The sequence below is a fragment of the Copadichromis virginalis genome, linkage group LG20 (assembly GCF_057382275.1).
Source record: "Copadichromis virginalis isolate Kocher_CV1m ecotype Utaka linkage group LG20, C_Virginalis_male_GT1.1, whole genome shotgun sequence".
NCBI classification, from domain to species: domain Eukaryota; kingdom Metazoa; phylum Chordata; class Actinopteri; order Cichliformes; family Cichlidae; genus Copadichromis; species Copadichromis virginalis.
Window position 1 is genome coordinate 5,303,390 of NC_140637.1, and position 72,089 is coordinate 5,375,478.

The following is a 72,089-nucleotide window of genomic DNA, read 5'->3' on the forward strand; positions in this document are numbered from 1 at the left end:
ACAAATTCCTCTGGAAAACCTTTGCAACCTGCTTGCAGTGGGAGAAACCACCTTAAATCACACTGTGAGAAAGGTTATTCTCTATGGGGAATGAGTTCTAGGAGGACCTTTTAAAGATCATGGCTATGTTATGTTTAAGCACAAGGAAAATATTTAAACCCACTATCTTGTACTTCTGGTATTATTGCAGAGTAATTCTGAGAGATGTACAGACTTCTCTGTTATTCATTTAATTTTTTAGGTAAAACTTAAACTGATCTGGTTTTGATGCCCTTTTTCAGTTCTTAAAAATCACAATTTCTGCATTTATGTACAGTTTTAATGAGCTCATCTCAAATGATTTCACACCAACAATAAGTTTGCAGAAACCTTGTCAGACAGCCCATAAAAACACATGGTTTCCACACATTATTAAAAGTAATTTAGAGTGTAAAAGATTTTAGATAAAAGTTGTTTTGTTTTTGGAAAAAAAACCCAACAATCTGCTTTTACATAAATACAACCTTTAGAGACGCATTCCAGATTGTCAACTGATGATTTGTACGTTTAGTTTCATAGTAGTCTTGAGTGTGCAGAGAAATTTTCACAAACTCTTACAGCCGTTTAAAAATGGAAAGTATCAACAAATTTTAATATATGAAGGGGATGTGAGTCCTGTCCAACAATCAGCAAAAACTGTACAACAGCACCATCATCAGGAGGAAAATATAAATTACATCCACCAACAAAGACTGTAAAAGTCTGTTTATATAGTCAATCTTCTATATACATTATATATGAGCTAGCTTTCTGCAGGATGCTAGAGCCGTTTTAACAAAAAGACTAAATCTGAATTGTATCCGTGTTTTCAAATAAATCCTAAAAAGAGATATGGATTAAAAGCAAGGAAAACTAGAGATTATGGCCTGAAAAAAAAAGTCACATTTTATCTACATTGAGAGACCACAATGATTAAAAACTCCAAACCTTTATTTAACAATGCAATACTAATATGTCAGAATACAATGTGTGAATTGCTGCTGTTCAGTCAGTTAAGTCCCTTTGATGAAAAAAAGAAAAAGAACAGCCAGGTGATACATTTCAGTCACTTAACAATCAAGGTAAACAGAACTAGACAGCTTCCTGCTACACCGATATCATTTTTAACCACATCAAACACCCGACTGGTTAATACTTTGATGTCAGTGACTGTTGGGAGACAAAAGAATAAAGTGTTTACTGACAAACACCCAGTTTTAGAAAGGCAAGACCTGTCTCACAGATTGGGGACCAGACAAAGGAATGATCGCTGCCAAGCAGCAGGTGTTACTTTCGTCCCAACTGTGACATCTTTATGTATGACAAAAACCCCAAAAATACCTTGATTGTCACAGAGTATGGTCCGCTCTAAATTTGGTGGTCCAAGGTTTCTTGCAAGTGAGGTGAAGAAGATCCTTTTCAGGATTAAGGTTCATTGTGGTTTGCACCGGCACACCCAACAAAGGCTTCGTCTTCCACGCAACTGACTCCAACCTTCATTCAGACGAAAACCTGGGCTTTCCGTGTCCGAGGTCCCTATACATGTGAATTAAAGTGTTGGCAGTTCAATTAATGTAAAGTAAGTTAAAAATAATTGACTATCAAGAGGGCATTATACCTAGTCAAATTCAATTTTATTTCAGACTTCCCTTTATTCACAAAACATAGAAAATGCATTCGTAACCACTTCAAACACAAACTTTCAATGGGAACTTGTCAAACATTCACCACATCAACTTCTGAGCTCGCTTTCAAACTTCAGCACTCTTTCAGTGTCCCGCAACCCCACCCACCCACACAGACTTCACTAGCACAAGGTCACATTTTCACACAGAGAGGGTGGTAACAAGGAGAAAGTAAAGCACACAACCAGACACAGCATTCACGTCAAATCAGATAGCAAGAGAAGGCTACAAAAGGATACAAATACTCATAGCACTTGACATTTCACTGTGATTTTAAAGATTTAAGGTTGATAGAAAACAATGAGAGAAAGAGACCGTAGGGATCTCGAGATGCAATAAATGTCCTTGTGATGGGCATGGTGAACACACTCGTACTGGTTTCTTCCTCTCACACTCGCACAAAGCCACAGGTTCTTCTCAACTCTCGCAGGCATTTGTCTCTTTTGAATTAAAAAACAAAACAAACCAAAAGAAAAACAAACAACAAAAAAAAGAAAAAACTCCGCACCAACAGTCCTACTCACACCGCTTTCTTTCATTTCGCTCTCCCGTTCGCTCACTCTCACTCGGGCCAACACCAATCCCACTCACTGATCTCAAAAAGTGACAACAGCAGACAAAATTTCTATATCCCAAAAATTAAAAAAAAATTAAAAAGGGGGAGAGGAAAAAAAGACAACACCCACCGTCTAATACAGTATATGCAGAGTGAAGCTGTGTTCTTGGATGACAAAGCATTTACACATGGGAGGAGGGGAAATGATACTGAGATCTGTCGAACATTGCTGCCAATGAGGCGCTTCCTCCCGGGAAATTGGGAAAGAGTTGGTGAACTGCAGAAGAGATTTCCATGAAGGCGTTTCCAAAAGATGTCAAACAAAAACAAAGATAAAATCAAATGCATACATACATATATATATATATACTTATATGTAATTATAGAAAGCCCATCATTTCACAAGAGGCAATCAGGGGGCTCTTGAGATACTCGTGCATGTTTATAAATTATTTTATCCTGCATGCACAGTAAATTTGTGTAACATATTCTCAAAAAACAAAACCAGGTAGTGTGGCAGCTTCCACTAACAAACTACACTTCTCACCCATTCAATGCATGACTACGTAAGTCACACACAAGTATAAATTTCCTCTTTAACAAAATAAAAGGCAGTGTATTTTTTCTTTTTTAAATAACATAATATCTAAGCCATTCCCCCTCATATGTATACTTACCAGGTCAGCCTTATAGCAACAGAAAGAGTTAGCTCGTAGCTATCTACATTCCCCAACTAGAAGATTTAGACTCCATAGATGCACCAAAGCCAGAGCTGAAGCCGCTGCTGGAGGCCGTGTTAGTGCCTGGAGCCCAACCAAGGCTAGCTGAGTTTGGGCTGCTGTAACTGGTGCTCGCAGAGCTATAGGTCTGGTCTCTGGTTGTAGTGGCTGTGCCTGCCGTTGTGGTCAGACCCTGCTGGTTAGCCAGCATGCCCATCATTCCCCAACTGCTCTGCAGCGCTGCCTGAGCAGCCGCGACCATGGCTGGGTTTAGACCCAGAGCCCCGAAGTTAACCCCTCCACTACCGCTGCCTAGTCCACCGCGATTACTGCCATAGCCCTGATTGAACCCACCAGCCCCAAAACGCCCTCGATCCATCATTTGCCTACTATTATTGTGTTTGGGCTCAGCATTGGAGATGTGCACACTGACACCCTTGATGATCAGGTCCTCTCCGCACAGAGCTTGGGCAACCTGAGAAAGAAATGAGTTACTAAGTCTGTGTATCTCTTTTTTCTTACAGGTAAATAAATACTCCGTACACTATAAATACCAGGTATCATGAGGTATTTACAGTATAAATCTGTAATTGAGCTCTCATGTTTTCCACTACTACACCAAACTTATATGCATATAATTACTGATATTAAAGATTTGTTTTTGTTTTATCTAAACATACATATTAGGTCTTTCTCACTCTTCCTGTATAATACCATCTACTCATATTCAAAGGCCGTCATTTAAGGTCACTCTTACCTGGTCATCAGCAAATGTGACAAAAGCAAACGCCCGGAAAGGTTTGGGAATGAAGACGTCTGTGACTTCACCATACTGCATGAAGTACTGCCTCAGATCATCGGTTGTCATGTCCTCTGTGCAGCGACCAACAAAGATTTTACGGCTGCGCATCGGCTCATCGGGACATGCCTGAAAGGAAGAACGGGCACCACCATTTCATTTTAAGTCACGCTGCTCAACAATCCAGATTCAGTTTTACAAAAGCTAATCAACATTTGTAACCTGTGTTAAACGTTTTTTTAAAAATCCACTGCAATGACTTTAAAACGCCTGCTTGTAAGTGTGGAAACCCAATCCTTATCTGAAGTGAATGTATGTGAACGTGTGACACAGATCAACAAGCAGTAACAGGTGCTGTAAGCCTACATATAAACCTAAAAATGAATTTATACCAAACCTTATTCACTGAAGAAATCAATTTCTACCAAAGCACTTCTTTGAGACACGGTAAAAATCGTGCCCAACCCACCTTTGAATTGGGAAGTTTACAGTCACACCATCTCCCGTCAATCATGTGTCTCTGAGCGATGACTTTGGTTTGCGTCTCGTAGTCGGTGAACCGGACGAACCCAAAACCTTTTGAATTGCCAGTTTTTGCATCTCTCTTCACCTGAAAATGGGCGAGGTGAGCAAATTCATTAGTACACAAACAAAAGTCATACCCTTGTTGCGCTCAATGTCTAGAAAAGAACTAAGAAAACATTCACAGTCACATGACACATCAATACCTGCACCATGATGACCTCTCCAAAGGTACTGAAATAATCCTTGAGGTCTTGTTCTGTTGTTTTCCATGGCAACCCGAGGACAATAAGATCTGATGTCTTCTGAAAGCCCCTTTTAATTTTCACAACTGTGGCAGCGTCTATTTCCTCCATCTTTCTTTTGTTATCTATGAAGAATAAATAAATCATGCCAGTGAGAAAAAAAAGCATTTAAAAACCCTTGTCTTATACATTTACAAAGCTCCCCTAAATTAAAAAAAAAACAAAAACAAACAAAAAACCGAAATACAACTGTGTTTACTATTTCAATAACATGTTGCCATAACAGCATCAACTAATCTGTTATAATTTTCCACAGTTGTCACAACCTTGCTGCAGGATTTGATCACATTCAGTAAGCAAGCTATTAAATACAGAGCTTTAATCCAGTTCAGTCACCTGCCTCACAATGTTTTTTTGTTGGTGTCATTTGTGTTTTTTTTAGACCAATCTAATACAGTAATCTCTCTTTAAGGTATCTTTTGGAGGCTCCAATTTGTGATGCTGCTGAATTTTGTAATATAATACTACTGTACAGTCACAAACATTTTTATACGAGTTAAAATACAGCGCAGGTGTTGGGCAAAGCAGCTTCACTACAATATGAACAACACCTTTATGTTCAAATTTGAACCAATCCCGAGCATTAAAGCGTTAATTGTAATACGATGTATTGGTACTTTTAACTAGTTATAGTCAAATCAACTTAACAGGCAGTTTGTGGGCAGGGTTGTCAATTTGCTTACATGTTTATAATGACACAAACACCTGGCATACCTTTGGGGTAATTGACAATGTACACTAGGTTTCCCCAGTCGTTCTCCGGTGGGTGCAGGACACCCTCCACAAGCCGGACTCCCCTCATGCACTGGGTCTCTGGGTTTCTGTATCGCAGCCCGCAAGCCCCTGGAAACTGCGCTGCTACAGATGACAGCAAAACAGTGCCATCGTCCTCTGACGGGATCTCCATGGGTTCTTCATTTTCTTCCTCAGCCACCCGAATGTAAAGCTCTGACATGGTGTCCAGGATGGCTGAGCTCTGGTCCAAGCACGGTCAGCTGAGAGAGCTCAAGTTATCAGTAAACACCGGAGTGGTGCGAGCGGATCTGCCCCTGGCTTTTAGTTTACTTCTGTTAACTGTGCGCGAAGCTAATGTAACACAAGCGCAGACACGCGAACTGCGTGAAACAGTCACTCTGCGACTCTTTCGCGTTTAACAGCTGGTGGCATGAAAGCCGGGACGCTTTCTTTGCCAGAAATGACACTCGTAAACAAGTTAGCCAGCTAGCCACTGAGCTAGCACACTCAAGTCAGCTCGAAAAATGAATGGCCGTCCAGTTTTACAACGCGCTGTCAACAAATACACGACTCCTCCTCGTGCTTACGAGCGCGTGGCCGAAAACTGTACGTCAATAACAACTTCGACGAGTTATCGACTTCGACGCAATTTCACCACCAAAGCGAGTATATCAATACAGCTGCACGCGGCTAACCTCTTTTAACCTCAAGCTAGCTAACAAAATGGCTGCTGATGCTCACCTTGTAAAGATGACATCATCGACTTGGGAGGGTGCACTCTTATTTGTGGGGCTGCCAAAAAATTAATTTGAAAACGTTTTCTGAATAGATTAATTTTTGACTATCAATTGCCAGTTACCGTTTGTGAATTTAAGTTAAACCTAATCTTCCTTATTATTTTACATTCATCAAGTGTCGTAACTTGTTTGTGCCAAGGATAAAGCTCCCGAGTTACCCTTTGAAGTCTCACAGGAAGCTAGGAGCCCAAACAAAAGGTGTGTAATGTTTTGAAGAAATTAAAAAAAAAAGAAAAGCCCGACCGATGTTTTGGTAAGCCAGTATTATTGCCCGATATTGGAGACAGAGACAGAGACTAAAACTTCCGGTCTTCGTGGTAATTTTTAAAGCACATCACTGACACAATAATAAACAATAGGAACCAAATCTAATCGTTTTCAATGTTAAGTAACTCTAACTGTATTTACAATTCGTTTTTTAGAATTTTTTTTATTTAACTCCCTAACAATCTGTACATAAAACCCTGTACCCTGACATAAATGAATGAACAAAATGTTTTCGAAATGCATACAAACAGAATTTACAGGATAGAGGGAAATAGCTGCAGAAAATTAATAAAATATGTGCAAACATCCATGCAAATACAGTTTGTAAGGCAAACACTGAGCATGCACAATTCTTATGAGCTTGAAAGTCAACATTTGGTATGACAACCTTTATTCTGCAACACAGAATAAGCCAAAAAAAAAAAAAAGGCTAACAGCAGTTTGAGAATCAACTTGTCAGGGTAAAATACCATTTCTACCTGCTAAATTCAACCAATAAAATGATCATGTGTTTTTGCAACAGGCTGCTAGTAACAAAGTGCCTAAAGACGCAATTTAATAGAAGGTAAAGTAAAGTGAGATTTTATTACAGGGGCAACAATCTCTGCATCGATGTCAAGAAAGCAATAAAGGTTAATAAAAGGAGGTCACTGGAAGTGAAAGGGGTAATTCATGATGGATGACAAACACAAAAGGACACAATCCTGTAAAGTTTATTTTCACACATGCTCAAAACAGCAATTGTTCTTTTATTTTTAAGCTTTTTTTCTCACTTGCCTTTTAACAAAGCAAAGTAAACACACCTGTGCTTTAACCTATCCAGGCCAGTGACACCACCTCTCACCTACAAATAAGACTATCCACAGACGTTTCCATCACTTCACCATGGATCACATCAGAGTAGGCATCCTTGCTATGTGAGTAACAGCGATATGTATAAATGTTATATCTACATCGTCTTTCAAATATAAGCTCCATTCGATGCTCTTTTCTACAGTTTTTTGCAGTGTTTTATCACAAAGAGCGCATTTTTCATTCAGAAACAAGAATGGATTCAAACTTCTGCAGCAAGATTAACAGGTGAACATTTATTCACTTATGAGCTAAAGCTGTTATGTTCCTAGTGTTTGTGAGAAATCTACCTGCTGCAATTTCAGAAGAAGATGTGGTTTGCTTTCCTGAATACATGGAGATGTGGATGCACAGTGCAAGAATTGAGGAGTTCAGGGTCTGGCTGTCGAGGACGCTAAGTATCCAAGGTATATCTTTATGACAAGATAAATGACTTTAAAAAGCATTCATTTAATGTTGAACATGTCATTTCTGAACCACTGCTTGCTTTTCACAAGCCAACCTTGCATCTCTGGACCACCTGAATCTCCAGCTGTCTGCCTGTGGATTCTCACTGCAAAACGACCCCGACGATAACTACGTTTTTAGAGTCAGCTACACCGGGTGTTTTGTTCGGCAGCAGGTTTGGCATTCTTTTCTGAAATATGCAATCCATATCTACAACCTCAAATCTTTTAGCCTTGCACTTGGGCTTGGTGGTGATAATGATCTGTGTTTATATTGACTTTTCAGAATGGCTTTAATGTCTTAACATTAAATTTGGTGCGGAGGATGAATCGATTTGGAAGCCAGCATCACAGTTTCACAATGAAGTGCCCTGTGATGTCTGTGGTGCAAAGCAGAGAGCAAATCCGCTGTGACCCTGAATATGTTCAGGTAACAATGAACATTTTGCCACATTTCAACCTAACTGTATTTATATATTAGGATTGGTTTGCTTTGTTACTAGAAATAATTTGTGTGTGCCCTCAGGTGATCAGAGAAATTCCCTATGGAAACTGGGATAATGAGGTAGTAATTACATTCAGTGCCTGGAATTCTGATTACCTTCTAAATGATCACAATTTTGTCTGTAGATGTTTAATGTTTGGAAAGCAATTCTAACTTTTTGTTTGTATTTATTGTCTGATTTTTGCTGCAGCTGCAGTGGTCGCTGTGTCTGGACGATCACCTCCTTGTAGCTCTGGAAGATGCCAGCTTGATTCAGATGAACATTGATGTGAATGTAACAGACATAAGAGTTCAGGGCAGGAGGAGGGAGATCTTAAGGCCTGTCAACGTGAGACTTCACACAGCATTATGCCACCTAGTGACTATTGTTAGTATTACAACTGAAATGTACTCAATTACTGTTTGGTTAATACAGATAATGGAAAATGAAGGGGAATTTTTGGATTTGAAGCTGGTCAGAGACAGATATGCCTACAGTATGGAAGCAACTTGTCCAAAAGGTGGGTAACAAGGACAGAATTGGAGCTGGAAGTTATTTTTCCTTTAAAAAAAAAAAAATTAACCAACAACAATAGTGAGTGTTTGAGTTTAATTAGAGCAGGGGTGTCAAACACAAGGCCTGGGGGCCAGAAGCAGCCTGGCACAGACTCCAGTCGGGCCCACTGGGTGGCTTTGGAAAACGTAAAAGAGGGCATAAATGTTGGACTTTTAACAGTATTTTCATCTGTGTTACAGCTTTTACAGTTCAACAGCAACAATTTTTCACTATCTATTATAGAAATATAGTATGTTTTTTTTGCAGTTTAAGAAGAAGGTTAATATTCTGTAAAATAACAAAAACCTGTCACTGTGCTGACCTTTACATCAGTAAAAATCACTTGGGCTATTTTTTGTTTAATGTTGATAAAAACATGTGGGGTGGGGACATTTGCTCTTTTTCTCTCTTCTAAAGAGAACGGATCAGTTATAAAAATGTTAAAAATACTTAAATGTAAAAGTCCTGAATCCAAAGCCAAAATATTCTTAACTCCAAAGTATTCACAGTAGTTGTGTATGTGGTCATAGTTTGAACTAAAGCTACAAAGTTTCAGCTTGGTCCAGTGGATTCAAGGTCAGATCCAAAGGGTCAAATGTTCAACATTAACTGAACAAAGTAACATGATTTTAAACACGAGGATTGTTGCAGTCAATGACTGGGTAAAATCTAGAGCCCATGGAGCTCTCTAAGTGCTGTGTTTCCTCCAGTGAGATGCTAGGCCAGGTCTTCAGTTGCTGCTTGTTTGTGGGTCTTTCTGCCTTCAGTTTTGTATTTCTTAACTAAAAAACATGCTGCGTTGGGTTGAGATCAGGTGACTGACTTGACCATTGAAGAATATCAGATTTCTTTCCATTGAGAAACTCTTGGGTTACTTTGCATCATTATCAATCCACAGTTCATCCTCATACTTCTATCAGGAGTCACATCATCAGAAAATACTCGTGATTCAGTGTCCGTGGCAGTCATACACATCCATACCAAAACACTGCCTCGACCTGTTACCTCTGATTCTGCATAATGTTCCTATTCTCATCATTCTGGTACAGGTTTACCAGAATGATGAGAATAGAAACAGTATAAGAAGTTTACCAAATCTTGATTTTACCAGAACCATGCAGGCTTTTTTAGATGTTTTCTGACAAAGTCTAATCCAGACTTCTTCTTGAGGTTAACCAGTGGTTAGCACCTTGTTGTAAATCCTCTGTATTTACATTAATGACGGTTCCTCTTGATTGTGGACTTTAACAATGACAAGCTTACCTCTTTGAGACTCATTCCTGAGTTCATTAGATGTAATGAAGCTGCTTTTCTTTGAACAATGTAAATGTAATGCACTTCTGTGGTCAACCACTTTAGTTGTCAGGCTCTTTGAACAATAAGGAAATAGGCCACGAAACGCTTTACCGGTCCACTGTCCGATAACTTTTGAGCATCTGAAAGTAGGAGACTGTATATAACAATGGCTGATTTCCAAAACATATTGTGCAATATTTTTGTTAAACCATTTGAAAGTTTGCACTTTACCCACATGGTGATTGTTTGGTTTATAATCCACTGTGATGGTGCAGAGAAGCAAAATTTAAAAAACACTTATGATTGTCCAAAAATGTATCAACCTCATTGTATATCTCATTATATATATATATATATATATATATATGTATGTTAAAAAAATATAGAGCAAATGTGCAAATGTAATCAAATAGAAATTGGCAACAAGTGAAAATACTTATAAACAGATACATCAAATATAATTACTTGTTACTAACTAACCACATTAACACATCTTATTTTATTTCAGTGAACGCATCCACGGCAGACAAGACTGTGCTGCACATCCTCAAACGCCGAATGGGTTTGACCAGAAGAGGCACCTATCACAATGAAACACTGACACTCAGTGACCTGTCAGTTAACCAGACAGTTACTTTCACAGTGCATGAGACGAGTGAATTTGTAACTCTGTCCATTCCCACAGCCAGAATACTCCAGACAAAGGTTAGTGCTGAAACACAAACCTGTATGACTCCAAATAGTAGTGCATGGCTGTCAAAGCATACACTAACATGAGTAAACTGTGCGGCTTTGAGGATTCATTAAAGAGTAACACATCTAACCCAGATTTATTTTACAGCCCTGCACAGATGACAACCGGCTCCTGCAGCCGTTCTACAGGGTGGATGCTGTGCTCACCTTCAGAGAGACAAATCACAAAATGCACTGGACCATGGAGAGCACGCTGCCATGCATAGGTGAGTTTTCTGCTGATGAGCACAGTAAAAACTAAAGAGGTGATCAATTATTGGATGTTTTCTTGACCATGGCATTTAATGTAGTCACACCAGGCACTTCTTGTTTGTTGCTCAGCCAGACGCTTAATGTTTCAATCCTGCTAATGAAAACACTCCAATATACACACATCAGACACTTTATTAGGTACACATTGTCTGTACAGGGTTGGATCCTCTTTTGGATGCCAGTCTAGGTTCATCTCTGACCCATGGCCCTACGCTCTCTCTTCACATTTCCCACTCTTCATTGCACCCCTCCAAAAGAATGTTTAAAAAATTAAATAAAAATAATATCACATAGCAATAATCAGTCATATCAATATCAATAGCACTCATTTTAAAATCCCTCCTTCAACAATTATTTTCAGTGGAACAATTTCTAGATATATCACAGTGTGATTGCACATTTTCAGCATATGAGTGTTAAAAATGTTTCAATCTCTTAAAAAAACACCAAGAAAAACTACTCACCCATCACCACTTCATCTTTCGAGCCACTGAAGTCTAAAGTCCTGGCTGTATATTCATCCTGCTCTCTTCTCTCCTTCTTCTTTTAAGGACCACTTTTTTCCTTTGGCTCACTAAATATAATTTAAAATGCCGCTGCACTGATTTACTACTGTATAAGACACCTGCAGAAAATTAAATGGATAAATATTTAACATCAACAGCTTTTGCACACATTTTCCACGAATAACAGGGAGCAAGGTCAGGAAGTACAAGTCATATATTTGCTAGCATACCCCTCTGCTATCAGAACCCTTCAGAAAAGATGCCTCTTTGAATCAGTGGAGAGTAAAAATGATTGAGTAAATATTTGCAGCTAAAATGCAGTTCATGAGGGAACTACATACTGCATGCATACAGTTAGGCTTTGGGTCACAAGCTAGAACCAGGACTTGAACTTACAGTGTGACTTATAATCTGTCCACTTTAATGTTATGGTGTCACTGATTCTGTGTAATATAAATTGAGGGATGTGCTCGATTGATATCGGTGTTAGCTTCTCCTGCTTTCTGGTTCTGGGGCATTTTTTTGGCTGCCGTGTTGAAAGTTTTGCCTTTGCAGCCACAGTTACCTGTTCTTAGCTGATAGGAGTGGCACTTCCTGTAGTTTTCTACTGCTGTAGCCCGTCTGCCTCAAGGTTTGAGGTGTTATGTGTTCAGAAGTGCTTTTCTGCATACCTAGGTTACAACCAACTGTTATTTGTCCATTCTTCTCTCTTTTTTGGACCATTCTGTGTAAACCCCATGAACATGAACATGAACAACTACGCCACGTTCAAAGTCACTTAAATCACATTCGTCCCCATTCTAATGATTTGGTTTGAACCTAATCAGGTCACACTAAAGATGGCTACACAGCTACATTCACTGGCTGATTAGATATTTGCTTTAACAAGCAGGTGTACTTAACAAAGTGCCTGGAGTGTATAGGGACACAACATGCTTCTGAAATTGGATCCAAGATATATATATATTTTTTCAAACTATGTCGTAACAATGCAATAAAGAGATCTTAACTGGATGATTGGATGCATCCCTGTGGACAGTTATTGTGAGCCTGCAGTTCCACTTCTTATAGTGTTTTGTTAATATGAAAATGTTAAAACATGGGGAAAAAAAGATCCTTAATAGATATATTTTAAGATTTCTAAAATAGTTTTGTGTCAGTTAAGCTACTGCTGAGAATGTAGAAATAATTGTTTTAAAAAATGTGGCTTCAAATTTTCACATCGCACTCGTGTAACTTCATTATTAAACCTGTGTTTGCTGCATTGTCACAAATCATGTTTTTTCACAATCCCTGTAAGCCAGAATTCACTGCACCAGTCATTAAATTGTGGCATTGTTTTTGTTTAATCTCACCTTTGTTGAAATCACCATTATCTCCACAGCGGCACCTAAAAACACATCATCACATGTCACATCTTCTCCTGGCCCAAACAACATAAGCCCGTCCACACTCGACTCTACACGTGAGACTGTAACTACGGACGAGCCTTTGCCCGACCTCGTCACCATCCCAGAAGAAAACCTAAAAGAGAGAGATTCGTTCAAGCCTGCAAAGTTTCCCACAACTAACCTTCCTCACATGCTGAGAGAGGGCCGCAGTTTTAATATCCACGCTGACGAGATAATAAGGGATGATGTGTCTTCTTCAGTGTTGGATAATGGCACCAGTATCGACATTAATACGAATACAACTAGTTTATTTGATTTTCTACATGCAGCTACAAATGTTTCAGTAGAGTCAGACTTGCTTACGTCAGCAGCCACAGCCCAAACACCACATATGTCTCTTACTACGCTGGCTCAGCCTGATGAAGAGTACCAGGAACTCAACACAAGCAGTAGGAATGAACAACAGCAAAAGGAGAAAAAACTGCAGTGGATTTGGTAGGATTAGATTTATTTATTTAGTTAAGTGAAATGATTCTTCAAGTAATATATCTTAATTACTTTAAGGCCTATTTTACTCCTTTTCCTTTTAAACCCAACTGGTACCACATACATCTGTTTGCAGTCATGAAAGGTGACGCAGTGGTCAGTGAAGGCTGATTATACAGCGCAAGCAGAATTACCGTCAGACCTCTGCCAGCTATTGCCTCAGGGTGGACATTATCCAGACTCAGACAAAGGCAGGCGTTAAATAAACATGTCTCTTTCCGAGCAGCAAAACAGGCTGATGAAGAGAAGACCTCGTGTTAGCTGATGCCACCTTTCAGAGCAACTTGAACTCAAATCACAGAAAGTCATAATAAAAGCTCACAGATTGCTTGTCAGCGGTCATTCTAAGATTCTTAGATGGTAGAATCAATTTTATGTGTTAAAAACTGTTTTCTTTTCAACAACAGATCAAATTTAGCTTCTGATTTACTGTAATGTCAGCTGTAGCTGTCGCTCCCCTCGTTGCAGTACGCTAAACCAACAGCAGAGGGCACTCTCCAACATGTTTTCAGTAGGCTCCTGATAGGTCACAGCCTGCCTCCAGATGCTCTTTTCCAAATTAAGCAGTTTGACTTTTTTTTTTTTTAATTTTTGTTTTTTAAAGTAAACCTAGATTCAGTGCTAGTTGTTTTTGTGTGTGTGCACAATTAAATGAACTTTATTCATCATAAGATAACTCTTGAAAATCCAATATGCAGTATAGAAAGGGGGGGTTAAATTTATTCACTTGAGTGCTTTAAATGTAACACCCATACAGAATTACTGGTATAGATCAAAATAGCTGAAGAGGTTTCGTTTTTGTCCCACTGCTTTTTTTTTTCCACCTTTGTTATTGTGACCTCCCGGTATGCACCAAAGCGTCTCTAAATGATAACCGTGCGGTGTTGCGCAGTTACATGCATCATATACAACGGTCTGTGGGGCAGAAAATCTAAACTTCCTTGTGCCTTTGGTTCCCATCTGCTCAGTGAACTTATGAGCAGGAAATGGAATAAGTGGTGCAAAAAGCATGCCAACATCCCCGGTTCTTTCATGTGGCCTCTCTCGGCCATTAGCCTATCTGTATCGACTGTTAACTGTCTTTACAAAGTTAAAAATCCCTTTCATGTTTCACTGTTTCTTTTTTGTTTTAATTTCAGTCAGAGCATATGGTTTGCACATCTGGGATATGCTAAGCGTGGTGGCACCCCCCCCCCCCCCCCCCCCAATACACACACATATACACACGAACACACACACACAGACTCTGTGAAGTGATCCATATATGGTCTTCATTGTTATTGCTCATAATCACTCATCATTATTATAAACAAGTTCTTTCATGATTGGTCGCTTTGAGTTTGCTGTCTGAAGATGCTTAATAGTGTGAACTTTCAGGATATATATATATATATATATATATATATATATATATATATATATATATATAAAACAAAACATGTGAGTAAAGTAGGCGAAACTTTCCCTCATTTAATACAGAAGTGTGAAACCTTACAGAGACATAAATTTACCATCTCTGACTATTCTGAGCCTCCTTGCATGACCGCTTGTCCACAATTTTTTAAGCAAGACACATGCTGTGGAGCAAATTCTTTATTTCTCCTTATTTGAGCTACAAAAATGACATTTTTCTAGTTCAGACCTTTAAAAGTGGGCCAGCAAGAAGACTGTGCAGCTTGTTCTGCATGACCACAAACAAGCAAACAGATGAGGGAATGTGATCAGTCTCATCCCACTGCAGAACAACCACATTTTAATCCTGCATAATAGAACGAAAGTGGTAATCTAATGACATCAAAATGAAGTCAGAATTACTATTGTGAACAACTTTGAGTCATTAAATGCCACTTCAGCATCAGCTACCAGCTCTCAGGCAGACGGAGTTTCATGCCACTGGAGAGACACGGTGGGGGGAGGAGGGAGGGAGGAAGAGGGGGAGAGGAAGGCTATGTGTGGCTTTGAGTGGTTTGTTGGGCCTCTTCATCTCGCTCAGCGGGTAATTACAGAATCATGGGTCAACCACGCATGCAACCACGGTTACGTTGCACAGTAGCAGATGTGCTCATGACATTATCCAGCACCAGAGCAAAAAGGTAAATAAAAACAGATGCAGCTGGTTGCTACGGACCTTCGCCAAACTTGCGTACACCCCTAATTGTTCCCATGTGGGCCTGCTGAGCTGGAATAGTAAAAGGGGCGGGTATGCCCTGTTTAAAAATGCCCGTGTTTCTCAACAGGAGGAATTTATGAATGGGACAACGAGCCTGTGTGTGGTTCTGGTGGTGCGTGTGTTTATATTGTGTTAATGTGTTCGTCTGGCTTTGGGTTGTGGGGCAAAAATTAACAGTAAAAGTACATCCTTCTCCGAGGAGAGAGCCTTATTCCGTGTTCCAGGCCTTCTCTGAGCATCCCCACTTGCTCGAACGCCTCCTGCTTCTTGATGTTTCCTCTGTCAGACCATGCCTGGATGCGAGTGCATGACACTGCACAATGTCAGGGAGGTCCCTGGTTGGACATGAGCCAGGTGTGCTGCAGGCCAGATGAAAAACTGAGGAAGAGGCTCGATTTCAGAGAAATCCTGTCTCAGCTCGGATCCGATTCCCGTACTCAGCCTGCAGCGGAGGATAAGACCTGTGTTTGTCGGTACAGGTACAGGTGTATCTATCTAACCGCGAACGCAGGTTTGCAGTAAGAGCGTGTATACGTTTGGGTGTGGACTTGAAATTCCTGATTCGGAGGCCTGTTTCGATAATTCGACGAGGCCCGTTTGATGTTTCTTCTGTGTTACTCGCTTCTGAGCTGGAATGTGAGCTATTCTCTTTTCACCACAGACACACACCCACACTTACACGTCTTACACTGTGAAAACTGGCTGCCAACCGAGTGTGCCTCCTCTCCCTCTCTCATTAACCGCAACTGTCAGATCCTCCAGATGAGGAGCAATTAAACCAGATAATAAACACTCGCCATCAATTCCTGTTTGTTGATGTTGTTGTTGTTGATGTCGAGCTGGGGGCTCCTCTTCTGCCACCTCGTGCTAACTAGTACTTGAGTAACACACGAGAGCAGCAAGGGAAGAGTCCTTCATAACACCGAAAAGGCCTCTACCTGCTGCATGTGTGGCAACACCGGCCTGATGATGATAATAAAAAAAAAGACAGTGAATGTTAACAATTAGATCCTAATCAGACACAGCTCACAGAGGCTGCTCTTTTATCCCCAGGCTTCACAGAAAAGGCAAACAAAGAGCTGCAAACTGTCAAGATAAAGAACTACTTGGGATTGGTCGTGTCTTAGGGCGTCTTAAAGGGCAGTAATCTTGCCGTGCACTGCTTCCTGAGACAACGTGCTGTAAAGACTCCTGTGTTTGCTCTTGTATTGGAGTGATAAGGCCGCTCTTCATCGCACCTTGCTTCTGATGAGGCTCGTCTACCCTGACTGTGAGAAGATGGAAAGTGTTGGATGGGTGTGTGTGGGAAGGGGTAGAGAGAATAGCCACGGAGGGGTTTTTTTTTAATGGTGATTGGCTGATGACATAAAAAGCAGCAAACGTTCCAAGTAAAAGGCTTTGACCTGATATTTTTTGGGTAATTAAGGAACATCCTCAAATAAAGAGTTCCCTCGTTGTTGTTGTTTTATGCCGTTGAGATGAGAATCACCGATGGCGGCGTTTGAGCCGGGATTGTTCTAATGAGGTGAACTCTGTTTGACCTGAGGAACAAGGCATAGGTGTATGTTCACTCGTCATTGTTTAGCTTGTGGAAAAAATAGAGCCTAAGATGGTTTTCCACTTAAAATTTGAAGGCTGGATAAAGCCTTCTTAGGAATTTAAAGACAATACCCTTTCTTCCAAAGGCTATAAAAACATGTATACAGCTGTACAAGGAGTTTCCTGACTCAAAGGCAAAATACAGTGTCAGATATTCCTATTACTAATCAGGATGCCGTGGCCATGGAAAAAAAATGTACAAGATGAAACTGTGGCCTGTTCAGAAAAAAAAAGATCTGATTTCCCTTTCTCTGTGGAAAAATGGATGTGGCCTCTTGTTTTGAAACCATATTTCCCTGAAAAACACTTTGAAAACTAAACAAAATTGACAGAGTCGGATTTATTGTCTCGTGCTCTTTTGTCTTTGACCACCAGTGTTTGTGCCTTTGCCATGGCAACACCAGGGCTATTTATCTTTACAGGCCTTTTACAATAACGTCCCTTTCCTGACCAAACAACAGAGGAAATATCAGGTCAAGCCTCTTCCTCCCTCTAATGATCAGGCCAATTCGGGCTCAGTATTTCAGAGGGCTCAGGCACAGTCGCATGTGCGTCCACACGCAGTCATGCTATTGATGAGAAACATACAGTTTGTGATTGGATTTCCGTCTTCTCGGCTGAGTTTATGTTTTTCTTAAACATGTTTTGTTCTTTAACATTAAAGGAAAAGGGAGGCGATGGCTTTCTATTTATTCCCCGGGCTCAGAAAGTTAGTTCAGCCAGAAACACTAGATGGAGACAGAGAAAACTGACTCCCAGGTTGGATTTTGGACCCTTTTGAGATTACAGCTCAGTGTGTTTGAAACACAGCACAAAGCACGTCCACATACAGTTTCCCCCCAGTCTTCTTGACTTCTTTTGGGCAAATAGTGTATGTTTTACGTATACATTTAACACTTCTCTCATGTCAGACACCCCTCCCCTCAGATCCTCTTAGCGCCATATTTTTCCTCTTTGCATGATAAACCTAATAATCTCTTTTCACACGTAAAATGTGCTCTGTGCAGTCATCTGCAAACATCTTGCAAATCCTTGTGACTTGTATATACTCCAGTATACTTTAGCTGTCGGGGCCTGTCCCCTCTCTTTGCAATTACTCCTTTTAAGGAGCCGCTCTCGTGAAAGTTGCCTAGAGTATATGCAGACTACTTTCCTCAATCCACATAAACAGCACCAATAATAGAAGAAAGTGACAATCTGGATGAGGAGGAATGGGCATAAAAGCACGAGGTGTGCAGAGAGTGCATGTCACAATTAAATTACTTAATGGGTGAAAGTCCCACGATAGATCACATGTAATTTGCATCAAGAGTCACTGTAATAAAGACTTTTTAAAACTTACATTGAAATTCAATTAGAGTGTTGAATGCATAACCAAAGCCGTGAAAAATGAACTCATTGGGGGTCCCTTTTCATTACTGCCCTGAGGCAAAAGAGACCATTAATTTAATACATTCCATGTTTTTTCACATGAGCATTTTTAAGTTGGTGCACATTTCCATCCTAATGTATCTAATACAAAGAGAGAGCCTGCCAAAGACTGCATTATACAAGAGGCAAAGAACCCCCCCCCCCTCATCTCCAGTTGTTACCTTGAGTAGTCAGACCACTTTCAATCAGTCAAGCTTGAAAAATGACCTGGCCCTAAAAAAAACAAAACAACAAAAGAAGAAATTATGATATTGTTTTATTGATTCACGGCGTGGTGAATATTCCTGTACCGCAGGTGCCGTCACGCACAGCTCGACTGTAAACAGTTAAACGGCGAGCCTTAATTAAGATATTACTGTTTTATCTTAGAACAGTGGATCTGCACACTTCAGTCAACCACAAAGCCAAAACAAAACAGGGACCCCTTTCAGAAGTTCCACCCTTAAGAGGAGTGCTAATTAAAAGACTATTTCATTAACTGTTCCAGCTTGGTAAATATAAGTTTACCAGGGGTCAATAGACTTTACAACACATAATGATTTGGAATATAATTACTGTGTAAGGGGAGCCGTAAAAAAATGCCTTCAAAATAAAGCAAAGTTGTTTGTCAGTCTGACGCTGACCCCCGCCGTGTCAGTCTAAGTTACCGGAGTTCAGAGGGCAGCTCATGTTGGCTGTTGTCAGCGTGACGCACCAACAGTTTATCAGCCTCCTTTGTACCTTTCTATAGTACACATGGCTGCTATTTGGCGAGTGGCTGGGGAGCAACAGTAAACCACAGCCTCTACTTTTACTCAAGTCTTGTTGCAAATATGCGAGGTTATTCCAACACTGTCTGCTCTTCGGCACAGAATTTCACAGGAAATGCTCAAAACCTTTGAAATCACATTTAATCACACAGTCCTCACAATCTAGGAGTGCGAGGCTTTGAACTTTAGAGTGCATGCTAAATACTTAATTTAAAAAAAATGAACAAATGAGTTTGAACTGACCACTTTACATGTTTTTCTTGGTTATTAATGAAAATCACAGAAATCATAAAACAGTGCCCTTTAAAGCAGTGCTGCAAGTGGAAAGTCATAAACACATATTTTTTTCTTTTTTAGGATAAAGATGAGAGTGACACTGGAGCCAATCTGGGTGAGTCCTTGTGAAAGTAGCAGAGACATGCATTATTCATAGAAAAACTGTGAATGTTAGTGCCTCTTTTCCTTGTTTCAGCACGCATTTTTTCCATTTGTCTTGCGATGCTAAATTTTTAACGTTTTCCCCACATCGCATTGATGTTGCATGTAATTAGTGACTTTGCAGCAAAATCACTCCTGACACCGCTGTGTTCGCAAATTAGAATACTTCAGATATGGAGGATTCAGCTGGGAGAGTGGGTCTGGGAAAAATATGCGAGTTGCCTAAATATTATATGCGCTTCCCCGGAAAAGTGACAAAATCATTTGAATTAACAGAAAAGATGCAAAAAGCTAATTGAAAACTCGTGGGTTATTTATACACGCGTTTAGAAAAAAGCGCATGGTGTTTTCAGGAGCCGGATGTGTGCCCTCCGCCATCACGACACCGTATCCTGCGTGGAAAAAGAGCAGGAAATGCTGAAGTGCATATTTGATTTATTTATTTTCACCCAGACGGATACTCAGAGCTTTATACAGATTTTGCCATTTGGAGGCTGAAATAATGGATGGGGCGCTCATCCATTTTTAATTCCTCCATGTTGTGTGAAGGGTAAACATGTTGTTTGAGATGTCTTTTCTCTGCTGAACTGTGTTTTCTCATTATGAGACTGTGTATAGGGAGCAAAAACTAGTCACGAAAGTGCTTAAAGTGCGTCGCGACAAGTCATTGAAGGTGATTTTCGAATAATGCTCAGTCCCAAAAGCCACTTATGTCTGCATAGCCAAAAAATAATAGAAAAAAAAAGAGATGCCAGTGGTCCTCCTTGTTACATCACACATCAAATGTGCAAAATCCCCACCTACCCCTTCCAAAATAATATTTAGGGTGATTTTCCTTTAATACATTTCAAACATTCACTGATCTAAAGACAGGGATCTATGCTGACAGACCTTGCACCCATGGGAAGTTATTCTGTGACTAATACAGCGCAATGGTTTTCAGTTTGGACCCAGACACCAGCCCACAGATCCACTGATAATTTGGAATCATTTTTAATAAGTCGTAATTACACAGAGGGTCTGATTGTGCTCTGCAGCCCTTGAAAATGAAATATGTTACATGGGGGCCTGATGGTAAAGGATATTGCTTGCCGTTCATACATAATTGAGAGATCTTGAATGTCAAACCAGTGGGAGAAAATGCAACAGAAGCAACAGAACACCTCACCACAAAACTACACAGCATCGGCTCTACTCTGAGCCAGCCAGCAGAGAGGAACATGTGTTATGTGGTGTACCAAACTGCCCGGAGGAGGTGTACATTGACAGGTTCTGTATTCAAGAGTGCTTTCCCAAATTGCTGCGCTTTATTTACACCTACTTTCTTTCCCGCGTCTTAAATAGAGGAAAAGGACATATTTTTACCAGTTTGTGCTCCACATAATAAACGTTAACTATATATTAGCATGAGAAGAACTCCCTCCCCACCACCACCTTTTTTTTTAATTGCATTTAAAATTAAAAGAGGATGTTTACTTGATGAGAAATGTGAGTGTCTTTTGTCTGCCTTGTTTCCCTTCCGGTCTCTTTGTCTGTGTGGCTGATGGGCAGGAGGAAGAGAGTTGTCTCTAAACAGATAACCTGACTTTGTTAGTAAATGAAATACACAGGAGCTCGGGATGGGAGCTCTTTATTTCCTCCTCTTCTTCATAGATAAATGACTTGCTGTCTCCCGGGCAAAGAGCCATCTTTATATTTTTGACGTTTTTGTGTTTAATGTGTTGTAGATTTTATACGGCCCATCTTTATGCTCGGCATTTTTGCATTTTCTTTTAAAGCTCAAATGCAGTTATTGATGGCCCTGCCTCTAGTACATTATGCATTATTTGTTAGTAAGTACCATTTTTGCATATTGACTCTAACAAGAAAATGCATGTATGGAAATTCTAATATAAATTGACTTATATGTATAGGCTTAGACTGTGCCCACTAAGCTTTTCTGCAAATAATATATAGTCCTTTATGCTGCTAATCCTGAAGAGCAGTCCTAAAGACTGCCCGACGTGAAGGAGAGAAAAAAAAAAACCCAACCCGGACCTTTAGCTTTTAAAGACTTTTATCTTATATTACAGCAATGACAGCTTGCGCCTCTTTCTAGGGCTTTTATGCTTTGTTTCAAGAGGACCAGGAAGGGGGAAGAGAGATGTGTTAGGAGACAAAAGGTGATATTGATAAGGATGGAAGGTGCAGAGGAGTGTACTCCAGTGTAATGCAGCTTTATGATGCCCTTTTTCATTTAGCATGAATGGTTTTTATGATTCCATTTCTTGGGTGAACAGGGATGAAAGAGGGCTGAGGGTTTGAAACAGACAGAGGACACACAAGGATCACCCGAGAACGCTTTATCGTTTCGCTGTCAACACAAAAAAACGCTTTTACTTAAAATTGTCCCACAGACTCTTTAAAAGTGACATTCAAGGCAAAGAAAACACACACACACACACGAATGAATCTGGCTGTGAAATACACGTGTTTTCTTCCCAACAGCTCCTCTGTTGTAAAGCTGCTAATAAGCTGCTGCTGTATTCATCTCTTATTAGTAGTTTGCACATTTTGGTTAAGCAACCCAGTTATTACCTCATTATCAGCCTTTATTTTCTGGAGAATGTAGGAAAAACAAATAAATTCAAAGTTGAATCTTCACATTTAACACACAGAGAACAATTTTGCTTTTAGTTTTGTCTTTTTGTGCAAATGCATTTTTGCCATGCTTTACCTTAAAATGACAAATATTTGCTGACAGTGAAAGAGTTGCACATTTTCATGGATCTAAAGGTACAGCAATGTGGATTTACATTCTTTCTAATAAAAGTCATCACATTTCTGTCATGCAGAGCAGAAAAAATGAAAAAAGAAAAGAAAAAATAATAATTTCGGTGAGTTTATCTGCTAGAAAGCACCGCTGATTCTTTAACCGCTAGCCTTTCCTAGTTAGCAGTGGGCGAAAGACGTGGTACAGGACAGGTCTCCAATCCATCACAGAGGAAATTACGTTTTAAAATTTAAGTTGGGCAAACTCTAGTACTCAGATTTCAGTATTAAATTCAAACTGAAATTAAACCAAACACCAAATGTGTCATATTTGATACATGAGTTTTTGAGACCTTGAGTGATTTTTTTTAAACTCTAACTTCACCTCTAACTTCTCTTTATGTTTTTTTTTGTTTGTTTAAGATCAACTGTGAACTATAAATTGCACAAAAATGCCAGATGTTCAGAAAAAAAAACACTCCAGTTTCAAAAAATGTGATTTTTCTGGCATTTCTTTCAGGGTTCGGGCTTTGCAAGGGTAAAATTGAACGTTCTCTAAAGCATTTCTTTTTGGGAAAATGTGAAGCGAGACTTGACAAGTGTCACCTTAAATGAGATTTCATAAAACTATAAACAAAACTGATAAAATAAAGATATTTGGTCTAAAACACAAAATAAAACTGCTGACAGTGCACACATAAATTACTTGGGAAATACTGCACTCAAGCAAAGTAAAAAATACCACAAAATACTCCTTCCTGAGAATCACGTGTAATTATTCGTGTATCAGGGTCACGTAAGTCCAGCTGTGTCATTTAACTGAAACAGGTTCTCCTTTTTCAAACTAACATTAGCTCTGAGAAATCCCAATCCCTCCTTCCATCCTCAGCAGTTTGGTGAACATGTGTCCTTCTGATACTTGCAGACCAAAGCTTTTAATTTTTCAGTGCAGCGCTTCCTCTTAGAGAGGGATAGAAAAGGGAAATTTTGGTTTCTTTGGCTGTTTTCCTGTAACATGTAATATTTCTGATCATTTTTTTTTAAATGAGTGGTTAAATTTAAAATAAATAAATAAAGTATTTTTCTCTCACACCTAAAACTAAAAAAAGATATCTTGTTTTATGCTCTCCTACTCTGGGTGATGAGCAAAGCTGCCTCACGTTGTCACACCGCTGCCCAAGAGCAGATATGGTGACGCTGACTGATGCACACTGTTACATATTTATCCAGCCCACTCACTGGCACTGAGTTTAAACAGAACAGCTGATATGTTTCTAAAGTGGGAAATAAGGAAATTGGAACAATCCAGACTGACTGACTATCTGATAAAGCCGTACAAACCCCCTTAACCTTAGATATGAGTGGACCTTAAAGTAGAAACAGAGACCTGAAAAGGTTTTTAAAACATATTACAAGAATGCTTTGGATGGATGACTTCCTTCAGCCTTACTTACTCGTGTCCGCTCTTCGATCCTGATACCGATAGTACTGTTTAAAGCGTCCACTTACCAGGAACAGGGTGTCATTTTTCTGTCTCTCAATAAGGATCTGTGGTTTTATCCTCTGTGTCTAAGGCACATAAAGGCTTTATAAGGGTGCTTACAGAGAGACTCGAGCAGAATCAGGGTTTTTGAATCTGTTTAAATGATTTTAAAGGCGGGGCTGAAGGCTATGATTCTCTGATTTATTGCTTCCCCCTCTTAGTTCAGATTGATGTTTTGCTTTTCCATGCCTTCCTGCTTTTATGGCATCATCTTGTGTCCAGAGATGTGGCTCCTCCAATAAAGAGCCTTTTAACTTTGCTCACATTTCTATTAAAAAAGAAAACGGAGAAACAAAAGGAACTGTTTTGAAAACTTGTGACAATCTATTAAATCTGAGCGGTATGGTGCGCGCAAAGCGTGCGATATGAATGAAAAATGTGGCAGTTCCTCTCCTCTCAGCAACACAATGGAATATAAAAATAAACTACGCAGATATTTTATTACTGGTAGTACATTTATAATTCTCCTTGAGGCTTTCAGCAAGGGACAGCCAATCACAGGCTATTTTATGCTGCCGTATTAAGACTCGCGCAACAAGAAAATCCACTGAACCACAGTGTCCTCGTGTCATAAGTGTCACATTGGGCTGTTGTCTAAACAAAGACATGGCCTGGAAACAAGAAGGAGTTAGGGGGACAGGTTAGGCACAACGAGAGACATCCATTTTAATTAAATGTTACACAGTCCCACTCCCAGGCCCTAATACAAGTAGGCTTACTGCAAAGATCTCATTTAGGACAAACAAGATGACTGCATCTTTCTCTAACTATCACCCACAGCCGAGGAGCGCGCTGCGATACAGGGCTGTAAAATGACTGATGTTTGTAAAAAGCGACATTTCTGCCTAGTAAGCACTTCTACAGGGACGCTCCTGAGTTTTTATGTGCGGGTTCATAAACTCCCAGACTAATGCACCCTGACACTCTGTTTTGATATCGTTACGGCATTATACCCATCCTTTTTTTGAGCGAAAAAACGCAAGTACTTAGAAAGTCGAAATTCATAAATAAATTTATGTCAAGCTGCACTTAATATTGATTTTGTTAGTGTACAGATTCAATAATAAGGTACCGAGTACATGAATATTTAAATATAATCTTCATTTCTGCATCTCCTAATGGCCTTTTCTCCTCTACACTCAATTTAAACACAATTTGGAAACTATAATGTATTGAAAATGACTGGAATTCAGCAATAAATCACTGCTGGGATACTGGGGGCCTTTTATAAGATAGTCCAATATTAGTTCCCAGAGGGATCGGCACAATTAGATTTCTGTTTTTTTAAACTTAGCAATTATTATTCCAGCTATGGTTTCGCCAGAAATTATTGTCTCCCCTTTTCCAATTTCCATGCAGAAATGGAGCAAAGCCTAAATGGTCTGTAGGTTAACCAACAGAGGCCAAAGGTCAACCCCTGCACAGAGCATGCAAATGAAAGCCACGGCGTTACTTTGTTTGTGCTGGAAACTCAGGGACCTGCGTAAAGTCAGTTATTGTTAACAGTTAATGGATAAAAGTAAAAGAAGAAGAGTGATGCGTCGGTCAAGGCAGAAGTCCAAGCTAGCGCAAATGAATGAAGAAAACCCTCTAATAGGCATGTGGAGCCACAGTGTGCGATCCATATGATGGCTATCAATAATTCATTCTTGGCTTTGGCCTTTTGGGAGGCATTAAGGTAATATGAAGAGCAGTCAGTCCAAATGGTTTGCAAATCCTTTTTAAGCAGGATACACAGTATCATTTACCTGATTTCTGCCACTAGCAGCTTTATAGGGAATCTAAGTGTTTTAGATAAGCACAATCAGAGACACTTGTGGTTCACTTTGTTTGAAAGATTAGAAGCAGGACGAATATGAAAACAGTTCAATCTTGCTCCTGGTGGTTACTTTGTTTTTAATGGATTAATGCATTAAAACATGATATGTGGCATTAAAAATAACAGATGCAAAATCAGAACTGATTAGGAGAAGCAGATCTAAAACACTGGGAGTTACTGTAATAGTTCATGGAATACGAATGGGACAGCTTGCTCGCAGAACATATGGAGTTCACACTCCATACTGGTAACTGCTGATAGTTTGTTTCTTGGAGCCTTCTCTGTAGTTTCTTCACCCCCGTCCATGTGTTTCTGCTTCCACAGGCACACTTTGTTGTCTCTGCTCGCCCTCAGGAAAAGAAGAAAAAGCACTGCTTCAGCAGTAATATTTGGCTTTTCTGAGTCATTTTGATTCGTCCCAGCATTTTGAAAGCCACATGTATGTGATTTGTTTTGGAGAAACAGGCTCACAGACAAACTGTCAATTGATCTCATATGATAAATATTAGCTGAGGATTAACAGAATTTAATTGTTACCCAAAGTGGAGCCGAAGGGAAAGATTTTCTTGAAAAAGCTTTTCCGAGTAGCATTAACAGAGAACATGAGAGACGCACATAAGGAGGTTGTTATCATTTTTCTTTCTTTCGCGTGGAAGGAGCATGTATACAGTTCGGTCCAAAAGCACTTTGGCTCATCAGCTCAGCGATTACTCCGCACACACCGTATTATGTAAAGGTGGACTAGCAGTGGTGGCTAATGGCCTCCCTGCCTCTTTAAGTTATGGATGTAGCCTTTTGTGCTGCAGGGTCGCACATAAAGGCCTCTCTTTTTAATTCACAGTCACCCACGGTCAGGCTAAATGGCTGACACTGGAATTGGAGGCCTGTGTTTATACTGGTCGACACACACACACACATGCACACACACTTAGTTTCAAAAACGGCTATTGACATTGACTGAAGAGCTTCAGCTGGATTCTCTGCAATGTTGCTTCAGTGTTAAAGATTTTAGTGAATGCTGTCAGTTTCACACATGTATGATGAAGAGATTCCACGAGGAAATGAATGGAGTGAATTTCCCGAAAATATAATTGCGAACATGCAACAAAGAGCACATCTAGGGGTACATCTCATGATGTACTACTTGCTCGTAAAAAGCTGCCAGTTAAAGTACTTTGCACAACGGTGTTTAAGCTTGTATTTCTCTGTTATTTATGTTTTCATTCGCGGTCACCCCTTGAAATTAAAGACTGCGCATTAAATTTTATGATTGCTTCTGTAAATTACAGGGAAATTTAAAAGATATCTACAGTAAATGCGCAGGTTGTTGCTGGCTGCAGATACATACACGAGCATGCTAATAACGGAGCCAAAGCTCGCCGTTCAGCGTTGTATAACATGCACAGAGTGCAGGCGCTGTTAGTGGCCGTTCATGTTCATTCTGTCTGGGACTTCAACCCCGATTACAAAATGTTGCAGAAACCTGATCTGTGCGTTTCTGAGCAGCCCACATTTCTACCCCCCTCTTTCCTTGAGTAGATTATTAAAAATTGATCAGTCTTTGTAATGTAATAATTTCTGTCTGTTTTCATATTTTAATCCTGTTTTAAGGAAAACACGATACATTAATCAAATATGACAGAACATACTCTTAATGTAATCACGCAGGGGAATATGAATTGCAAATGCCTCGGCACCACCCTCCTCCAGCACCAAATGTACTTCCATTAATGTTACAAAATAAAATAATCATGACCATTTTAAATAGAAATCAACTACATGGAAAGCGACGGAATATTTGAGAAACTGAGTTTGCGCGAAACGGCAAAATGCAGGGGCTTTTCATCAACAGGCAGCGGCGTAATGCTGTGAACAAGCGCCGGTGCCTTTGGGACAGCAACTCAAGACAAATGCAAGGCGACGCACGCTTCGCCAGGCCCCATTTCCTCACTGATCGAGATGGAACACAAGTTTTCTGTGTCAAGAACAAAGATTCTTCTTAGCTGAGATGATTCTTGACTAATGGTACATCATCACTTTCTGCGCTGTCCTTGTTCAAGAGATTGACAGGTTGGGCCTGGGAGCCCCAAATGCACTGCAGAGATTATCCACTCTTTCTCTGCAGCTTCTTTTTTATGATGTTTTTATATATTAAGACGCACAACTTCCCAAAAAAAAAAAAGATGAAAAAGCACTCGATAATTGAACAAACAACTGGTGCCCGTGAGTTTCAGAGGGCTGGAAATTAGCGCACTGATGACATCCTGCAATAAATGTAATACATTATGAACATCTAGGCGCCACTGCAGATCTGCGCAGGATCGCATTTATGGACTTAAATATCTCATCAGCATTTAGAAGTTTTCCTTAAAGAGATTGGGAAGGAGCATTCCAGAGACATTCTCTCGAAATGGAGAGGCACCTTTCAAAACAAGTCAATATTCAGCACAGAAGAAAGAGGTCCTAATTAGATTCATTTGCCTCTTGGATCAATGTTTTCCTAGGGATGTGAGTTATAAAGTCAGAGTGGAGCATAAATAATCAAAAACAAATAAAGATGTGTGTTTGGAGAAATATGGCTGATGGTGCTCATAAAAGCTCAGCCCGGCATGCAAAAGCGGGATGAATATTTAAAGATGGGAATGAAAGAAAAAAGCTCAGGTAGAAAAAAAAAAAGGCGGTTTCTAAAAAGGTCTGACCTTGGCCGGCAGAGTGGAGGAATCCTTTAGAGGGTACCTTGGCCATACTTAGCGAAAAGTAGATAATTTGTTAATGTCACGCACTTGTTGGAAATGGCAGATAAATGGATTTCAGCCATTATTTTCCGGCCTAAGTGAAGTGAAGGAGGAAACGTTGCGGAGAGGACAAACCCAGTTATGACTGATAAGTGTCTAAAAGCTAATGAAGGCTGGCTAGGCCAAGGTCAATGGCTGCTAGCGGGATGCTATGTGCTGCTCCGTTGTCCTGCTGCTTAAATATAGAGGAAATATACATTGAGCTTTTAACACCTTGAAACATAGGAGAGACTGGTATATGAAATATGGGCATGTAATGGCTTTTTAATGACGGCCTCCCAGCCCACCATTCTGGCCTGAGATTGGAAATCGGAGGTGAACCTTGATATCACTGCGCTAAGTGCTTGTAATGCACCGTAACTTCTGGCCATCCTGTTGAGTGAGACAGTTCAGGCCAGGAGATAAATGCCCCTGCACTGGACAGGGCCTTTTGCTGGCAGGAGGACACCGCACTCCCCGTGATCCCAGCCAGAGTTACTCATAAGTTCAAAACAGTGACAGCGCAGTCAGTGCGATTTTCAGACTGTAGCAGCTGAAGAATGAATTTATAAAAGTTTGTTCTTTTTTAGGATTATGGGTTCAATCAGAGATGTAGTTTGAGCCTTCTACATGTTTTTAATTATATGCTAAATCTTGAATAATTACATGTAAAAAGACTAATTGTTGTGCCCGTTCAGCTTAGACCCACCTGGAAACCACAATGTGCACATCACTGGGTCTAGTAAAGGAGGGCAAATGTCATGTCAATACTAATAGAATATTTATCCAGTGAGGTCTGTTTATATAGTCTGCATAGGTAATGTGCTGAATACAAGCCATCTCTAACTTCACCACAGCTGGCCAGCAGTTTTTAAGCACGAGTGCTGCAACTGCACGGACCCGTCTGGTGAAAGTTCAGGATTTAAGGAAGTAAGAGGGAAAAAACCCCCAAAAAACATATTTAATGTAAAACACGACTTGTTCAAGTTTATAGTTTATAGAAGATACATTTTTTTCTCTCATCCAGGTGCCTGTGCAGCACAGCGTATTGCAGGGATCGAGTTGTTACAAAAGCTGCTACAGTTTGGGAAAAAGCTGACCCTTGGCTGGACTCTCAGTTTTGACGCCTATAATCCAATCATCTGAGTGAATAATTACAAAATAATAACACCGGTGCAACATCATCTTGGCTCCATCCAGTATAGTGGCTTCCCTTCCGCCACTCGTGTGCTTAATGTCCTCTAAAGACCCATATTACACCCCAATTAGATGGCACTCTTGTTTCCTTACATCAAGGGCTTGACTCTACTGGCTTGTCACCCTCCCTTGGCCTAATCAATTTCATTACTCCAGTTACAGCCCCAGCCCCGGGAAAGCTGTGCCCTTAAACTTCAGCTCCTGCTTCAATCGATCAATAGCTCGAGTCCCTGCCAAGGTTCCATTTAAAGTTCATTTATTTCAAGCCATCATATAAAACAAGACAGAGCATCGATGCAGCCCCACTTTGTTTTATTTGACTGAGGATTTCCACCATGACACTCAAATCCACTCCAGTTTACTCCAAAGGCTGTTGTGGGAACGGGCACCTGGTGGGATCACGATACGACCGAGCTTATTTACTTCCTGTTTTCCGACCCCGGTGATCTGAGTCACATGTGCACTTCTGCTCCATGTGCTGTAATAAAGGGAAATAAAGACCAAAGAGCCTTTATTTCCCTTAAATGACGTGAACCCAATTACAGTATTTTAAATTAGCAGCCCGAGCTTCGCCATTCGAATCTGCTGGAAGGAAAACAATTTAGCTGAGCACCACGAACAAACTCTGAAAGTGTAAGTGACTCTCTGTAAATAATCTGATGCATAAGCTCACAGAACTCGGTGCCTCTTCCACGCATTTTGTTTGCTGGAGTTCCCTATGGATCCTGCAAAGTTAAACATCCCATATATTCACCAGTTAATTAATCCGAGTGATTAGTGAAATATAGCTAGGTCTGTCTCCTCCATTACATACTCTATTTGTTAAGTCTATAGAGATGCCAAGCTTTGGTGTGCAATTATACAGTATACAGAATTAAGATCCTTAAATATTCATAAGGGTTATATAGCAGATGATCATGATTGTGAAACCCTGCATCTTCAGTCCTTCATTAACCAGACAACTTCATTATCATTCACAGCTTGACAAATCAGTGGCATGGTTTTGGAAATCTAATGAAGATAATTTGCTTTAGATATTGTGAATGAGGTCCCAATTTACATGAAAGTGGCCCCCAACATTGATTGAAGTGGTGTGTTTTACTTATTTTGCTGCTGGGATGCGTTGCAATGCCCCACTGTATCTCGCGGCTCACAGTCCCGCGCGCCTATTAGCTTGGCTAAGGAATTACCTCCAAATTTCAAATTAACAAAATTTCAGACAAGCAAAAATTAAGAGCTCAGGTTGCATGACAGGTGTCAGGACAAAGCTCAAGTGACTCTTGAGATTTTTGTTGATTCGGGCCAGCGGTGAGTCAAAGCTGATGGGTCAGCCGGAGCCAGACTCTCCAGACGTCCAGTCACCGCCACACGAGAGTGACTTCATAAGATGTCAGAGAGCATTTCACCTGCCGTTGTCACATCTCTCCCACAACTGCGTATTCCTGTGCCACTTATGAATTATGGATGGCCGGCGGAAACAAACCTATAGTGCAGATTCAAGCCTTTTATAAACTATTTAAATGCAGGTAGTTGTCATCTTTTTTGTGAGGGGGTTTGGAGAAAGTCTTGTGCTACATGTGCTCAGTCACACACATGCAAATCCTTTAAAATATTACTCTGCTGTACAGATTGATAGAAAGCCAAATTTGTCCTGGGAAAATGCAGACAAACATTCCTTTAAAATAATTACCTATACAGCTTGAAAAAAGGCCTTTGGCTCCCCTCACACCTCTGCATCCTTTAATTTAACAGATTAAGCAAGGCTAAGGGAAAGTAAAATGTGCTGTTATAACTCTTAATCCGGAGCGAAGGTGGCTTCAAATTTTCTAGGCTTAAAGGTACTTATTCCATGCGCATTTGCCTTAATCTTAATATGAAAAGCTATTAAATGAGTGTAAAATTAAAGGGTTCTGTGTGAAAAATTATAGCGATGACCTCAAGCTGCATGGGGTTTTAATAACAACTCTCTGTTTCATGTTGACCAGAGTTCCACTGTGGGCTTTTTCAGAGCGCCACTTTGATGGAGGAGGCTTGATTCAGTAGCATGTTTGGGTTTAAACCAAGAAAGAAAGAAAAAAGGAAAGCTCTTTTGGTACAATGAGCATGTCAGCCTTGCCACACATGGCAAACCTTACAGCAGTAGGGCCTTGGCAGGGAGAGGCCCATCTCTGGGAGTGATTTCTTCCAAAGCTGGCCCAAATGAAAGCATCTTGTTTTAATCAGGGATTCTGGCTGCGATAGCTGCAGTGGGAGCAGCGAGGACTTGGCAGTCGGTTGCAATACAGGCTGTGGCACTCGTACAAAATACACAAATATTTCCACAGTAATTATGTGTCAAGTTAAACAAGCAATTGAGGGCTCGGGCTGAATGTGTTGGGGGGGGGGGGGGGGGGGTGCGAGGTGCTGCTGGGAGTGGTTGAGGGTGGGGTGCTGAGCAAAAGCGCACGGTGTGTTACTTGGATGCAGAGGATCGAGTGAGACCCCCAACAGGACAAATTAGGCCAAAAGACTTTGATACGCTTCAGTTTTATTTGTTTTTTTCTGCTCCAGGAAATGCAACAGACCTCACTGTAATTGTGAATACTCAGTGGATTGAGCAATAATCATGTGGTATTGCCACTTCTCGTTCCAGTGTAGGAAGGCGCTTTCAGCTCGCAAGATACAGTTCAAAGACTGGGTGGATGGCCAAAGGGACTAAGTAATTGTGAGATCAGTGACTAGTGCTTTTTTGTGGTTCCTGGTTTATATAGGCACATTTGTAAATCTACATTGGCACCGAAACTCAGAAATGAAATATGATCGCTGTATGACTCTGTGATCTTATTAAAGCTGCTGGAAAGGCTGGAAATCGAGTATGAGAAGCAGAATCCCTGCACACCAGCTCAAGCAAAGGCAGCAGAAAGTAGTCCTGTCTTCTCTCGTGCTCGTACAATCCTCTGGATTTGTTGTTAAATAAGGTACAGCTGAATCAAATGAGATTGAAAATCTGAGGCTTTATAGTCTTAAGATTTCAGAAAATTAGCTTAGAAAAAAAATCTAAAATCTGCCCAACAACTGCTAAAAGAGCCTGACAAACAAAGCTGCTGAACTTCATTCACCTCTGTGCGTAAGAAATAAAAATTCTCTTCTTATCTGGTTTACAGCTTTTTGAAACTAAAAGAACCTGATGCCAGCACACAGTCCTCTCTCCCTGCACACAACAGATCGGACTACATCTGCAAGCCACCTTAAGAGTTGCTCCACCTGGCTGGGGGAGTCAGTTGCAGCCATTGTGTTGAGTTGACTTCCCTGTGACCTTCCACCTTGAAGAATCTCTCTGCGCTGAGTATCACTGTACCTGATTTAAAGCTGGCTAATCCAAACAGGAAACCAAACACTTGCCATTCAGCAAAAACAGAATTCCTCTCTTTGCAGATCGACACATCCGAGCGCCATCGGAAACAGACGTTTAAAGTAAAAGGATCCCGGGAAAAATATTGGAGAGATTTCTCCTAACCGCTTCATTCTGTGACTGGAAATAAATATGCACAGACGTCACTGATTAATATGTAAAAATAGCCTTAGTGAAAATAATGAGAAAAAAATAACAAATATAAAAACTGACTGATTGACAAATATTTAAATCCACATTCTTTGTTTAGGTATCCTCTAACTGTCTAACAGTTAAGTAGTCTTTGTAATTGTTGCTTTCATATGTTAAATTATTGGCCTGAATTAAAGTGGAACATATGTTACAGCAGCTAAACAAATAACTAGATCCTCATTAGGGAGATTTGTAAATGTAACCTCTGAAATGTTAGCAACACATTTTTTTAGCTTTGGTTTTTGTGGGCTGATCTGATGGCGAATGTGAAGTCAGGATGTTCAAAGAAAGTACGGGCCTAAATAAGGAAGAAGAAGAAGAAACTTTATTGTCCCTTATGGGAAATTTGACTTTAAAACTTAGCAGAATTTGCACAATAACACCAACAGTTCCATCATAAATCAATAAAATAAGTTAATCAATACACATTTGTTTCTTGATACAACTCCGGCAAGCATTCGAGCACACGTTGGTGTGGCTTCAGAGCTTTTACATTGCTACTGCACTATTTCCTGTTTAGGAAAGTAGAGAGTCATGCACGCAGCTCTTTTTTTAAAAACATAATTTCGAGCAGACGTCTTACCTGCAGTTTAGCAATACTCATAAAGACTGTCTTCCAACAACATTATCTGCATTTCAGGCCTCATGTCTCGAGCTCCTCACAGCAGTATGGCTATGACACTCTCATTACACTCAATCCAATATAAGCCCCCTCATTTCGCTACTTACTGTATGGAAGCAGCACCCGCAAAGTGACACCACCTCTCTGAAAGAATACGCTCATTAGCAAAACCAGCTAACAGTAGATCTCCCCATGTCTATTAGTGTTACATTTACCTCTGGCGTGACAGTGATTCATCACAAATATTATCTTTGACTGGAATCCTGTCTCTGTACACTTCTATTGCTGCTGTGACAACCATTAAATCACCTGCCACGGTGCAGCCACTTTACTGATGCCGCTGTTGATGCCTGGCTGACCCGTCTGGCCCCGGCAGCGCATACCTCTGCTTTATGTCACACGTGGTAGCAGTTCAGGCCCAACAGGCGCGTATTCTGTGTGACTGAGCTTCTTATTTCAAATACATTCTGTTTTATTTTTACTTCTTTCCCTGCTTTCATGCATGCAAAAAAGGGAAGTGAAAATTGCATGCGAGTGCAGAGATGGATAAGGACACTGGAGATTCATCACAATTATCGCACATCCTATAGTGACGTTCTTTGCTCTTTGGTTTGGAACTTGTCATTTCCTGGCGTATGTTTTTCTTTACACCTAAAAAAGTGTTTTGCTTTTTTTTTTTCCACTCTTCTTTTTTTGTGCTGTTTTCTCAAACTGATGTGGGAATTGAGAAATAAAGCAAACAGTCGGGCTCTGATTCCATTTCTTATTTAAATGCTCACATTGTCTGCGCCAAAACTATGATTTCCCTCCTCACTCTGCCACGCACAAAGCCCATCTTCCCAGGTGCCCGCTACAGATGGCGATAAAAGGTATTTGCTTTTTGAAGGTGTTGTCTTGGGTTTTTGTGTAAATCCATTATTTAGGCTATCCTTGGTTGGATATTTATTGTTAGGAATTTGGATGAAACTTCTTGGTTCCTGGTGGCGCGAAGCATAAAGGAACGACATCCCCCTGGATTGTGCAGCTGCGCAACTGTACGAATTCAAAAAGTTTTAATGAAAAAGTGAGACAAGAATGCAAACAGTTTTTTCACGAGCAGCAGCAGCAGACCTGTCATTCTCATTTGAGACCGTTCAGTATTTCATCCTAACCAGACATGACATCTGCTGGTTTAGCGGCCTGGCCCACTTTTAACCAAACAGAGGGAATATCTGGTGAAAGCGTTCAGGTTTTCACTGGAAAGCAGGCCTACAGATGTGCGGCGCTCTGTGGTATAATGTCCTGATGATTCATCTGAAAGTTGTAACATAAAATCAGAGAAGAACTTTTGACTCATCGTGTTTCTTCCCTACTTCCTGTTAATGTTTACTGTAGTTACAAGAAGAAGAAGAAGAAAAAGCATTTAAATAAACTGGCATTCCTTGAAACAGACATTTGATAACCAACCAAAGCCCACGTGGACAGATTTGCCAAGTGTCTTTAATAAGGTCTTATTTAGTGGGCTAACCACCTAACCAAAATCTGAATTTAACACATATCAAGCGCTTCCAAGCTTAAAATGATTCTGTGGTTAACTCAACCGCTTGCAGATATTTTTTTTCCTCTACATAAAAAAAGAACGAAAACATATTATAAAAGAAGTGCTATAAAATATTTACACAATGCATCCTTGAAGTGTCGCAGTTACAGGAACATCACAACTACTTAGTGGGGGAAAAAGTCACCTGCGATGTCATCACTCCTTTTTCTGCACACATCCATCCCCCTGCACTGCAGTATGCATGGTTTCAAACTTCAAATCCTCTCGGAAAACAAGCAAACGGGAGAAGATGGTGGTCAGGTGTCTGATGAAGCATGAGGAGTACCGAGATACGCCAGTGGGAGGCGCTTTAGCCGTGTTGTATTCAAGCCGCCTGCGTACAGGACGGAGAAGCTCTCTCCTCAACGTGAGAAAAGTTTTCTCTCTCTTTTCTTTTTTGACAGGCTCTTCTTTTAAAACTATGCAAAACTGTGACCACAGTTGCTTAAGTTGGAGACTCGTTATTTAACGCATGCGCATGGTAGAGGAAATCTGGGGCATTTCATGGTGATGTGTGTGAAGCAGAAGATGATCGGCATTTTTCCATAACTGTAAGCAACACCTCAGTGGTAAATAAATGCATCCTACAGACACGCATATACCAATAGACGGATTTCACAAGGCCTCCACTCTTAAAAAAAATAAATGAAATATTTTATTGAGAAATTGTCTTTTATGAATTTTGAATCTGTTTCCAAAGTGACGCAGAAAAGCTGTTAATATTATTTAAAGAAGAACATAAGGCCGCTTTTACAAATTATTTAAGCACCAAACGGCCAAACATTGTTTATCCAATTAATAAAAGTCCGCGCAGCTGTTGACGGATGGGCTCAGGGTCAAAGTGCTGTTTCTCAGATTTCAGTTCATTTGCACGAAGACAGGCAGACGCCTCGACACACTGCGAGTCAATATCGCTGATAACAAAGGACACAATCCTTATGTGACAACGCCTTGAAGTTGGATCCCGGTGAACTCACGCAAGCAGCAGCAGCAGCAGCAGCAGCAATGCAAAGTGCAGCTCAGTACTGTAAGGAAAAGGGGAGCATTAGCGCTGGTACTCCTTGTCATTTAGCTGCTCAGCTTTATCACAGGGGACCTGCTGCAAATAGCGGCGAGGTGGGGGGAAAATAGCTGGATGCAAACGATCTGCTTTCCTCTTGTTGGGTATTAAACACTTTATAGAAAATTAAACCTTTCAGAGGTAGCAGTAAAAGACCCGGGTGCATCTGTCTTTTTCTCGGCTATAATAAGGCATTGGTATCCAAACAATTCTGGGATAATGCATTTAAATACAAGTCCTATTATTTTTTATTGTTATTTTGCATTTTCTCATTCCCTGCTTCGCATCTTTGGCTACCAGATGTGTCTCCACACTGAAGAATTATTTCTCCTCCCCAGAGTCAAATAAATGCAATCAATATGAGTATTGCTCTCAGGCCTTGAAATATTACATTAATGTTCCATGTGGTGACATTTTAGCTGGAATTTTCAAATACATCATGAAGGCTCAAATTAATATTTATCAGCAAGAGGCTTTTATGCTTTGCAAAACAGTATTAGCGTGAAGTCCAATAATCTTGTCCTCTAAGCAGGAAAATGGTGTCTGTATCTAGGCTTGGTCAGACGGGTTTTGGGATTTGATAAGTCAAAGGGAAGTGTCAACTAAACATTTAAGATGATTCCCCCCCCCGAATTTTTTTTATTAAGCAAACATCTGGATTTCTGCTCTTGAATTAAAGCACCAATGCTGAGGCTCACTCCTGCTTTTATATTTCATATATTTATTGCCCTTCTTGTCATGTGTGAAGGTGGTGAAAGTCAGATTCATTTGACTCAAATAGGGGGGGTTGGTGGATTCGCCATTGATATTATTATTTATTCAGGCATGTTAAACAATTTGTCCTTCCAGTATTTGCTGATCAGAGCAGAAAAGCCTAAGAAAATTCAGAAAACATTGATTTCTCTATATGAACCTGATAAAAGGAGGAGACACAAAAATAAAACAAGCATGCCTTATATGATTTTTTTCTTAACTATATGTTTGCATCTTTAAGCTTTCTGCAGTCCATCCTGTCAATCTAGCAAATTGTTATGCATCTGTGACCATAGGGAATACCGTTCTATCGTTTATAGATCTTTTTTAAATTATTCTTGTCATTGAGCCCCAAATTTATGCCACCATTGATCCGGCAAGCAAAATATGAAACGAATTGGTGTTGCTATTTGATGACCTGCAGGTCAAGGAGATTTTAACATTGGTATTATTGAGCGTGGCATCTGCCGTTTTTCACCTGGGCCGCTGCCCTCTTCACTATCCCTGCTCTCTACTGCCAAAATGAAAACAAACACCTTTTTTCACTACGAGGGCTCCAGATCTGTCGCCCGCAAGGTGACAGTTACAGGTGTAAATCTGCAAAGTGTGCGCAATAAGAATCTTTGTTTATTTTAAACCGGCCTGCACAATTTAATGCGTGTGTGTGTGTCTGTGTGGTGGGGCATTTTCATTCATTCAGTCTTTAAATCAGTTATTTTAAAGAGGACTTATTTTAATGTTTTTAAAGCTGTCTAAAAGTTATAAATCTGCAGGGAAAAATAAATGTAGTTGTCTCATTTAGTCATTTTTTGGGCTGATGGAAGTCTGCTGGATCAAATCTGATCAAGCAGTCCAAGACTGAACGCTCACATGTGCGCTTCTAGACCTGCACAGTATTGTCACTGCACATCTTCTTTTCATTATATATACATGGGATTGTTGCCAGTCTATCCGTAGAGGCATTAACATGATAAAGTCCATGTTAACAGTGGATCCTGCTGTATCCTTCAGCAGCGCAAGTCTATTTTCAGTCAGATAGCCAGACTGTGGCAGAGCGTCACCACTCTGCCTCGGAGCTCCGAGCAGAATGAGCCAGGTGTTGTGGTAACAGACTTCCCCTGTGGCCCACTGATGAAGAACATCTGGAGTGCTTCTGTTCCGCCACTTCTTTCCTGTCCCCAATATGACCAGGCGATGTAGCTAACAGTGCGATGCATGTCGACACATGGCTCCAAGGTCCCTAGATAGGATAGGAGATGCTCCGATATTCATACCTGACAGGGCTGCCCCATTGACACGCTGTGCACTCTTTCCATATGTGTGGCTGGTGTTGGGTGCAAGGGTGCTGAGCACAGTGAGGGAGTTTACAACTTTACTGGTAGCTGCTCTTTTTTAGGGTTTAAAGGGGAGCGACAGCAGTGAAAGGAGGGGAGGAGGAATAAAGGAGGTGTCCGATAGAGCAAACCGACATCTTCTCGAGTGGAAACTGACGCGAGCCGTCTTAAAGTAAAAAAATAAAGTAAAAAAGTGAAAATAGGCCCTACATTGCATTAGCTGCGAATGAGCAGTGGCCTCCGCTGATCTGACTAAAAACAAGTGGTGAGATGATGAAGAGAAAAAATAAAATTCTGTAGCAGTCACATTTTCTTTCTCCACCTATAATTAAACTGCAGCAAATACTAGTGTAGCATCACTTGCTGCACTTTTAAAACATTTCAGCCGTATCCATTATGACAGCCAACATTTACAACATGATTAACAGCTGAAAATAAAAGCCTAACTCAAACAAAGTAATCCAGTATTACAACTTTTCTTTTACAATACTGCCGGCCCCATCTGAGTACGTGGATCTTAAATCAGCGGGAGACGTCCACTGCAGTTTGCTGCCAGGTGAAATGTGGAAGCAAATTCAGCTGGACACCTGCAGTATGAGCGGTGGGAAACCTCAAATATGGAATTGGTTGCTTTTTGAACTGCTCCCTCAAACGGGGGCTTCAAAGAAATGACTCATGTTGTAACCAATTATTTATTCCCAGGAAAATGAGATGTTTTTTGAAAGTATTTATGAATTGTTTTTAACAGGGATTAATCAGCTTTAGATGTCTCGTCTCACATTTATTTACCTGAACAATGAATGCCGGATTGTTTTTGTCCTTCTGCCCTCCAGACAGCCGAGAGCCATAAAAGAGTTAAATCTGCTGGAACCCTGCCCTGCTGGCCAATTGAATGGCAAGCACAGTGATCCAAAACACCCTCTACAGAAATAAAACAATATATAGAAATGTGCAATACTGGGATTTAATTTTCCTACCACCATCCATTTATATAATACATGAAATGAACCTCAAATTAATTTGCACCGAGCCTCTAAAGTAACAATGTAATCTCAGTGTTATAGCACAGTTGCAAATGGATTTCTGTCTCTTGTAATTTTATAAGAAGCACTCTAGGGGTCACCTTAAAAGATGTCGCTATTTTTTAAAAGCCAAAACTATCCCTCGGCCTGTCAGCAAAGGGAATCTCTGCAATGCAATCTGTTTTGAGCCATCGATTTGTCTGGTATTGCTCCTTGTCACATGGTTTGCCTGTTAGGTTTGCTGGTATTGGCAGAGATGACTAATATTATACCCAGATGTCTATAATAAAGTGTGGAGTATCTGCTTACTTGTGCGCAATCTGGTCCTTACAGCTTCCTGACCAGTGCAGAATGACTTGAACCCTGCTAAATGTTAAAGGGAACGACATTGCATTACATGGCATGGCAAGAGTGACGGAGAGAGGGCTCAGCAGAATATGATGACACTTCTATTAGTGTCTTTCTGCTGAAGAACCTGAAACCTGCTATACTGCGTTATATTTCATTTGTGGGTTTCGTTAGATGTATATATTTTAGTTAAAAAGATATTAAGCTTAAGGTCAAATCTAGGTTAAATCTGATTAATAAGCTGCATGGCTCGAGTTATTTCTAAATAAGAAAACAGGCACTGAGAGGTAATAAAATGCATATATTTCCCCATTTCTAAAAGCCACTTATCAGACACTTGTCTGGTAGCACCTGTCACACTATCAGTCACTTCAAAGCTCTCCCCTACAGCCACAATGTGTCCCCTCTTATGCTTAAAATCCGCTCAGCATTACCAGAACTTTTCTTACGTCACTTGAGCCCACCCAGATATCTCCCCCCGGGCTGTAACTCAGTACCTAAATTTAGGCAATATATTAAGATGCTCCCCTCTGGACCCCGATTGTGACTTCTGCCTTTTTTAGGGAGCAAAGTATTTAACAGAGGCCGTCCCAGTGTGGTGCTTGGTTTTTAAATTACCACAAAGGCTGGGTGAAGGTCACTCAGAATAAACAGTGTGACATGATTTAAAGAGCGTGTTCACGACAGTCGCAGTCGAGAGCAGAGCGCTACCAGAAAACGCGGTCGAGCCACCCAGTTTTACGGTACACGCTGACGTTCATTGAAAGAAATTACACGTCACACACCCAAACTGTCCTGCTGATGACACATCTAAATGTGCCTCGTCGTGGAGATGAGAAGACTTGCTCCTTGAAAGCCCTGCTCGTTCTCTGATCACCTTTTTTTAATGGCTTGTTTATTTCCTCATTTGGGAGTTTTGGAGGTTTTTCCAAGTTGCCGGCTCGTTCCTAAACAAGCATTTCCGCTGACCCATGTCCTCACTCTTTGTGTGTCAGCGTTTTCTCTGAAGAAGGAATTTAGGGCTGTGAAAGTTTATAAATAAGCCTTCTATCAAGTTCCACAACAGGTGTGACCCCTGTGTCCTAAAACTGAACACTTTCAGTGGGTGCTGTTTCGTAAGGGACGAGGGGAGGGCATGCTCACTTATCATATAGAAACCACACACCAGAGTGTGATAAGCTTCTTTTTTTTCTTTAAAGTTTCCCTTTCTCAACGCTCTCTCTTAATTCTGACAAAGTGTTAAGTGAGACCGGTTTTGTGTACACACAATAGCGCCTGTAGTGAAGACAGACGCGTCAAGTTGTGCTCCTGCCAGAGGAGTTTGAGGTATTCAGTGAAGCTTTCAAGGATAAACACCATATCAGGTGATATACTGTACCCAGCAGCAGTCAGCATGACACACTGAGAAGAACGCAGCTCGTCCCCGTGGTCTTTCAACAAATGTAGGAGGAGGAGGAGGACTGCAGAGCTTGTGAAGTAATTGTGAAGGACTTTTCAACACGTAGACTCAGAGCTAAGAAAGCACCTGTATGCTCCCTCCTCTCCTACAGCTTCTGCTCGAGGTGTAAAGACGCAAAGAAAGATAAACAAAGGCTACTGAAGAGGACCTACCAGTGTGGTGCTTGTAACATGACAATCCTAGTGCCACACTCTAGATCAGGGATGTCAAACTCGTCTTACATCATGGGCCACATACGGCTCGCTTTCACCTTACGCGTGGCGGTACAGTGAAACTTCTGGTTTCTGGTACTTCTAGTAGTTCATCATAACATCTAAAGTTTTCATTAATTCACAGAAAATCAATGTTTTTTTGTTGTTTTTTTTATTAAAGTGTGGCCTCTGTACGTGTTAACCTGGATTAATCCGTCATCACAATTAACGCGATTAAAATTTTTAACGCAATTAACCCATCTGGAGCTCAGAATGATTCAAGATCCCTGAAATGTCTTTGTCAATGCATTTCGGGCTGTTTTTCCAAAGTTTGTCCATTCTGTGCTCCAGATAGGTTAAATGCATTAAAAATTTTAATCGCATTAATCGTGGGGACGCATTAACGTTGACAGCCCTAACAAAAACATGTAATTTCTACTGTAGAGAGCAGACCTTTTCTATCATTTGTTTATCTAATACTTTATCATTTTGGTGTAATATTAATCCCAATTGTGTGTGCGGTGGTGGTTGTGGTGGGGGGTTCAATATGAAAAGCTGTAAAACTTGTGAAATACAGTTAAAAGTTCAAAATTTATGCACTACGTCACATTTTCCAAAGCTGTCCAGTGGGCCGGATTGGAGTATTTGCCAGGCCACTTCTGGCCCCTGGGCCGTATCTTTCACAGCACAGGTGTGGCTGTTTGAAATATTCGGATTTGTTACTCAATCCATTGTTGTTCTTCTGTTGTGCTTTGAATCAAATATAAGCAGTGAAGTTGAAAAAGTGATTCTGGAAGGTGCTTTTAGATCCTGAGGGAATAATTACGGTCAATCATAAAACTTTATCACAGTGTGAGACAAACAATGTCACCGAGCCTGAGCTGATTGCTCAAATTCAGTCTAAACAAAGATGCTTGGCCATGCATGACTGATGTGCTTTAATGTCCTATTAAAACCCCTTAAGGTTTTGATTTAAATTTTCCTATCATGAGTTTACATTTCTCATTCCAGCTTAGTGTACAAAAAGGAATGGCAGGTTGGGGGGGGGGGGGGGGGGGGGGGGGACTTTTGTGCCTCGGAAAGACAACTGTCCTGATCTTAACAGGTGAAAAATAGTGAAAAATATCTAAAATGAAGCTCTTTTTTAAGAAACTGTTTGCTGATATTAACAAAGGCCTCGGGATAATTTCGACAGGGGTGATAGGGCTGTTAACACACCATTTTATTTACCACAACATCACTGGTAAGACCAGTCGAGAAATAGGAGCCGAAGGGTAATGGTGGGTAAAATGCCCTCCTCCATGTTACTCCCATGTCCTTAAATGTCCCTCCCTGTCCCCTGTCAGCTGAGAGCGGTCTCAGAATTAGGGGCAGGTGAGCCAAGAATGAGAGCCGGCCAGATTACTTTACATTATTTCAATCAATTATTCAAATGTCCCCGCTGCCTTCATGATGGCTTGACGAGGCATGCCAAATAATGATCCCTGCCCCCGACGCCCGCAAGTTAGGACGCATGATCCGCTAAATGGTAGCTCACTTACGGATACTCAGCTGAGCATGAAAAATTCACGCGCACAAGTTCACAACAACAACAAAACACTAATTTCAGCCCTGTTGATTGGACCCAACTGTGGAAAGATGACAGGTAAACCTGTGTGGGGTCAGCACCGGTGGGTCTCTGTCACCATAGTCACAGATAAGCAGCTGGAGCCAGAGGCACAGGAAGGAGGGAAGAAGAAGTATAGCCAAACCAGTGCAAGAGGAACAGGTTACCCTTTGTCCCACACTGTGACTTTAAAGAGTGTCAAAAGCTAATAAATTTTTTAGAATTAGGTGTGTGTTGAGGGCAGGCCCTCTCTATCGGGCGTCTGCTCTGTTTACTCTCCCAGGGAAACAGGTGCAGCCACATGAAGGAGAATTTCATTTCAAAAATAGCATTTAGCATTTTCTTCCTCCTGGAGGCCTTCTCTGAGACAAATTCTCATGTAATCATACACCGTGGTTGCTGAAAACTTCTGAAGTTGATCCGCTGAGACATATGGTGTCTTGGGAAGAGGAGGAGCAGCGGGGGCTCGAGGGATGAAAACAGGATTTAAATTTGGTTGGGTCTGTCATTATTTGCAAGGGGCACATTTCGGTTTTAAAAGTAATAGTTTATACTGAAAGTCAGTACAAGTAAAGTCCTTTCAGGTATGAAAACATAGTGAGCCAATCAAATAATCCAAATATCCAAACATCGAGCAACCACTCATTATCTGTATTTCTAAATTACTGATTCGTAACATCTTTGATAGTTTCGTGGAACAGATTTAGGGGGAGGGCTTGTTTATTTTCGAGGACTGCGCCGTCTCTTGAACACCCAGGTCCACCTCCCATTGCCTCTGAGCCTTTGCATCTTACTTTTTGAGGGTTTTTTTTTTTCCATTCACGTCATCGAATGCTGCCTGCAACATAATGAGAGATGTGGCAATTAATTTTCTTTTAATCAAGGTCGAAATGAAGTAAATTGGTGCAGCTTGGCAAGCCCTCATTTTCTATTTTTGCAGTGATGCAAAACAAATACGATAAAATTATGGCCCTCCTCACCTTCTGTAATTAGAAAGCATGAATGATCACAGGCAGATGATATGTACTATACAGTACCTCCGACTATCCCTCTCCCCCCAGAGATCAGATTTCAGCTCTTTTGAAACAGATGACCATGTTTTCCTCCCCTCGCCTGCCTCATTTGTCTGTTCTTTTTTCCCTCTGCCGGAGTTACAGACAGAGGGAGCAGCTCAACATGACATTGACTGCAATGTTGTTGTAATGCCTCTCAAATCTTATTAAAAACGCAGCTGTGAAAGACCTTGCTGACTCTACACATTTCCATTAACTGTGCTGTTTCAGTGTCCCTCCAAACTGATTAGGAATTTATTAGAATTAGATTTTACCTGGCCCATCCTATCATCACCATATGGTGCACTGACCAGCATTGTTTTTAGCGTAGACATGTGGACACAGCTTCTGTAATTATTTTTTAAGGAAACAGCTGTTTCCCTAGTCATCATTGCACTCTGTGAACTTTGAACACGGACCTAAATGTCGTCTCTTGCTGCAGAATTCTAGTTTGTTTTGAGAAAAGTTGAGATTGTTGTGATAGTGCAGTTCTATGGAGGACCCACACCTTAATTTCCTGTTGGAAGTGATTGAGGAAGTAGCCACCTACCCGTTATTGTTTGCTACCTAAACATGTAAATAGCGCAGATGAAGATATTATATTGCGTCCGCAAGAGAAAAAACACACGAGCCGCTCACAGAGGCATTTCAAAAAAATTCCCATAAAAATCACAAAGCTATAGGAAAGAATCGCACGTTTGCTTCAGTGCCGCTGTCTTTGAGGTCGTGCTTATCCCTAAAGTTTGACAGAAAGAGTAATTTACTGGCTCAGGCATTTCAGCTCTTGCCCTCTGCTGCTCATGTGCTGTGTACATCTGTCGCGCCAACTGTGTCTCTGCGTGGCCTCAAACACTAGGTGTACACAGTGTTGAAATGTACTGGAAAAATATATACAAAGGCTTGATCGAGCATTAGCTCTAAGTCAGCACAGTGAGGTGGGTATGGCGACAGCTGTCCAATCTTCCCCTCACCCCTCCTCCCTCACCAGCCACCATCACTTTTCAGAAAAGGCTCCCTGTTTACCATACATAGGCAGCTGCCACCACCGTTAACTTCCATAAGACAGCCACCTGCTACAGGACATTTGTACATGTCTTTATTTAATTAAGGCGAATGCCAGTTCATTGGGCCCCTCATGCAATGTGACTGAAAATAAGTCGACCTTGATCAGGCTTCTGCTGGTGGACAGTTTGGAAGCTTGTGGAGGGCACGCGTCTTCGTCATTGATCAAAGTTTTGCAGCAGAAAAAGGTGTCACCCAACTATTGCTGCAAAGTGCATTTGACTCATTAAGCATAAGCTAATCTGGCAACTGTTTGTGTAATGCTGTGCAACAGTTTTTATGCAATGCAGTGCTGTTGCACTAAAAAAAAAAAAGAAGCTATTCACACCCATGGTTTAACTACGTTCTTGTGGTCCAATGTAATATCACTCACTGCCAGCGTGAAACTTGATGAATGTAAAACGTATGACGAGCTCAAACAGAGCTCTTGACCAACTCCACTCTGCCCTTTTCTCTTTGTGGCAAAACAGCCAAACAGCTACAATGGAAATCTGCAGAAAATGCTACATTTGAACAGAAATGGAAAATTTCAAGGGTTTATTAGGTGAATAGGGAGAATATGAGCAAATCTGCGACTTTTACAAATGCTGTGTTATTGTACCAGATTTGCTTTATTCTCTCCTGCTGTGTATTTGTGTTTTCATAGTACAATTGGGAAACTCTGGGGGGTATACTGTCTGAAAATCACTGCCAGCCTTTCAAAAGAGGAGAAAATATGCTATAGACAGTCAGATAATAACCCTCACGTACATTTTTATCAAGACAGGATGTGTTTTACAGCAGTATTTATATCCTATTAATAAAAAACAAAAAAATAAACAAACTGCATGTTTGTTTTTTGCCCTTTTTGAAAGTGTAGAAATAGAAAAGTGAGATGTGGAAGGGTGATTTGTTTCTTTGCACTTACAGTCTCATACTGAAATTGATGCAGGCCTTTGAAATGGACTGTAGTTATTTCCCAGAACAGAGTACTGAGCTCATGTTTTATGCACTTAAACTGTTTAGATCCATCACACATGACACGATACTATCAGGGAGGCATCTGATGGTCCCAAATTGATTCTGTAGCACGACAATGTCTCCAGACATACAGTGAGAATAATTAAGATCCCAAGCTCTTCAGAACAACAAGGAGTCCTACAACAGAATATGCCCCCCACAGAGCACTGATCTCAACATCATCAGTCTGGGATTACATGAAGAGACAGAGGCAATCAAGACGGACTAAACCCACGAAACTGTGAAAATTGTACATATATTTATTAGTTTCAGGTTGGCCATTCTTGTATTTTGCTCGTTTGTGTTGTTGTGTTTGCACATCTCTGTTGCTTGTGGGGCTCGCACACAAGAATTTCACTCGCATGTGCTGTGCCAGTGTGCCTGCACATGTGATGTGACAATAAAAAGTGATTTGATTTGATTTGATTTGAAATTCTCCAAGGTGCCAAACACCGTGTGCAAGTCTACTTAGGAGACATTTTTTTCTGTGTACTGCAGTTTTTATGAAGTAACTTGTATGTGTTTTCTAACCTTGGAGTGCCACATGATCAGCTTTTAATGCCGTATAATTAATAGTACCAATGGCAAAGGAGTCAGCAGGGCAGAGGTGGGGTGGGTACGCCCTTGAGAGCGGGCCTTATGAATAAACGGCCGGCGATAAATGGACTGGATCATTACTGAATCAAGTGATCTGCAGAATTATCGATTGATTTTCTGGTCTTTCTTACTTCTTTATTATTCTGTATCACAGTATTGCAACATCAGGAGGAACCCACTGATGGATGGGGTGCCCGGGCCTCTGCAGTGACCGTGGGGGGAGTTGTTTAAGAGTGCTGTGTATATATAACCCATACCAGAGCACTGGGCATAAAACATAAAATAAACTGTGTTGCTGAGATTCTTTACTAAATTTAGAGCATATGTGTTTTTGAGTGAGTCTTCATTCCGAGGCTTTCAGTAATGAGGAACTTGGGGTAAGGCATAGAAGCCATTATTAGTCTAAAATCCTATATGCACATTATATAACAACTAAAGAGTGACATACCATATAAGGTTAGTCTGCACGACACTGTCTATCAAATTAATTAAAAAATGAAGAAAGAACTTGTTCAAACTAAACACTCCCAGATGTTCGGGTTGTTACTTTCTTTAAAGTATCTGATTAGTAAAATTATTCAGCCTAACCTCAATTTTTGGGGCGGCAGTTCACATGTTGCTCAAAATTTTAAGCATGACAGTTCTCTGAAATGAGAACGAGAGTAAATCAATTGAACAAGGCCCTTAATGTATTGGTGATACACCCTGCAGTAGGTCGCGAGCTTTAAACCCTACAAAAGGTAGAGATTAAAGCGCTACCTTGTTAGTTGACTTTGCTATCGATCGTCTCAATTCTTTATTATGTACAAGAGGACACATCACAAAACTGCTAATTGGCAATAATCTGTTTGTCAATAGATCACAAGACTGCAGAATTTAGATAAGGAAAGTTCAAGTTTAAAATACATTATAACAGCCCCACTATTCCTGTGGGCTTTGTTCCTGGAAAACCTTCAAGGAGTCTCATGCTCAGAATATTTTACAGTAAATTATTGATGTATGTGTGGTGGTAGAAAAGGTGAGAGCAGGAAAACAAACAGAGGAAGTGACTTTAGTGTCCTACCAGTAGTACGGTAAACTTTGACTCTCAAGCTGCTCCTATATAGAAGTACAAATCTGCCGAAATGATCGAGAACATGTGCATCAACAAAACTTTGACTATATAATTCTTTAAAAAATTAACAAACCACATAAGAAGAAGAAAACACAAATATTTTAGAAATCAGTCAAAAGCTTGTTTAAAACTAACAATTATGTTTAATTGTGTAGTGTTAATAAAACTAAAGGAAAACTATTAAGATTTGCAGTCTCTGTGCTCCTAAAGCTTCTGTCATGGTCCAACATGTCAAGTGTCAGCGTTCAGCATTCAACTAAATAAATAGTTTTACGATGTCGCAGTATTGTGTTACTGCAACGTAAAACATTTAAGGCAGTCGGATTCCTTAAACGAACAGAGTAGACACAACTGTGTTTGAATTTGTCACAAATGCTTGGAATGGAAGCAAACTAAGTAAATAAAATTTAGCATCTGAGTAAAATAAATCCATTTAAGTTCATCCTACTCAGTCCTCATTCATAAATTCACTTACTTGAGTTTTTTTTTTAATTATGAGTACTCAGTTAACAAAATTACATATGTAATAATTCAAACAGTTCCTCAAACAGTTTGAGTTTAACTAGCTCATTAGGCAAAGCAAACTGAAGAGAATTCCAAAAATTATTGGAAACCTCAGAAATCAATCAGTCATAACAGTGAACCACTAAGAAGAAATTTCCTTTTGTGCTTTACAAATTTTTCAGCCTTTTTGTAAAACAGTAAGCTGGAAAATTCATGGAGAATAACAATAATTATACTTTAATATTAAATATATATATATTTGTAATGAATATATATGATAATGAATATGTAATATGTAATGACTGTGTTCCTTGGGAAGGATTGCTTTTCTCTTTTTTTATTAAAGACACCAACAACGTACAAAGGTAATGTAAGTGGAGAAACCAACTCCAGAAGAGTTAAATAGTAACCTCAGGATTTGGTGGAGACCACCAAACCAACAGAGTTGAGATGAAGGTGAATAGTGAGACGAATATTGAAAGAGTCGTATTGCTGTTAATGTGGCTCTCTATCTGCACTCTGTAAATGGGCAGATGTTTGACGTTCTTCACATAAGGTAACAAAATGTATAAAATGTCAAAATGTGTTCACAGCTGATTTGCGCCAAAGTGTGAACATCCAGACCTTACAATTACAATGACCTTGCAATTTACAGTTCATTTAGCAACATGAAAGCTCCACACCTACCTTGCAGTAATCTATCAACACATTAATAAAAGGTCTAACGTAACAATGCAAGTCCTATTTTTTCTCCGGTGCTCTGACGTTATCATGAGGTGGCGCCTCAGCTGAGATATGCAGTTAGTTTGCCTGTCAGTAAGATCTTGCAAAAACTGTCAAACAATTAAGTTTTCTTAAAACTTAGTGAACTGTGAACAAAGAACAAACCCAATTTATTGAGGTGGAGATTTGAATGTCTTTCTTAAAAACTGGGCATTACCCTTGGCTGTCAACTTAAGTGTTGTCGATTGTGTTTGTTATCCATAGTAGCAAAACTAGTCACACCTTATTTCTGGTGTTACTGGATTTTCTTAGCTCTGCATATGGGCTAGTAAACTTCGAGTACCACATTATTCACACAGTATTTAAGATATACTTTTAGTTGTTTGATACCACTGCAACATCTATAAACCACTGGCAATCATTTAGTCCCAGACAGGTGAGAGGGTGGTGCAGCGCTTACCTGAAGTCCATTATGGCCTTTTAGGGCTGACTGGTTAGACTGTCAAACACAAAACAGATAAAAGATGGGGTTGTTTTTATAGCCTAAGTTGTCAAGCTAAACTAGGACAGACTTAGATAAAAATTTTAGTTTGCGGTAAATCATCTGGATTCGTTAGCTACGTAGCTAGACACTGAAAACTAGCTGTGGCTCTTAACTAAGCTGAAATATATTAGTTACAGTAAAAAAAAAAAAGTGTGTTTATGTTATTATGGTGGATTAAAAAAAATACACTCACTGGCCACTTTATTGGGTACACCAGGTTCAACTGCTTGTCATTGCAAATATCAAATCACCCAATGACACTGCAGCAGTTCAGTGCATTTAGCCATATAGGCATGACATGACATAATGAAGTTCATACTAAGCATCAAAATGTGGTAGAAAGGTCATTTTAATGACTTTGAACATGGCTTGGCTGTTGCTACAGGACAGACAAGTATTACAGAAACTGCTGATCTACTCTGCAGACCTTCCTGCACAACGTTTGGAGAGCATGCTCGAAAAAAAGAAGGGAAAAAAACTCAAACCGAAGTTCTCTGAGTGAAAATGCTTTGCTGAATCCACGGTTTAGAGAAGAATGGCCTTTAGGGGTGGCTGTAGCTCAGAAGGTAGAGCAACTGGGAGGTTGTTGGTTTGATTCCCTTGAACCCTGCAGTTGCTCCTGGTGTATTTGTGTGAAAATGTTAGATAGTAAGTGCTTGAAAAAAGTGCTTGTATGAATGAATAGAGTGTATTGTATAAAGTGCTTTTAGTGCTCAAGTATGCATGAGCCTTCAAGGTTACAGGAAAGCAGCAAAACCCTAAATAACCACTTGTTACAACCAAGAGATGCAGAAGAGCATCTCTGAATGCACGGCATGTTGAATTTGCAGAAGTGACATTTTTTGCAGCTAAAAACAGGAAACATATATATATATATATGTATGTGTATACACACACACACACACACATATATATATATATATATATATATATATATATATATATATATATATATATATATATATATATATATATATACATACATATATATATATATATATATATATATATATATACATACATACATATATATATACCGTATGTGTATATATATATATATATATATATATATATATATATATATATGTGTGTATATACAGTGTGTATATACAGTGTATATATATATATATATGTGTGTATATACAGTGTGTATATACAGTGTATATATATATATATATATATATATATACAGACGGACAAAATGGTGGTGGCTAACCAACCGGACATAGTGGTGGTAGACAAACAGAAGAAGACGGCCGTAGTGATCGATGTAGCGGTTCCGAATGACAGCAATATCAGGAAGAAGGAACACGAGAAGCTGGAGAAATACCAAGGGCTCAGAGAAGAGCTCGAGAGGATGTGGAGGGTGAAGGTAACGGTGGTCTCCGTGGTAATCGGAGCACTAGGTGCGGTGACCCCTAAGCTAGGCGAGTGGCTCCAGCAGATCCCGGGAACAACATCGGAGATCTCTGTCCAGAAGAGCGCAGTCCTGGGAACAGCTAAGATACTGCGCAGGACCCTCAAGCTCCCAGGCCTCTGGTAGAGGACCCGAGCTTGAAGGATAAACCGCCCGCAGGGGCGTGCTGGGTGTTTTTTTAATTTTTTTTTTTTATGTATATATATACATCCATCCACCCATTCTCTTCCTAGCCTACCCAGCTGTCTTGTCCAAAAGGCAGGATGCACCTTGGACAGGTCACCAGTCTGTTGGCTAACACAGACAGACAACCATTTGCACTCACATTCACATCTATGGCCGATATAGAATCACCACACCAATTAACCTAACCCCACTAACGGCATGTCTTTGGACTGTGGGAGGAAGCTGGAGTACCACCATCGTGCTGTCACATATATATATTAGAGATGGCATGATACCACTTTTTATAATAATGGATTGCATTTATATAGCGCTTTTCTAGGCACTCGAAGCACTTTACAATTCCACTATCACTCTCACATTCACACACTGGTGCAGGCAAGCTACTGTTGTAGCCACAGCTGCCCTGGGGTAGACTGACATATCTGCCCCTCTGGCCATCACCAGTAGGCGGTAGGGTAAAGTGTCTTGCCCAAGGACACAACCAGGACAGAGAGAGCAGGGGGATAGAACCGGCAACCTTCCGGTTACAGATGAGCTTCCCAATCCCCTGAGCCACGGTCGGAAATTTGTCTGTTTTATAATTAATAAAACTGTTTTTTGGTAAATATCTTGCTGCATTTTGTATACATTCATACTCAAATTTAAAAAGACAAAACACTAAAGCTATTCTATTACACTTGGATGCAAAAAATACACACATGACAATGAGTTCACTTTACTCATACAGACTCCACAGTCAGAAGATCTCAATCCAACAGCACACCTTTGGGATCTGGTCGAACAGGCGATTCTCATCATGGGTGTACAGCTGACAAATTTGCAGCCACTTTATGTTGCTTTCATGCCAATATGGACCAAAGTCTCAGAAGAATGTTTCCAGCACCTTGTTGAATCTATGCCATGAATAATTGAGGCAGCTATGAAGGCAAAAGGGTGTACAACTACTACTACTACTAGGTAGGTACTAAAAAGGTGTACCAAATAAAGTGTCTGCTAAGTGTAAGTCAATACAAGTTAAGTTGTAAATTAATGCAAACAGGTTGCCAGATAAAGGTTAATACCATAATATTCATGTACAAACACACACACACACACACACACACACACACACACACACACACACACACACACACACACACACACACACAATAATTCGGATTCTTTCCCCCTCAGCTAGCTTCATATCATAAAACACTTTGGTAGCTATTTGGTATTTAAGGGCAATATTTAAATTCCAGTTCCTCTTCATTAAACGGAAGGCGCAGATTGTAGTTTTTAATTGATATATATATTTTTAATAACCACAATACACTGAAAGAGTTAACTGTTATCAAGTCATCAAGGGAGACTATCCTAAACTCCAGTTCAGGTTTTCCGATCAACACCTGCTAACCGAGAAATTCAATTAAGGGCTCCTCTTCCCACTTGGAGCCGGTCTCCAGGGCAGATCTTCCGGCCAACTCGCCCTGTAAGAAATTAGAAAATGCTACAATAAAACCTGAAAAAACTGAAAAAAAATGTGGGAACTTTAATAATGAAAGCTCTCACACCGGCCACCGTAAGCACACTCACACCTCCCCTGAGTTGGAAGTCACCGAGAGACAGCGAAGTAGCACAGGTAAGAGTTTTCCTTTTGCTCTCAACTATACAGCACACGCTCATTTCATCTCCAAAACATATCACCCCGCGCTGAAAAGGACATCAAAGTGTCCCCAGCTCCAGCGAGGACACCAACAAATAGCATTATCAAGCGGTATTTAACGTCGTAGAAGCGATACTGTAGGATAGAGAGTTGATGTGAGGACTGTAAACACGGTGCGAGCAGCAGCCTCGGTTACAGCGGCAGCGCCGACAGCAACAGCGGCAGGTCTGGAGCGACTCCACACAGTCCGACTGAACCTACTGTACCTTTGAAAATGACGGCGAGGGGTCCGGGCTTTCCTTAAAATCTGCTAGTTCACACAGCGGTCTCATTTTAAACCGTCTAAAGAAGACAAGGAAACTGCAAGCAAGCAAAAGCCAGCCCCCGTTTCAAAGTTGAGACAGAAAGGTGTAACTTTTTCCTCCCCATAAGTTTGTACTTTTTCTTTTTTTATTGCCCAGTCAAGGTGAGCTCGAGTCCTCCCTTCCTCAAAATATAAAAAGAGGACTGCGCGAAAACAGAACTGACACGCGCTATTTTCTTTATTATTTAATCAGCAGTTTTGGACGTACAAGCTATCATAGGCTGTTCCTGTTAGTTTGCACTTATCCAAAAGTGCAACAATGAGAAAAACCCCAACAAAACATAACAAAAAAGGCACAAAAGAGCGACTTCATCGCCGAAAGTCCCGCTTTTAAAGTCGAGAAAAACTTAGTGAAACTCCTTGGCTGCCCCTAAACAGGTAGTAGCCTTCACACAGTATCATTTACTGTAAATAGAGGAACTGCTATAAATGCAATCAATATTCAAAGCCTGAATTGCGGAAGTTCTGCTTTTGAAGTTTGGCTGTGAATGACTTATTTTTTTTCTTTTCTGTATATTGCATGGGTAAAAAGGTTAATTGGGGCCGCAGTGTCTGATCTTAGTCACAACTGAAACCTGCAAAGTGCATCACCCCATCAGACCTTTTCTACTTATTAATAATTATTGTTTAACGTTGTAAGGCTTCTTACCGATAATGTAGTTTCAGCTTTTGGCAGGTCTGACACCACACACCACTAAACTATATTTGCTATGGTAAATATGATGCAGTTCCTGCTCTCAGTGACTGCATGGGCTTTCTGACTTCCACTTACTGTCGAACAAACAATCTGTTTTAAAACACTGCGTGTGTTTGGTTAGTTGTGATCTCTACAAAACACCACTGTGATGTGAGATTTAATTTAACATGGTTTTGTAAAGGGTCACTGTTTGTTCTCTTGCGCATTTATAGATGTCTTTGCTGTGTGCTTGCCACTGTGTTTGTTATTGTTCTCAGGGATGATGAGGAGGACAGGAATAGATCACTGGCACTTTAAACCCGGAGTTCTCATATTCTCGCCGGATCTTTCTCCTTTGCTAATTATTGTGTTGTTTTCAGAGCAAATATGTCATATCCATGGCGACCAGGCAGGTTTATTGTCTCTCCCGTGCAATAGCACAAAAGTAATTAATTACCCCCCCCCCCCTCCCCCTTTTTTTCCTCTCTCCCTCCTGTCTTTGGTTAAACAGATCATTCAAGGAAAGCCATCTTCTATATTAAAAATGCCACTGATAGTACAACACAAGGTAAACATGAAAAGTTTTTTTCTTCCCAGGTTTTTTTATCCTTTGATTTTGTGTGTGTGTGTGTGTGTCCCACAGATCACTAGTAGATGAAATAATTTCATCATGTGAAGAGATGCATTATGCCCACAGTGTGTGCTTTTGAGGTATTTTCCATAATACCCTCATGATGCAGCAGCTGTGCAGCCTAACTGTTGCAGATGTATTCATGCATGCAGAGCAAGCACACACTTGGCACTTAAACAAGGCAAGCTTAAAAAACACATGCTTAGACATGAAATTACATAGCATTTTGCGTGTTTTGAGTACCAGTCATTAGCCGGTCTATATGCGAGTTCGCTTTACTGATGTCTCCTGTTTTATGAGCATACCAAAAATAAAAACCAACAGCAGGTGACACTACAGAGTACAGCAGTTCACCTCGGTCCATCGCAGGGCTAAGGTAAAATAGCTTTTGTACATTCTGTGCAAAGAAGAGCTGCAAAGTGATCAGCTGAAGCCGTTTCCAACTCTTCCGCCCCGTGTGCTCCCTCGGTGCCGCTCTCAAGTGTAACGGCATGTGCCTGCTGTCTGGAGGTCCATCTTTAGCTGGACACCAGCCAGCCTTCACTGTCAGGCCGGTGGCGCAGGTTCTCATCTCTCTTCGGCATTGAAGAGACACTGCAATATCCATATGTCAAACATACTGCCCTTCCTTCCCTGCTTCTCTTTCGCTCTCCTCTCTGCCAGAGAGGTAGGCAGAGATGATAGTTGAGATGATAACTGTCCATTTGTGCGGTTTTAATTGCGAATTCGCTTTGTGTGCCTAGTTCAGTATTTATGGATGCGGTGGGCCTTTCGTTTCGGGTTCTCTGTCTCTAAAATGGACTTGAAATGTTGCCTGTAGTGCTGAACCCTTGGTTCACTAAAATGGTTGAGAATCTCATTAGTTAATCAGTGTGCGATGCCTCCAAGATTCTTATTGCTTGCAGCTCTATCAGTCAGTGAAATGCCTCATGTCTCATAAGTACCCATCTGCATCTGTCAAGGGCTGTGTAAAATTAAACCCATGTGTATTCCTCTTCTGTATGACCTTGGCTGTGGACCTCGGGTCTTTGATGTCAAATAAGCATCTGTAATCCCACAGTGTAATGATTTTTGTATACATATTCACACTACCACAGCCATAGTGTTTTCCTTGTAAAAATACACTGCCTTCAACACATACTCTTACACCGGCACAAATAGCACACATGTTTTTTTAATCATCATTATTGTTTTTATTTTAGTGCTGAGGAAATGTCCTTTTTGCATGCTTGATCAGCCAGTAGAGAAATCCAATATAATGGAGGTTCAAGGTGAATTGCATCCCGTGCATCTCCCCCCACCCCCCCCTCCACTCGACTGAAGGAATATTCTAAAGCAAAATAAACAAATCACGCAGACAACAGTAATATAGGGTTGATTTTGAAGGCATGAAATAAGTATCGATTAAATCCTGCAGTTCATAGATGAAAATGGCCTTTTTGGTAATTTGTCCTGGCTCCTTTCAATACGATGGAGAAAGAGGGAGAGAGGCATGGACTGGGGAAAAGAGAGAGACTGCAGAAAGGGTGGAGAGCTGGAGCAGAAAGAAGCACAAGACGAGTGAACAGTGAGGAAGAGAAAGACAGAGAGAAGAAGAGCCTTCACAGAGTTGAGAAAGGGACAAGCTGCCCCTTTCCGAGCTCATTATCATTCTTAATAAGTCTTAAGGAAAGAAGGAGCATTGAGTGTAAATGCACGGTAATCCTTACACTGGCCAAGGTTAGTAGGGACGTCAGCACATGCGCACCGTTCCCAGCTGGCCACTTTGGGACAGGGAGGGGACCAGAGGAGCACAGTTAAGGATAGATGTTCAAGGAGAAAGTGAGGACGTTTAGACAGTGCATAAAGGTTAGGGCCTTTCCCCCAGCCTGTAGCTTTCCAGTACCTGCACCACCTGGCAATTAATGAGTAAACAGTTCTGCATCAGACTTAAAACAGCAGTGTTTGGGCGCTAAGACTTGGCGTAGGCTGCAATTTTTCCCAAAAAGAACAGTTAAAAGGTGACCAACTTAAAAATTCAAGTGGAATACCTTCTGCTTTGGGGTTCACGTCTATATTTGATCTCAGTGTAACTGTTGATTGCACTGCCTGCCTAATTCACTGTTCTTTGGGTGTGGTCCAGAAACAGGCATTATGATGAATTAGATGAACTGGTGACCAATTAACTCATTTAACAAATTGCCAGCCACTTGTAGGGGTTGTTCAACCACACTGCTTTAATGGAAATCCAATGCAGTATTTATTTATATACTGTACCAAGTTTACAGTCCAGTGTTCTGTCACCCTATACATTATACAGTGTTAGTAATATTAAAGTATTCCTTTTCATTAATCAAATCAGTTGTGAGACATGTCTGGCACATTAATCTTAGTCCACATTAGGCCACACAAGAAGGTGATTTTTATACTCGGATTAATTAGCACAGAGAGTGTTTTCCTTACTGTTGCATTAGCAAAAAATGTGGCAAGAGCCATTACCAGAATGTAATGACATTGACAAATTGAATGAAGGACATTAAAACGTCTGAAAAGACTTTCTAAGTCACCACTGCATCTAATAAGATTAAAAAAAGCTCAACCAGTATGAACAAATGTCACTGATCTATGCAGTACATTCAGTAGTTTTTGCGCAAACGTTATCAGCTCAAATTAGCACCAAACTGCAATAACTCAATCAGGCCAGCAAAGAACTGTAGACACACCTGTGAGTCATGGCGCAGGGCAGTAGTGCATCTAAATCGAGGCCCTAGCGTTAGCTCTGAGCGCTTGGAAAGCAGAATAAAGGGGAAAAGCAGCAGCAAGTGCAGACAACAAATTGGTAATTAAATTAAGTACTCAACGGCGCTCGCCTTTCTTCATTGCTTCACTCAACAACGTAACAACAGCCTTACTGCACATGTGTAAGTGACTCAGTCTAACTTAGTGGGTTTATTGTGGGAAGTGAGTCTCTCCTGCTTTGTGAGAGAAGGAGCTGTCGCTACAGAACAGTGAATCCCATGAGCCATGCAGTCTGTAGATAAGCTCATGCTGCACTATAGTAGTTACTGAAAGTCTTTCACTGAAGAGGAAGAGTTTTTGATGGGATATCAGTTCTCATTTTTAAATATGGTTATTGTCAGTGCTGGTATATTGTGACAGCCCTGTCAGCTGCTTGTGATGTGACAGAATTGGTCTGTGACCATAAATGTGTAAAACTATCATAAAAAAATGGGAACAGATTTTATTTCCTCAGCTAAAGTAACTAATCAAGAATAGTATTTGTAATGGTATTTAGGTGTCATAGGAATCTTCAGTAATTATTTTAAATTTGGATTCAGAATTGATCATCAATTCAAAAATATTTTTATGACATAATTTATGAAAACTGCATTTATAAAAAATTTAAAATTATGATCGCTCAAACTTGAAAGCATGTTGTCTGCTCCTAAACCTGGCTAAGCAGATTTTAGTCCTTAAATCTGCCAGTGATTGAAAATGATAGTAAAAATTTAACAGAGAAAATGAAACAAATCACCAACTGAAAAGCAGAACAAAGTGCAAAACACTTGCAGTGGTGTCTTTCAGAACACGCCTTCTTTGAAGAATGACTGCAAACACAATATCCTTTCTGGCCCTGACATGTGGCCCTACCTCTTTGTTTTGTGCAGTATTTAGTATTTCATAATACTAAAACAAATTAAAAGTTACCAAACCGTCATTAACAGCACAGCGAGACAAGGTTTTGTTCCTAGCAATTTTAAGCATGCTGAGGTAATTGCATTCCTTAAAAGAACCCCCCAAATAATCTTGATTGGGCTTTGATTTTGAAATTGATTCAAATGTATTAGACAAAGATGTATAATGTCCATTCAAATCCTTATAATGCAAATTGAACTCAAAAATAAGCAAGAGAGACTCAAAAGAACTTAATTGAAACTGCTCTTTTAAAGATCTATAATGGTCTTTTAATAGCAGCTGTTGTAGGGCATTGCTCTGTGCTCAGAATGCTTTATCTCACTTCTGCCTTTGATAGTGTGGGTCATAATATTTTACTTAATATGCTTAAGTTTTTGGCTGGTTTTGGCTCTGTATTAGATCGGTTTTCCTCCTAATTATCTGGAACTTTGTTGGTTAAGGCAAGCAAGTGCTCCCCTACCACTGCTTCCCTAATTTTTGGGGTTCCACAAGGATCAATCCTCGGTCCGTTATCATTTTCTTTCTACATTCCTCCTGTCAGCTAGCATCATTCAGCCTTTTGCTTACATTTCTTATCACCTTTATGCTGATGACATTAAGCTGTATATATCTTTTAAGCTTTGCCAACTGGATAGGCTGTCCACTCCAGTTGATTGTTTATCCTGGATTAGAGACTGGCTTTCCAACAATTACCTTGTTTTAAATTCCAGTAAGGCTGAGACCATGATTATAGCTCCTCCTGAACTACATCCAAAAATCAGTCAAGTGCTTGCTTCCTTCTGCTCATCTGAGAAGTCCAGTGCTCCTAATCTCAGTGTGATATTTGAGTCTTCTCTGGGTCAAATGTAAAATCTGTCTCACGTTCTTGCTTCTTTCATTTATGGAAATTTCTAAATTGCGAGCCATAGTCTCCCCATCTGAAATGAAGAAAATTATTACTGCATTTTTGTTGTTGCACCTAGATTACTGTAAATGCCCTGTTTATGGGCTTAGATAAATTGTCTCTTTCAGGCCTCCAAGCTATACAAAATCCAGCAGCCAAACTATTAACGCATTCTAGTAAGTGAGCTCACATTATTCGTATTTATATTCTATGCTTTGGCTTCTAGTAGGTTTTTAGATTTGTTTTAAAAGCTTTCACTTCAGCTATCGTCAGCTCACTCTGTGACTCTTTTAAAAAGCAGTTGAAAACCTTTCTGTTCAACCTTTTGTTGACATTCTTTTGTTATTACTGTTTTTATTGGCAATTTCTTCATCTGTTGCCTGTTAAACATCGTTTTGTACTGGTGTTTGCTGTGTTTTAACTTTCTATTATAGTTTATGTTATTTCTGTTATAGTGTTTTGTGATTACTCCTAGTTTTTATTTATTGCATTTTACAATGACTATATGTCTGTGAAAAGACACCTTTATTCGCTAAAGGTCTGTATTTCTAAAATGATCATTGAGGCTCTCTAATAGGGCTGCATGACCACCACCACCTGAACAAGCAGCCTTATGTGGTAGTTTGGAGAATAACTCTTGTTTGTCAATGCTGGTTTTTATTGTTGGATTCAGCAGTTTTCTTTTTGTGAATGTGACGTTACAGGTTAAAAAACAAAACAAAAACGTTTTTGGCATCTGTTAATTCTTTTAAAAAGCACAAGATTACAATTGCGATTTTTCCCCCCCTTATCTTTTCATACATCCAACAGTTTACTAACAACAAATGGCGTACTTAATCAGATTTCTCGCTGAAGAAGTTCACAAATTGTTCAGCAACTTGAGACAAGAGTGAACATCAGCTATTTATTATTTAAATAAAGCGTCCTTTGTCTTTGTTTATTTTCTAGGTATTTTTAACTTGAAGATGCCAAACTGTTCTCTGAATGAATGTGGTTTAGTAAGAACGCGGCTGGATAGATAGTCACTTGTAACACGTTAAGAAGTGAGTAAAGTTTTAATGAAAACTACAGTAGGTTTACAAGAAACCGTTAAACAGTCACAAACCCTACAGTGCTGTTTCCACAGGCTAAAGGCAGAAAAGTCACCAGCATCAGTAAGTAGGCAAATTTCACTGGCTGACTGGCCACATTGCATCCCTGTGCATGTGTGGCTGCACTGAGTGGGGATTTTTGCCCTCACAGCCAACATAGAGCACTGTTTATTTGCAGTTTATACGTAAGAAACAGTTCAATAAACTGCACTTTTCATGAATAATTGCAAGAGTTATTTGGGCACGGTCAAGTTAAGATAACAAATATTATTCACAATTGTATCATTGCATCGACTGTTTTTATGTGGAACTGGGATTCTCGGTCTGTGTCTGTGGCCAACTTTTCGCGTTCTGCGTCACATTTAAGCAGGTCTGTTAAAACCTGGGTGCTATTTTCCCATTTCCAATTGAAAAGAAAGTGGTCAGATACTGAGTTTTATCAGAAGTCGCGAAACTTTGTTATCCAGTCTCACGTGGCAGTTCCATCTGGGTCATACGATGGTTAGGCCTAGCTGACATTAGGCAAAGCATAGGGTGCCAGTCTATTACAGACACAACAATAAGCATTGGTGTCCACATTCACAACTACTTTCAATTTAAGGTCACCACTGAACCCTACATCCATGTCTTTGAAAACAGGGACCGGAAGAGCATAAAACTTAAAGAACGTCCTTAGCTAAGCAACAGGTCTGAACCCCGAATATCCATGTCATGAGTCACTGGTGCTAACCACAAGTGTTTGTGCCAACATTGTGCAAAAGATCCCTATAGAAACTGGTATTATTTTACTTAAGGGGAAGTCCCACTGCAAAATGAGAGTTTGAGAGAGCTGTTTGGAAATCTGAGTATTACACAGTTGGAGTATGGAGCGTATAGATTACAGATATAGTTTTCTCTATAACTGTAGTACAAAGAAAACAAATCTTAACAGAGTGCAGAAGTTGTGGCTAGTTGTGTTACAAGAGCATGAAAACATGGCTGCCTGTACACAGCGTCTTGGTGACAATAATATTTCAGTTACCATTTTAGGCAGGACGTCTGCTGGCTGTGAAATCAAAGAAATCCGTTGCTTGATTTTCATGAGAAACTGCAGACAGAGAGATAACGTTGTTTCTGTGTAAAGTTATCTTCTTGACTTAGCATCAGTAAATGTAAAAGCATGGCGGGATAATGTCAAAAACAATCTTAGAGTATCTATTTGACCCTGTCAGTGGTGAAAACAAGCACTTTTATCTTGTCACAGACTGCTGCAGTTGAGGATTACATCGGAGACATTGCGTTCTTGCATCACGTTGGACCAATTCTGATAATTTTTGTGCCATTAATTATTTGAAAAATGAAGCTCCTATTTAAAAATAATGACATTTTTCTTTAAGATTGTTACGTAAGGTACTCCTTATGTTCCCTGTGCATTTAAATCTTGATGATAATTCCGCAGATTTTCATGGGAATGTTCTGGCTTTAGTTGTCCAAGTAGGGGAAATAAGTGAAACAAGCACATAAAATCAGAGCTGAATGTGTAGAATGGGTGTAACCTTTTGTCCTCTTTTGTCTTGCACAGTGTAATGCCATCTCTGTGCCTTTCTGTCATGTAAAAATGATTTACAAAGAGACAGATGTTCTCAGACCTTTGCTCATGAACCTACACGTTTAGTTCTATTTTTTGCCCTTTTAAAGGTTAGGCAGTGAAACGCGCTCCCTGCAACATGTCGGCCTCTTTTGATTGCTTTGATGTTGTTTGCTCTGCTCCACAGTGTGCTGAGCTCCCCTTATAGTGGACTAAAAAACCCATTACGTTACATAGAGAAGAAGCTTGGAGGAACATGTTTTCTTTACCATTCTCCCAGTGCGTTTGCATTTTAGTTTGCAAGGTTGGCAAACTCCTCCTTTACTGCCCCCTTCCCAGGCGCCAACCCTTCGACACCCTCAAGGAAGCCTTGGGAGGCAGAGAGCCATCGCCATGGTGATGTGAACACAGATCCCCCACACACCGGTCCATTGTGACTGGCGTGCGTTAAGGTGAGAGAACAAAATGTCACAGCAACAGGTTTTTTTGTATGTTTTTGTTTTTGCCTCAATTCCCAGTGGAAATGCACTCAGATCCATGTAACCCGTCACACTGGATGGACTGCTACAGGGACTGTGGGAGTTAGGCAAACAGGCTGATTGGGGAAATGAATGGATTGGTATCAAAGTAGACTATAATAAGTGCGTTTGTTTGTTTTCCTTCCTTCTGTAATGTTTAGCATCAGGGTAAAAAAGCAAAAGCAGAGCCAGGGAGGAAGTTTCATTGTTTTTATCTGAATAAATGTGTTTGCAAATTCTCCAAATGGGCACAATCTGAAGGGAAATCTGCAGGGTTTTTAATTATATAACAATAATTTATAATAAAAACACGCAATTGAAAAGCAGAATTTTGTTTAATTAGCTTCAGTGCTGAAAAAGTTGTTTCATACCGAGGTATTTCAATTTGCCTCAAATTTTATTCAGTTTAGTAGTATTTTGAAAAATAAAACTGAATAAATTAACCTTGGAAAAAAAAGGCTTCCCCCTCTCTCTGACTTCTATACAAACACTTTTCGCTGTGAACAAATTGAAGTCCTGCTGGGGCCTTCGCAATAAAGTAAAATGATTAAATTGCATGGGATCTGCTCCTTGGATGGAAGTGCACAGTTTTCCTGTCAGATTTGTGGTAAATATAAAAAGCAGTAAATATCAGTCTCTTGAAGACCCTTGGGATCCCGGGGTCTAACGTCCTCCACGCTTCACTGTACTTCTGCCATAATAGCAATTCTGATCACCTCATGATGCCCTTTGAGCCATCATTTTACTTTGACCTTTGACCTGTCTCGAGGATGGCTATTAGTTGCCGGCCTCGGGGAAGGAATGGTCATATAGATGATGTGTCACTGAAAATGTGGAGCAGATTTTGCCCTCAACCCTGAAGAAGATGTGGGCTGTGTACTATGACAGGTCCAGGGTTGCCCTCAGTCCCAGAGGTTGGGAGGGTGGGGTCAGGCTGAGCCAGAGGACACAAAGGTGACTTCAAACACACAACCCTTGCATCTGGTGTAATGTCTAGGCCTGCTGCCCTCTGCTAAGGGTAATACCACCCCATGGCTCCTGTGGCATCAAATGCTAAAGTTATTGTCTTCTCTCAGAATATCCACATATGCATTATATACATACAGTAGAGCTGTTTTGTTTTGGAGTCAGGGCCAGTATGCAGTGCATACCGCAGCTCCCCCGATAACCTGTTTTATTATGCAAGAACCTGAAGTCTCATTAATATTTGTTGATATGTAGCTATAGCAGTCAGGTCTTTTCATGCCAAGTCTGTAAGATGCTGTCATCTCTGTTCCCCGAGCAGATGCAAAGGTGCAGGTCCTGAGAGATTCTTTTATGTTTGGAGACCTCTCCTTGCTCCTTTGACTGCGACCTCAACCACAGCGCAGCTCTGTCTCAATCAGCTCTCTGCTGTAATCCCACTTCAGAATTCCTCTTGGCTAAGCGAGTAAATAAATTTTTCAGCATTTATTAGAATACAGCTTGCCAGAAGGGACTCCTCTCTCCTCTCCTATTGCTGCTCCTGTAATTAGCAAATTGATTAGGAGAACTTCAACACACCTCCTTGGCTCTTATATCCCCATTCTAGGACAATATTGCTGTGCCATGGGACAGCGTAAATATTTTAAGGGAAACCCTCAGTGATTCTCATTAAATGGCTGTGGGGCAGAGCAGCTGTCTCCTGCTGAAGGTCCCAGCCAATTTTCTAAACTATGATTAAAGAAAAGTTTTGGATTATTTAAACATGCTGTGTCCTGTGGGTTTTTGTTTTTTTTCCCAGTCCCACTGACGACCTCCGATTCCCCCACCCGTCTGTGCCAGGACTCCTCCTCTCCCTTTGGATCTATTAGTTTGAAATCGTTTGGGTGATGACTCTTTGAAAGCTGTGGTCATTCTGGGATGCCGCGTTCAAATGCAATGTAACAAAGACCTCTCTTTTATGCACAAATGCTAATTAAAATTTTTACCCCCCATCCCCGAGCTGCAGAGGGAAAGACTTGGTAGCAATTTGGCAGATAATCAAATTGCATTTTAAATGGAGCCGTTTAAAGATGACTAGGGTCTGCTCACAGGAAGACACAGTGGCGCAAATTAAGCTCGAATAAGCTGCCATGTGCACCGAGGAACAATACAAGGAAATTCATGCAACAATACCATAATGCATTTATGTTGTTAGACAACATGCAATGTTTCATTTATGTTTTCTTTAATTAGTTAGATTTGTTTTCTTAGGCAGGAATTCTGTCTTTCTTGTAATTATTGTTATTTCCCTCTTGTTCACTGACATTTTTACATAATGTGTACTTGCAATATGACCAATTGTTGCAAAAATGCTAATAAGACATGATTTGTTAATGGATGTTGTACCTAGGAAAAAAATGTTCTTAATTTTAGATTTTCAGCCTGACAGAAATGGCAAACTGGGTGGAAAATGCTGTCAACACCTATGTTTGTCTAGAAAATATGCGCTTAGAAGTTGTCCCCTCACATTTGGTATACATCATTAAGTTCTTCGTGGCCAATCAAACTGTCTGTTCTCACAGCATTCCAGTACATATTAGTGACATCTCGTTAGCAGAAAACAGAAAACTGACACAAAAAATTTGGGAAACAGGCCTGAATTGTTTATCTCTCAGAATAAGTTAAAAGTGTGATTCTCATGAAATGATAGAATCAGATCAAACGTGCGGCTCCCAAATCCTCGCTCATCCTCGCCTTTTGTGTGCCTGAAAAACTGAAGGCACCAAATGATCTGCTTAGTTTTCAACACTACTCATTTCAGAGGCCATCTTTCCTGTAAAGTTAGCCATTCATCACAAGACCAATACAGCCATCACAGTGCTTCATATCCATAAAACCCCATTATGGACAGCACAACAAGTGATGCTTGACTTGTAAGTTTAAAGGGTTCTTAATTGGCTGTGATTTGCTGGCTGTACAGCAGTGACTGGAAGTGGCATAATGATCCTCTGTGGATGATACATTACTTTTCTGCCAAATTAATGCACCTTAATGCGGGATGTATTCATACTCCTCTCTTTTATTATTAGTCCTTTATTTATCCAGGTAAAAAATCTCATTGAGATTAAAAATCTCAGTTTCAAGAGAGACCTGGCAGCATGGCAACAAAAGTCAAAATACACATACCACATAAGTATATAACATTTAAAACAAATACAATATCCCATACCAACATGTGTAGAATATACAATAACAGATCAAATTAAGAGTACATTAAAAACAATCACACTGAGTAAAAGAGTTATTCTCTCGTTCCTTTAAGATGGACTTAAACTCTCCCAAGGTAACCAATTCTGATAATTTCAGTTCCTTCTGCAGATTATTACAGGAAGCAGGGGCAGCGTATTTAAAAGCCTTTTTCCCCAATTCTGTTCTGATTTTTGGGACAATCAATTGTATGATATTGTGAGAACGAAGGCTGTATTGATTGTGGTTTTTACACATATAAACACATAAATAAGATGGAACCAGCCCAAGGAGAGATTTATAGATAAACATCAACCAATGGGAGAGTGCGAATATGCAAAGATGGACATTTAGCAGCAGCATACAAAGAACAATGATGTACATGATTTCCATAGCCAGTAATAAAACGTAAAGCACAATGGTACACAGTATCTAACCTCTTTAGGTATTGGGCAGGTGCATTCATAAAAAGCAGGTCACCATAATCCAATAAAGGTAAAAAAGTTGCATGAATCAAGTGTTTTCTCACTTGGAGGGAGAAACAGGATTGATTTCTAAAAAAGTAATCTAGTTTTAGTTTTAACTTCGACACAAGCCTTTGAATGTGAGTTTTAAATGACAAATTCTGATCTTTAATGATCCCTCGATACTTGTAAGATGTGACCATTTCAGTTCCTTGAATTGTTTTAATCTTAGGAGACGTAGCTAACAACTCCTTGCCATTTGAGAATAACATGAACTTGGATTTCTCTGGATTTAACACCAACTTAAGTTAAATGGGACTGAACTACATCGAAGGCAGACTGCAGAAATTGCAGGGTTTGTGCTACTGAAGGGGATGAACAATAAATAATTGTATCATCTGCATAAAGATGAAATGCTGCATTTGACAAATTAGCATAAAGGTTGTTTATGTAAAGAGAAAATAGCAATGGCCCAAAAAAGGAGCCCTGCGGAACTCCTTTGGATATTGGGAGAAAAGAGGAAGAAGACCCAGCAGCATGGACACACTGTTTTCTTGCTGACAAGTAATTTGAAAACCAACTAAGTATTTAAGTATTTAAGCCTTCATCTGGGCATCATAACAAACGGACATAACAATGTCTTTGACCTGCACGCTGCAGGTTTCAAATGAGTAGATGAAATGTTGACCTCTGCCACTTTTGCTAAAGTAAGTCCCTTGAGTTGTTTTACAGTGATTCGCCAATGAATTTCATGTTTTTGCTTTAGACTTGTGGTTGAAGGCCATGAAATACCAAAGCAGCTCATCTGAAAAGTTTTTTAATTCATTATTACAGCTTATTTTCAGCATTGTGGACCACTCCCAAAAAGCCCAGGGGAAACCAGAGTGCAACACAGAAAAATGACTCCCCCGCTCCCAATGAAGGACCAAAGCTAAATACCATAAGTACTTTAGGCTGTTCTCAAAAAGCAGTTCAACTTAGATAGATAGATAGATAGATAGATAGATAAGCATTTAGCAAACCACAAGTTAACCATTAACTCTGACTTAAACTTAAATCTTAGCTATGGGTCTAAAGATCCCAAACGAGCCACCATCTGTTATCTGGTGACAAGTAAGGAGTCCACGTAAGGTTTCTTAAATACTAAACAATTCATTAGAGATAACCTAACCAAGAAAAAAACATCGGCTACATGCACACATATAATATTCTGAATGAAATCCTTCTGATTAAAGACATTGATGCAGCTGTTAACATTCCAGATGTGCAAAGGTAATAGCCTGCATTTGTCCACATCGGCATCAATCGCATCTTTTTAGTTTGATGAGCTGCCTGCAGATGGATGTCTTTAATGTTGCCTTTAATAGAAGCTTAATACAAAGTTTCTCTAATACAAACTTAAGAGTTTGTATTAGAGAAACTCTCAAATTCAACTCAGAGGTTGTCATGTGGTTTTTGGAGTTCATACATGCCCGTGGGTTTAAGATGGAGGGGATGCACCGAAAGATTTCAGAGCAGAAGGAATGTGCATGAAAAACGCAGCCAGAAAATCCAGTTAAGTAGATTACGTGGTTCAGATTTATTTTTTTTTAATGCTCATACAAAAGTTTTAACCTCTCCACTGCAACCAGTCTGAATTTCATTTTAGGCCTCATTATAGCGATTATACATGGAGTTTTTTTTTTTACTTATGCTTTGTTTTTTTCCTTTTGAAGATTTCCCAAAATCCACTTTGTTTTTGTAAACATGCCTGTTTTTGTGCTTAAAAAAAATTAAAAGCACGCAAGAGTTGTATTGTTTTGTAAATGCCAATCCCTCTCTTCTGATGTTGATTGACAAACATTGTTGCAAACTTAATGGCACAAGAGGGATTTAATTGATCAACTGAATGACTGATCATAAAACTGCAGTCAATATTTGGCTGCAGCCTTATTTCCCTCTGAGCAGCAGTGTACCAGGATGTCTGAGATGTATGGTTAGACACACAGTGATGGCAAAACACATATTTACACTTCTTCTCTCACTGAGCGTGATGATGTTGCTCCTGTTTGCCGTACAGTAAATAATATCCCACGCTGTTAAAATGAGCAGCCTTAGTGTATTTATTCAGTTGGAGCAAAGGGTATTGGTTAAAGCTGACCAACTTTTGAGTAGTTGGGATGGAAATCTCTCTAATTACTATACTGTGTGGATCCTCTGGTCCCCGTCCCTTGGATGGTATTAAAAAGTCTCTTTTATTTATAGAAGTAAAATTTTAGCTTCAGAGACAATAGGTTCTGTTTTACGGTACAGCAGACTTTATCTTTTTAATAAAAATTCCTGACTTGGTGAAAGTTTAATTAATAAGGGACTTAAAGCTAAGGGAATGAGCAAGGGAGTTGGGTCTTTAAGGGGCTACTTATTTTTCCATCTGGGCTATCCTCCAAAAAAACTGTCAATTAGTGCGTTAAGCTGAAGAGACAAAAAACGTCATTAGTTCTTGCAAAAAGAATAATGGGTTTTAAATGTTTTGCTTCAGGGGCAGGCCAAAAGCACAGTGAGCCTTATGTATTTTCATTTACTTCCTGCAATTATCAAGGTTTGAAGGAGGGATTTATTGTTCTAAGGTACATTACTGAGAAAGCAGACACAGTTTGTTGCTTTCCTCACTAAGTGTGTGCCTTAATTGCCTGAAATAAGACAAAATTCATTTTTTTCCCCTTTATAATTTTCCCTGCTGAATTGCAGTGCTAAATAGTATTGTCACTGAGGAAAGCTGGATGTCGCTGTAAAAATGTGAGAGATGGATTATTTGATAATCCACTGAGTTGGTTAAGAAAATAGGCACTTCCAAACCTTCGTGTGGCATTAAGCCAGCCGTGCTGTAGTGCTGGGGCAGGCTGTTATTTGGCCTAAAATAGTCCAATCAGTTTTTGTTTTTTCAATTTGGCTCCTGTGAATAAATTCATAAATAAATGAATCAAACTCAACAACAGGTGAAGTTTAATACTTACACCTAAACAAAGTTGGGTTGATTATTTTGTTCACTGGCATCATTTATATCATCTTTTGATTTAGTTTAAAGTTAAAAGAGTGTTTCAAGACATTGTTTCAGAGTGTGTTCATTATTTTGTTATTCCTTTGTTCATCTTCAAGTTCTACTTTCATCCACTAAGGTCACCTGGAATCCAGCCGGGTCCTTTTTGTGATGAACTTTCTGCCTTGCAGATGGCCATTAGAAACGTTTTTTGTTTTATATATGTAGGTAGGAAGTGTGACATTGGCGCTTAAATGAGGCTTACATAACTGGTCAAAGAGCAGAGGGGTTGAGGCACTGAGCCCAAAATATGTCATTGACTTGTGCCACACACAACAGGAGATGGCTTTTGCATCACAGTGTGAGTGCTAGTAAATGATTGGTTACAGGAGATCCTCCAGTAAATTAATTGTTTCCACTTCATGGTTAAGTATGTGCTACTCTTCCAAATCGAGTGCTGGTACTTGGTTATTACACTTTAATAGCTCGCTTGCCAAACTAACGATATATTACTCCATGTGCTGGCTCAGATCAGAGAAGATGAATTGGCTATTAATTAGAGTTGCACTGAGAGGGCACAGGGGAGAGACTACTCATAGCCTTGCAATCAGTGTCAACGGGGGCCCTTTTCTGACTGGGACAGCCGGGGCAGGCCCAGGTCACCGAGTCTTATGGTGAAACCCGCTGAATCCGGTGGAAGAAGCGGCATCAAAGATGGCCATCGTGCTGTCTCCTTAAACAAAAACAAGAGAGCGCGAGCAGCTGAGCAGCTGCAATTTCATCTGATCGCTTTTAGTTAGGAGTGTGGATGGAATCGCAGAGATACGTGGGAGGTGGTTTGGCTCTGTGAGGTTCCTTAACAAAAGGCTCACGTCCGAAGGACTTTGAATTAGAAAGTTATGGAGGAAATATTTGACGGGCTGAGATGATTTGTGGGGAATATTATTGTTTGGCTCACTTTTCTTGTGCAGCCTTTGAATTAGCCCTTTTATCACAATTAATTAAGCTTGCCTATAGGAGATGTTCCATCTTGAGCTCATCCACACAGGATAAATAAGTCAAAGCAGTAGGATATATGTCCTTTTATTGGCTGACTTGATCTCCGAGGCATCTGTAGTGGGGGGGAAGCTGTCTCTGTGGTGCGACTTTGTGGAAGAGTCTTTGCCATCATTCACTTTGAATGCTCCTTTTATGACTAGTTTTTTTAAAAACCTCTTTTTTTAATGCAAGGTATCAGGAGTTATGGCCTGTCCATGCAAATTAGGAAATTTTGACAGTTTGTTATTCATGACGTCGCCTTTTTAAACACTTAAAGCTAATAAATTTCACTGTGACAGGCTGCTCCAAAATTGCCACTAAATATTATTAAATATTTTAACAAGTTCCTTGTAAATATGCCTTAAATGTTTGAACGATGGGCAGGAAGAAAAATGGCTTTGCATCAACTTATTAGAGGCTATAAAAGTGGCAGTGATTTATCATGGATGTGGAACAACTCAGGCCATCTTTTTTTCTTTCCTTTTTTTTTTTGTTTTGCTTGTTCTGTTGGCTTGCTTTGTTCTGGTGTGCACGTTAAAGAGAGTAACATCGTATTAAAAGCCTGCGCTTTTCATGAGTCGTGAAAATGTTAGAAGCAGAAACTGTTACGGCGTAGTCCTTGAAAGACAGAATGATGTATGGCAACAGCATTTTAAAGTTTTTAAAGCTTTTTATAGCCATTAGCAGTTCTACGTTTTGTGATGTGGCTGGCTCTAACAGTGTGTTTATGGAGAAATCCATCCGACGTGTTATTTCACCCACTCAGGCTTTCTAATTATTTTCTTTGATTATTCGTGTCACTGTTTAAAGAGACTAAATGTTGGCAACAGCGAAATGCTACGTCTCTGCCAGCCAACATACCTGTCACACTTTTAAAAGAAAGAAACTAAATTCTGTCTGTTGTCTGTTTTCCAGCTTGTAGACGAACTGTACAGTAGTAATTTTCTCTGGTATTATGTGCCAGAATTGATTTGACTCTCTTTAATTATCTTTAATCTTTTAATTACAAATTCAAGCGACAAAGTTTGGTTGAACGGTTTAAAAACGGGTTGAGATGTGAGGCAGTCTCGTGGTTTGTGGTGCACCTTTCTGTTGGTTAGGGTTCAAGCTTTTGGGGGCAAATCAGGGTCATTTAGAGTAACAGGTTACAGAGGATTTGTTATTTACACTGAATATATGCAGCAGCCGGCTTTTTTCTTCATTGTTTCGCAACTTAAAGCAGATTCTTTATGTTTTAAATTTCAGTTATGATCGAGTTCAACGTTATGTTATTTATTAACTCTTCAGAAATGATTCCAGCCAGGGATCACAAAGGAAGAGAAGAACAATTTAAATCATCACTTGGCACTAAATTATAACACACATAAACATTTAGTGAAAACACTTCTATATTGAAAAGGGCTGACTGTGCAGTTACAGTGCTTCAGCATCATTGTTACTGGGATAAAAGAGCTACCAAAATAAAAAAAAGCCTAGTTCACATTTCTGTATGTGAACATCTGCTTCCGTAAGTCTTTCAGAGTTTCGCTGTTTGGTTGTGATTTGCCTTATTTTGGAACTGAAGCACCAAAGCTGTGCGCAAACTTTCGAGCTGTGTGTTACGGCTTATTGACACTGCAACGGT

The 72,089-nt window shown here is 40.1% G+C and overlaps 2 protein-coding genes across 3 annotated transcripts; one reads left to right on the top strand and one right to left on the bottom strand.

Annotated features, from left to right (window-relative positions):
- Positions 1 to 604: 604 nt before the first annotated feature.
- tardbpa (TAR DNA binding protein a) lies at positions 605 to 6,063 on the bottom strand. 2 transcript variants are annotated; one of them, XR_014917115.1, is made up of 7 exons: positions 5,319 to 6,061; positions 4,506 to 4,669; positions 4,247 to 4,387; positions 3,736 to 3,906; positions 3,369 to 3,453; positions 2,390 to 2,536; positions 605 to 1,554 (listed from the first exon to the last, which is right to left on the bottom strand). XR_014917115.1 is itself a non-coding variant. In XM_085443448.1 (5 exons), the coding sequence occupies exons 1-5, from the start codon at positions 5,557 to 5,559 to the stop codon at positions 2,980 to 2,982; spliced, it is 1,191 nt and encodes a 396-aa protein (XP_085299574.1). In that variant the 5' UTR covers positions 5,560 to 6,063; the 3' UTR covers positions 2,469 to 2,979. The 2 variants fall into 2 exon arrangements, 1 of the variants encoding a protein (XP_085299574.1); XM_085443448.1 differs by lacking the exon at positions 605 to 1,554 and having other exon boundaries at positions 2,469 to 3,453; positions 5,319 to 6,063.
- Positions 6,064 to 6,186: 123 nt separating this feature from the next.
- On the top strand, positions 6,187 to 34,901 carry ciroz (ciliated left-right organizer protein containing ZP-N domains). Its single transcript, XM_085443446.1, has 14 exons — positions 6,187 to 6,334; positions 7,227 to 7,320; positions 7,401 to 7,483; positions 7,561 to 7,662; positions 7,753 to 7,877; positions 7,988 to 8,131; positions 8,228 to 8,266; positions 8,397 to 8,534; positions 8,622 to 8,706; positions 10,546 to 10,742; positions 10,879 to 10,996; positions 12,933 to 13,434; positions 19,792 to 19,825; positions 33,100 to 34,901. Exons 2-14 carry the CDS (start codon positions 7,289 to 7,291, stop codon positions 33,121 to 33,123), a joined length of 1,623 nt encoding a protein of 540 aa, XP_085299572.1. The 5' UTR covers positions 6,187 to 6,334; positions 7,227 to 7,288; the 3' UTR covers positions 33,124 to 34,901.
- Positions 34,902 to 72,089: the final 37,188 nt, after the last annotated feature.

What these genes read in the sequence shown, in the direction of transcription:
- tardbpa (XM_085443448.1), bottom strand. Translation starts at nt 5,559, where the DNA reads ATGTCAGAGCTTTACATTCGGGTGGCTGAGGAAGAAAATGAAGAACCC. An exon ending in CATTGTCAATTACCCCAAAG is followed by an intron (nt 4,670 to 5,318) that starts GTATGCCAGGTG and finishes TATTCTTCATAG; the next exon opens with ATAACAAAAGAAAGATGGAG. An exon ending in GAGAGGTCATCATGGTGCAG is followed by an intron (nt 4,388 to 4,505) that starts GTATTGATGTGT and finishes GCCCATTTTCAG; the next exon opens with GTGAAGAGAGATGCAAAAAC.
- ciroz (XM_085443446.1), top strand. Translation starts at nt 7,289, where the DNA reads ATGGATCACATCAGAGTAGGCATCCTTGCTAT. An exon ending in AAAAAACTGCAGTGGATTTG is followed by an intron (nt 13,435 to 19,791) that starts GTAGGATTAGAT and finishes TTTCTTTTTTAG; the next exon opens with GATAAAGATGAGAGTGACAC. An exon ending in TGACACTGGAGCCAATCTGG is followed by an intron (nt 19,826 to 33,099) that starts GTGAGTCCTTGT and finishes TCTGGTTTACAG; the next exon opens with CTTTTTGAAACTAAAAGAAC.